This window comes from Rutilus rutilus, assembly GCF_951802725.1.
Source record: "Rutilus rutilus genome assembly, chromosome: 4".
NCBI lineage: Eukaryota > Metazoa > Chordata > Actinopteri > Cypriniformes > Leuciscidae > Rutilus > Rutilus rutilus.
In genome coordinates this window covers 23,667,610-23,739,698 of record NC_140212.1, presented here as the reverse complement: position 1 = coordinate 23,739,698, position 72,089 = coordinate 23,667,610, and the positions used below count along the sequence as shown (strand labels likewise).

Sequence of the window (72,089 nt, the reverse complement as noted above, 5' to 3'; positions counted from 1 at the left end):
ATCACACACCCTTTCTCTCTAAAAGAGCTGAGCGTCTTTTTTAAGATGTCTCGCACTCTCTGTGGCTTGTGCAGAGCCCCTCTCAGCGACGGGGACCGCCATGTTATCTGCGTTTCCTGCCTGGGAGAAGATCATGCAGCTCTCGCGCTCGCCGACGGCGGATGCCCTCATTGCGAGCTGATGTCAATGGCGACTCTGCGGACTCGCATGGCACGCTTCCACGAGTCTGCACCCCTGCCCGCTGCGCTGCCGCGCCGTAAGAAGTCCTTAAAAGTTAAAATTAAAATTAAAAGTTTTTTAATTTATATATTTATTTAGCTAAAACTTTGTTTACATTTTATTAAATTATTTATTTACTTATTTCATTTTTGAAAATGTACAAATCTAGTTTTCTGTGATGGTCGTGTTTAGGTGTAGGCCTACGGGATAGAATATGCAGTTCTCTTACGAGAGGTTCTCTCGTACTGCGTAAGAACTTACGCTCGGGGGGAAAGTCTCTTTCCGTGAGATATTGAAGCCAAAAATTATCCTTTAATTTTTATATAATGCAAAACGCGTTGCAGCAGCATACAGACATAGGCGAGGCACCTTTGCGCGCCTATTGGCTGCTCTGCGGCAACTGCAGCAGCCTATCGAGAGAGGCCCTGTTGACGCTGACCAATGGGGGTGCTTCGCGCCCATCTGCGCAGCGTCCCGCCAAAATAGGCGTGGCCTAGGGCTATAAATATAGCGTCGAGAGGCTGGTTCACTGATTTTTCATCTCTTCAAGCGGAGCTCACGCATCGCTGGATCCTGAGAGAAGCCGCGCCGTCTGAAGAAGCCTTCAGCGGGACGAGTCTGCATCGAAGCCGCTGGCCGAGCCGCCTTCTGCCGACATTCCTGCTGCGCTATCCGGTGCATTATATCCTTTATTGCAGTGTGTTTTCGCCCCGCGAATCACACACCCTTTCTCTCTAAAAGAGCTGAGCGTCTTTTTTAAGATGTCTCGCACTCTCTGTGGCTTGTGCAGAGCCCCTCTCAGCGACGGGGACCGCCATGTTATCTGCGTTTCCTGCCTGGGAGAAGATCATGCAGCTCTCGCGCTCGCCGACGGCGGATGCCCTCATTGCGAGCTGATGTCAATGGCGACTCTGCGGTCTCGCATGGCACGCTTCCACGAGTCTGCACCCCTGCCCGCTGCGCTGCCGCGCCGTAAGAAGCGCCGCGCTCAGCGAGGCCCTGAACCTCCTCCCACTGAGGCAAGCTCGCCGGTTCGCCCGCCAGCTTCACCGCCCGCTTCACTCGAGTCTATCACCCCCGGACAACGGCCGCTGTCCGCCGCCGTTTCCGTCGCGGATGAATCTGATGATGTGGAAATAGCGGAGGAGGACAGCTGCTCTATCCTAGCGTCAGGCAGTGAGGATTATCCGAGCTCTGTTGATCTCGCACCCCCTGCTCGCGAAACGTCTGGGAAACGGGCCAGCATTGAGTCAGAGCTGACGCGTCTGCTCTCTCAGGCCGTTGAGAGCCTCGGCCTCGAGTGGTCGACGCCTGTAGAGCCAGCACGCAACCGACTGGATGGCTGCTTTCTTAAAGGAGACCGTGTTGCTACACCGTCTAGACCCGCGCCGTTTCTTCCTGAGCTTCACGAAGAACTCGCGAAATCCTGGTCTGCACCCTTTTCAGCCCGTGTTAAAACTTCTGTTTCTGCTGCATTCTCCGTTGTCGATGATGCTAAAAACAGAGGATACCAGTCCCTTCCGGTTGTAGAGGAAGCTGTTGCGGATCACCTTTGCCCGCCCTCTGCTGGACGGCGCGCTAAGGCTGCACTTCCCTCGAAAGCCTGCCGCACCACCTCAGCACTGCACGGCCACGCTTACACCGCCGCTGGACAGGATGCAGCTGCGTTGCATACAATGGCCACGCTACAAGTTTTCCAAGCCAACCTTCTCTGCAAACTTCTCTGCGTCACGGATTTAAGGAGCGCCACAGACCTTGCTCTTCGCGCTACAAAATCTGCTGCACAGGCCGTGGGGCGAATTATGGCCTCTCTCACCGTTGCTGAGAGACATTTGTGGCTAACACTGTCTGAGATGCCGGACTCGGAGCGCGCCGCGTTCCTCGACGCTCCCGTCTCATCTGCTGGGCTCTTTGGATCGTCCGTCAAGGATTTTGCGGACAGATTCGCTGAGGTACAGAAGACATCGCAGGCCATGAAACATTTCCTGCCTAAGCGCGCTAGCTCCGCGACAGGTCGCTCTAAACAGCCGTCTGCTCGAAGCTCACAGCCGCAGCCACCGCCCGCCGCCGCCTCACAGAGGAAGCAGGCCCGAAGCTCGAGACCGCGCTCTCGCTCTGCTGCCCGCCGCCCTCAACGTGGTCCCCGGCCAAAGATTGACATCAAGCCCGAGGCCTCGAAGTCGTCCTAGCCCTGCTAGGAAAACGACGGTGTTCAAGTCCCGCTGCGGCCAGACTTCCACCAAAACTACCAGCTCGCTCAGTTCCAGAAAATGTGACTGTTCCAGCTTATTTAGCAGTAAACAAGTCGGTAACACGGCCCGCTTGCCTGCTTACAAACGCCGTTGTCACGGCGACCCAGATAAATCCCTCAAAGAGTGTAATTTCTGGTATTCCGGCCACGGCCGATGGTGTTATAAGTGTAGAAAAAATGCCCACTGTAACGTGCTCATTCCCACACACAAACACAGCTCTTCACACAGAGCTCGCGCTCATAAAATCGACTCAGGTCGATTGCGCGTTAAATGTAGTGCATGTGCCCACAGCCCAGTGCCCACATACACTGCACACTGCATGTCTCCCGGTTTCTGTAAAAACGAAACCTACGCACACACGGTCACAGACCCAGGTTGTGTTCAGTGCTTCCCATGTGCCCGCTGTAGCGCGCCCTCATGCACTCACAGACATGTCAAACCCCGAAGGGTCTCGCCCACTCGCCTCCTCTCAGCTACACGCTGTAACAGAGTTGAGCGCGGGCAGGCTGCCCGCTGTCATCAGCGCGCCCCCCGCCTCGTCTGCCGCAAGCACGGCTTCTATGTTTCAGCACACAAAAGCTCTTCAGCCGCCACACTGTCACGGCCAGAGCGCAGACTTCATTCAACCCCTAGCTATTCATGCGACTGCATGGGCACAGCTTCCAGGGGTGTCAGAATGGGTGCTGAACATTATAAAAAGAGGCTATTCGCTACAGTTTGCTCGACGCCCTCGCCGCTGCGAGGCGCGAGTCGAAACTACGGTGAAAACGGAAGTAGCTCATCTACTTCGAGCCGAGATAGCGAAACTACTGAGCAAAGGGGCCATAGAACCCCTATCTCTAGCTCAGAGCGAAGGGGGCCTGTACAGCAGATATTTCCTGGTGCCAAAGAAAAACGGGGGTCTCAGACCCATCTTAGATCTAAGACGGCTGAACAAAGCGCTTTCAAAGCGCCCGTTCAGAATGATCACGACCAGACATATCCTCTCGCAAGTTCGCCAAGGGGACTGGTTTGCGTCGATAGATCTGAAAGACGCGTATTTCCAGATACAAATAGCGTCTCGTCACAGGCGATTTTTGAGATTCGCCTTCGAGGGCCAGGCATATCAGTATACAGTCCTACCGTTCGTCCTGTCTTTAGCACCCCGTACATTCACGAAGTGCATCTCGCTCCCCTGAAAATTCGGGGAATGCGAGTTTTGAACTACTTGGACGATTGGCTAGTTCTGGCTCAGTCTCGTACAGAGCTTATGGAACACATGACCATTTTGCTCGAGCACCTCGAGAAATTAGGTCTCACAGTCAATTGGGCGAAGAGCTCTCTGTCTCCCAGTCAGGAAATATCCTTTCTGGGCACAGATCTGAACTCGCTGTCAATGACAGCTCAGTTATCGCCACGACGCGCACTGGCCGTTCAGCGCATGACGGAAAGCTTCCGCCGCGGCGCTGTGGTCCCGCTCAAGCAGTTTCAAAGGATGCTGGGTCTCATGGCCGCAGCATCACCAGTACTTCAGCTGGGGCTCCTTCGGATGCGCCCACTTCAGTTCTGGCTGCAAGTGCGTGTACCGCGCCGAGCGTGGACTTCCGGTCTTTTTCGCCTCAAGGTCGATCAGAAATGCATTTCAGCTCTGAAACCTTGGACGGCGACCGACTGGTACCGGTCAGGAGTAAGCCTGGGGACTTCCTCGAGTGTGAAGGTGGTGTCCACGGACGCCTCCACCTCGGGATGGGGAGCGCTGCTCGAGGGCAGACCGTTCTTTGGCCTATGGTCAGAACGAGAAAAGCTCCTACACATCAACTGCTTGGAAATGATGGCAGTCGACAATGCGCTCAGGCGCTTCTATCCCCAGATAGCAGGACACAACGTTCTAGTCCGTTCGGACAACATGGCAGTGGTGGCCTTTATAAATCACCAGGGAGGCCTCAGGTCCCGAATCCTTCACAGGCTGATGGAACACCTCCTGGTTTGGGCCCAGCACAATTTACGCTCACTGAGAGCAGTTCATGTGCCCGGCCACTTGAATTTGGGACCAGACAGACTGTCCAGGAACAACGTTCCGGCAGGAGAATGGTCCCTACACCCACAGACAGTCCAATTGCTGTGGAAGAAGTTCGGCAAAGCGAAGGTAGACCTGTTTGCGTCTCAAGAAAACGCTCACTGCCCGATATACTTCTCCAAGAGCACGAACGCGCTGGCCCACGTATGGCCTCGCTGCCCGCTCTATGCCTTTCCCCCCATTACGCTCATACCTCAGGTAATAGAGCGGATCAGGGAAAGTGGATGCTCGGTGCTACTAGGTACCTCCGTTCTGGAAAAACCAGGTCTGGTTCCCAGTTCTGATGCAACTAGCGAGCTCTTCCCCATGGCTGATACCACTGAGGAGAGACCTCCTCACCCAGGCCAAGGGCTCGATTTGGCATCCTCGCCCGGAGCTTTGGGCCCTACATGTATGGGCCATCAATGGGTACCCGCTCACCTCCCTTCGGGAGTACTAAACACGATCACGCAGGCTAGAGCTCCCTCTACGAGACGGCTCTATTCCTCGAAATGGTCTGTGTTTTCTAGCTGGTGCACAGCCCGTGGCGTGTCACCCCAGGACTGTGGGGTGGCGAACGTTCTTTCCTTCCTACAAGAGCTTCTGGAAAAGGGCAGAACCCCTTCCACGCTCAAGGTCTATGTGGCGGCTATAGCAGCGTTTGTTAAGCCAACGCTAAGCCAGTCACTAGGGAAGAACGATCTGGTCGTTCGCTTCCTAAAAGGAGCGAAGAGGTTAAACCCTCCCAGACCCCCTTCAGTTCCCATATGGGACCTTTCCACGGTCTTGGAGGCCATGAAAGGCGCCCCATTTGAGCCAATCCAATCTGTGGATATCAAACACTTGTCCTTCAAGACAGCGTTTCTCTTGGCTCTCACTTCAGTTAAGCGTGTGGGGGACTTACAAGCGCTTTCAGTAAGCGCGACATGTATGGAATTTGGGCCAAATGACTCAATTGTCAGGCTCAAACCGAGACACGGGTATGTTCCTAAATCTCTCAACACACCGTTCAGGTCCCAGGTCATTTCCCTGTCGGCCTTACCGGTCCCTGAGGAGGAAAAGGACGCCGCTTTGCTCTGCCCTGTCAGGGCATTAAGAGCCAATGTGTCTCGCTCGTCTGTTTTCAGACAGACAGAGCAGCTATTCGTTTCGTTCTACGGATGCTCTAAGGGGCTAGCTGTAACGAAACAGACCCTATCCAGATGGATAGTGGATGCCATAGCGCTGGCATACACCTCTAAGGGCCTACAGTGCCCATTAGGTGTCAGAGCGCACTCCACAAGAGGCATGGCCTCTTCGTGGGCTTGGTCCAGTGGGATTTCCCTACATGATATCTGTATGGCGGCAGGCTGGGCCTCCCCGTCTACATTTATCAGGTTTTATAACCTGGAAGTTCCCACTTTGCAAGCTAAGCTGTTGTCGGTCTAATAAGCCAGTACTATCTGCCCCGAGGTCGGCTCAGATGCTGGAAACTGTTCGAGCAATGCTCACGGATCGATCATACAGCCCTGAGGGCAACTGTAAGACCCGTATTTTTCATCAGATCAGGCCAATAACTTGACCTGACTGCGTGGAACACTATCATTATATGCTCCCTGGTGGGATGCTCCCTATTCAGGAATGATGCTTTAGCCTCTCTTCCTGGACTCTCTGTGAGTCCCTGATGATCATGTACCATATGGGCCCCGGGCACATGCCCTTGGGACTTTGGTATTGGATCTCAAGCACGCACGGCGTTTTACATTGTGTTCCCCAAGCGTAAGTTCTTACGCAGTACGAGAGAACCTCTCGTAAGAGAACGTACTCGGTTACTAACGTAACCTCGGTTCTCTCTAGAGAGGGAACGAGTACTGCGTATCCTTGCCGTGCCTGCAGTTCGCTCTGGTTCGCTTCGGCGATGAAAACCAGTGAACCAGCCTCTCGACGCTATATTTATAGCCCTAGGCCACGCCTATTTCGGCGGGACGCTGCGCAGATGGGCGCGAAGCACCCCCATTGGTCAGCGTCAATAGGGCCTCTCTCGATAGGCTGCTGCAGTTGCCGCAGAGCAGCCAATAGGCGCGCAAAGGTGCCTCGCCTATGTCTGTATGCTGCTGCAACGCGTTTTGCATTATATAAAAATTAAAGGATAATTTTTGGCTTCAATATCTCACGGAAAGAGACTTTCCCCCCGAGCGTAAGTTCTTACGCAGTACTCGTTCCCTCTCTAGAGAGAACCGAGGTTACGTTAGTAACCGAGTACGTTACGGTACAAAAATCATTATGGCTATGGAAAGCCCCCACCATAAAAATTGAAACCCCGCATGGACAAAAAATGCTGATTGAATCTTTTCATATAAATGAGATTTAAGACGACTAAGTACAGTTTTTCAACCATCTAAAGTTTTTGAACAGACATTGTTTAATAACAATTATAATTTAGGTCACCGTCAACAAAATCATTACAACATAATCTTCTAAAAGATAAATAGAAGATGTGTATGTATTCAAACTTTAAAGATTTTATTTAAACAGTCTTTTAATTTTAAAAGATCATATTTAAACTTTTACGATTATGCTTTGAAATAAATTCAGAAAGATGGCGGCACGCTAATTTACCGGAACCTGTCACACACACACACACACACACACACACACACACACACATACCATTTGGCTGGTGCTTCATGAAATCTTCAGTCAGCAGACTTCTGTCTAAAACTGAAATTTCAGTAGATTTTTTATTTTATATACTTTTTAAGAACAGAATGTTTATTCTGTCCTAGATGCGCGTTCCATCTACGCAACACTGACAGATAGCTAACAGGAGTCAGAAAAGGGCAGACGCAGTAGTAAAGTTGAAAGTTTTACTGTTTTGTTCTTTCCTCTTCTTTCTCTTTTTTGTAAAACTGAAATATACAAAGATTACAAATGTCTTGTTACAAAATATTCTCAAAATAAACACAAATGAATTTCCGCTGTTTACAAATATTCTCTGAGCACATATCAAAAGGCTACAATCAGCTCTTCTTAGTGTAATTATAAACAAATTGCCATCACTGTTGAATAGTTCGTTTTTAAACTCAAACTAATGAATTACAAATATATATACACGTTCATGCAAACACTGAAGAAAGATAAACTTACAGGCAAAGCCTTTCCGAGGCACAAAAACGTAAAGAAAACAGAGAGATGACTTGTTGGCCCACCGCATGGAAAGAAACTGGAACACAGCGGCTATTTCCTGGTTAACCTCTAACCCAAGAGTCACATGACCTAAACCAACCACTAAGAAAACGGTTTACAATAATCAATTTCTTTGTTATAACACCAAACTGCCACAAGATGGTGCTAACAAATAAAAAACAAATATGTGCCATGACAATGTTTTTCAACTTTAGTTAAATTAGCAAGATAACCATTTTAATTTATACACTTATAAAGAACGGAATGTTTTATGTAATATGATTTTTATTCTTTTGTTTATCTAAAACAATTGGATCAATAAGATATTTATTTTATAAGCATTTCATTATATACTTTTATAAAGAACTGAATGGTTTTCAACTTTAGTTAAATTAGCAAGATAACTATTTTATTTTATACACTTATAGGCCTAAAGAACGGAATGTTTATGTAATATGATTTTTTATTCTTTTGTTTATCTAAAACTGAATTAAATGGTTTCAGTAGATTTTTAGTAAGATATTATTGTATATTATTTGTGTGAAATATAAAACATGATTAGGGCAACTCTCTTTTTCTCACTTTCACTGTTATCTCAGGAATGTGGAGGGGATCATGTCAGAGGACGCGTGCACAAACACAAACAAACACACACACACACACACACACACACACACACACACACACACACACTACTCTGGCTGGTGAGGCATTCAGGAAAAACAGTCTTTTTCTTCTCACTTTCCACACAATGTGCTCAGGAATGCGGAGGAGATGCTGACACATATCATATATATATAACAGCACCTTCAAACCATCAGCAACCACATGATCAAGGGCTAAAAAGGTTAAAAGTCAAAAGCTTCTGTCAAAATCACATGATTTAGGACTAGCAAGGTCAATAGGGCAAACCATAACAACATACGCACAAGGACACCGGAAGGTCAACCTGTCAAAACCACATGATCGAGGGATAGGTAGGGTCAATAGGTCAAGGTCAACCGGAAGCCATTAATCAAATTTTGACACATGGTGTAGGGTAAGTACTACTAACGGCCTACATTTCTTTGCTTTTAAGTAACTGAAGAACAATGTGCAAAACAATGTTCAAAAATGAAGAACTCTTCGCCGACTGGCTAATGTTAAATAATATAAAAAAAAAAAAAATCCAACTTCTCCCTGATCCTCTGCATGTTCACCTGTTAATGCACGTGAGTGACGTGTGCGTATATGCGTATTGCGTTTGTGTTGCTTAGGCGATGTATAATATTTATAATATAATAAATATAACAATATTTCATACACACTATGTGACGTGTGCTCTGCACGTATATTATGGGTATATTATGTCCAAGTAACAGGGGCCCTCACCGTAGGAGGAGGAAAGGCTATTTCTATAATACATGGTATTTTGATATAGGGCAGATGACTAAAATTTAGTCAACCAAAATGTTATTTATCAGTTAGTCGCAGGAAAAAGAAAACTCCACAGGAATTGATGAAGTCATGAAGTCTGTAACCCCTTTCACACAGAGCGTTGATCCCAGAAAATTGCCATAGAATTGCTAGAGAGCCTTCTGTATGAATGCAAACACTTCCCCGGGATGGGAACCTTGTAACATTGCTGGGATCAGTCCCGGAATGCTCCCTGTGTGAAGAAAAGGCAGGACCAATGCAGTAAGGGGTGTGTCGTCGCAGGGAAGTTTTTGCCGGGAAAATCAAAGGATGTGTAATTTATATGCGCTCTCTTCAGTTTTAAGTGTGCAACACTAGCTAACGTGTTTTCAACGTGTACGTTACACGTCACATCCTGATGTCATGTGTCTTTACGGTACTTTACCGGATGTCTGTGAACGCACAGACAGCTTCCAGAAAATCACTGGCAGTGTCAAGTCAAGTCAAGTCAAGTATTTGTATAGCGCTTTTCACAATACAGATTGTATCAAAGCAGCTTCACAGTATTAAATTAAAATAATACAACAAGGTTTGTTTCTAGTGGAATTTATTGATTGATAAAATTAAATATCCCCAAAATATCCCCAACTGAGCAAGCCAAAGGCAACAGTGGCAAGGAACCGAAAAACTCCATCAAGTGAGCTAGTGTGAATGAAACAAAATCAAACAATCCCGGGACAAATCCTGGGACACATTATAAGTATATTTTACAGAACCTCTGTGTGAAAGGGACTTGTGACGGACGGATCATTAACGGCGGGTCCTTGTGGTAATTACAGGATTTCTGGACAGGAAATCCAAACGTTCGACTATCATCCATTAACCTCAAATATGGCTTATCATTAAAAAACCTGTAAGAAGTAGCAACTTTACATGTCCGCTCGCTCTAACGTTAATTTAGATAAATGTGTGCTATTATTAGACGCATATCCAAGTGTTTGTGCGAAGTGTGGAAGCTAAAGTATGGTGCGCTTACTGTATGACATGGAGGTGCCGTCGTGATCAACAGAGCAAATAACCTTAAATACTTCTTCATTTATGGTCATAGAGATAAGAGTAATACATAATTTGAAACTGTAAAGGATCTACTTTTATTTGTATAAACTCAATAACAATAAAATGTTGAGCTTTTGAAAAATAAAGCAAAAACAGGATGCGCTTTCTGCCGTTTCGGTCACCATGAACTGCAACGAGTCACAAAAATTAACTGAAACACAGCGTATTGGCTACTTGCCTCACAGACATGAGAAACATATCTATATAAAGCTTGACATGTCTACTTTCAAATGAACCAATTCAAATCGAAAACAAATACTCTCCGATTATGTAACCCGTATGAAAGGTGCAATTATACTGCGGAAATGGCGAGTCAGAATTGTAAACTTCCTCTTTGCAGCCGATGCTGACTCAGAAAACACTAGTTATTAATTAAATAATTAAATTTTCTCCTTGCTATTTTTTTTCAAACACATTCATAATCATTACATTTGCCAGTGTTTTGTATGGTAAATTAATGCAAAATATTTTTTAAACAAAAAAGCTTGTTGAATCGAACTAATTGAAAAAAAATATGCATTGCATTAACCATGCATTGAATTTTTAATAATGAAAATGTGTGTGAAATGTTTTGAATGGAAATATTCACAGCTTAAATATTCAACCATGTTGAATTTTCGCCCATAAAAATGCAAGCTCTAAAAATACAATGTAATAAAACAAGCACGGTTAATGCAATGCATATTTTTTCAATTAGTGCAAGTCAGCAAGCTTTTTTGTTTCAAAAACATTTGCCATTATTTTGCTTCCATAGTTTCGCTGCGTAATAGGCAGGGCTGGAAATGGGGGGTAACACGGGGGGACTGAGTCCAGGGAGTGAATTCCGAGGGGGGACGGCGTTCCAGTTCATATTGTTTAAAAACATTTTTAGGGAAATGAAGGGATTTCTATATGTTATTCATCTCAATAGACTACAAAAGCGATACGAGTTCTGCACAAAAACTTAGCGCTATTAAATTGCATAATTAATCATTAGAAGATCGCAATCTGGTTCCAAACACCCTTGCGATCTTATTCAGTGCTTGAAGTGGGCCGGTACGCACCGGTATCGCAGTACCGGCACTTCTATATTTGAAGCTGTACCGAATTTTTGGTTCCCAGAACCCATACCCTCATTTTTTCTTGAGTGCCAGTACTTCTCGCATGTTGCCGGTACTCTGACCGAAGCATAAAATCAGACTATAAATTAATTGTATACATCGCGCAATCGGAGCCTTTATAAAGCCTTGTTTATACTTTAGCCTGGCTCTGCAGCGCGAGTCTCCGCTGACTGCGCGCGCACCTCCCCAAACGGACGAGGCGTTTATACTTGACACGCTCGCCATTGTACTATTCTTTGAAACCACAGGGGGCGATTCGAGTAATTGTCCTCTAAACCATCAGGAATCAGCGGTGAGAAAAAGAAAGCTACACACATGACATAGGCTGCGTTCGAAAATGCATACTCACTGAGTAGGTACTTAATTTCAATAAGTACTTACTTAACGAGCGCTAAAAGAGTAGGTACTTTATAGCCAGATCTTGTTAAGTGTGAATGCGAGCCGTACATCATCCGCCATGTTGACGTTATCATGTCACCTACGACGTTATCACAAGCGCAACAACTTAAAAGGTTTTTATTTAATTTTTTTTACTTAAAAGATATGAGCGACAGGTTTAATTCATCTATCTGTAAATATCTTTATATTGACGAAGCTTGCTCATTTTGTGTCTTGTTGAAGAAACAGCTAGCCATTTATTTTGTGAATACATTTATGGTTGATTTCTTACATTTTAAACCCTACTAATGTGACCCAGTTTTATCCTTAACGATATTATTTTTATTACGAAAACCCAAAATTGGGTTGAATATGTTGGCTTGAATATGTTGTTAATTTCTTTATTTTATCCACAATTTTTCACCCACAGCCAAAAGTGGCTTAAATCTCCTTTATGTTTTCCTCTTTTTCTTGTTGAATTTATAAATAACAAATAACAACAACAAAAAAAATATTTTTTTATGTATAATTTAATAAAACAAGCAAAATGTAATTTGTTTTGTCATATGACAGAGCTATGCATGGATACTCTAGATGAATGCAGTGAAAACATTAACATTTTCAGTCAAGCAATGAATTAATGCATTAATTAAATTATATTTTATTTACTGACAACAATAAGAAACATGAATAAATTAGTAAAAGAACAAATAAAAGTAACCATCAATAAACAAATTCATATACAAGTCAACAACACATGAAACTTTATTCAAACTACAATCATGTATTTACAGGCAGTGAACCCCAAATCCTACTGACATCTCAACACAGCGGTTCCCATTCTGCGGCTTTATTCTGATGAATCAGCTGACCGCCAGAGGTGAGGCGTGCCTTCGTGCCGGAGGTTGTTGTGTGCTGCGCTGTGCTTCACAATCTGAGGCAAGAAGAGCAGGTGGAGTGATGGAGGGTCTCATAAGGACAGGTAGAGAGATGGAGGGACTCATAAGGGCAGGTGGAGAGATGGAGGGTCTCATAAGGGCAGGTGGAGAGATGGAGGGTCTCATAAGGGCAGGTGGAGTGATGGAGGGTCTCATAAGGACAGGTGGAGTGATGGAGGGACTCGTAAGAGCAGGTGGAATGATGGAGGGTCTCATCCATGGCACCATCTCCAGGATTCAGCTCTGGGCTCCTCATCCTCAGTGCTCACACCAGCCTGCAGAGATTTCAGATCCTACAAAAATACACAAACATTATACAAAAGCAGTCATTTTAACATCACAATGTCATTTTATTGTATTAGAAGTAACAAAATGATCTTACTTTATATTTTAGTAAGATCCCTAAAATAAAAAATGTTCCCCCTCAAATGCCGCCATCATCTTCCCTTGCAGGTCCTGCTCCACCACAAAAGATCTGCAGCAAATGCACAGAAATCAAGAATCAGAAAAGTGCTGTAATAGCTCTGTTTGAAATTCCAATAATTAAAATAAACTACAACAATATGTTGTTATTCGTTTCTGTAGTATACTCTCTCAAAGCCTTCTTCAGCCACTCTCCACCGGATAAACACACATCTGTTCATCTGTCCCTGTAACATCCAGACAAGATTCACGTTACCTCTGTGATTTATGTGCTCAATACTACATGCTGAGGTTGTTGCTGATGTGTTAACTCACTTTTTATCCAACATAAATGTTCCTCAATTTATCAACAGTACAAATAGACAAATAAAATATATAACTTATGTTTAGTTACTTTATAGATTTGTTTATTTACTTTACTTACAGCACATTTGTCTAATGTAAACAGTGTTGACAACAGTGAATTCTCTTACATAATAGCACACATTCATCACTCAGATATCTATTTCATGTTGTGATGTGCTCATCTGCAATACTTATAGAAGATTTTCCTGTCAGATGTAAATAGACATTTAAAATAAGCGTCTTTAAGATGTATATGGTTTATGTAAATCCACTTTGGAGACATAGCCTAAGTGTGCTTACTGGAACTCCCCTGATAGCTATACATAATAAAACGTGTTTTTACAGCAAAATCACAACTATACTATAGTGTCTAACGTCTTTACACCTTCAACAATTCAATAGTTTACTCTACATTAGTTCAACACATGCAATTTTAACACAAGGAACCGTGTTTACTCACATTTGAAAGCACCCGCGTCGCTGATCTCCGCAATGTTCGATTATGACGTATCCTCTCACGTGGCCTCCTGGGATAGAAAAGTATCCATCGGTTGAGCACTCGAAAATCTGGGCGGAAGCAGTAGATCATCTGGGAACTTCTCGGCTACTCTTTTGTGAATACTGATGTTTCGAACATACTACTCCTTTCACATACTGTTTTCTCCTACTATATAGTAGGTAAGTAGGCATATTCGAACACACTTTAAGTATACGTACGTCCGAATCTCGCCAGAATTAGTACATCACCCAGGTAATTCTCGCCTACTCTTTTATGAATACTAAGGATTCATACATACTTTTTCGCTCGCCTACTGCTTTTCCCCTACTATATAGTAGGGAAGTATGCGGTTTCGAATGCAGCAAATGTTTATTTTTGTACACCACCACCAATACCACACTACAAAAAGAATTGTGTAAAACCCAGTAAACCCTGAGATTACTCGTGACATTAAAACAAAATATATGGATAGGAGAACGTGTATACAATATATAACTAAATTAACGTTATCATGTCAAGTATAATTTCACTAAACATTTCATTAAGTTTTGTGAACATTTTTATTAAACATGAACCTTTATGTTCATTAAACTCCTTAAATGTTTTAAAACACAAACCTTTCTTCGGTGAACTCACAACAGACGCAGGAACGGCGCAGTCTTATGACGTCACATCGTCAAAATAGAAAATAAAATGTCAAAAAATTATGATCTAGCAAGAATCAGTAGAAGATAAGTATAAACATTTTCAAGAATAAATGCAATTCTTTCAATGCTAAATAAGTACTGATATAACAAGTTAAAGTAAAGTGTTTCGAATTTTTTTTATCAATATTAAGCCAAGTCTCTAGTGACAAGAGTCATTTACACTTGTTGAGTTTACACTTACACTTTTTTTTTTTCATTTACACTTGTTACACTTAAGTGTTATAAACGCAACACTTTTGTTTTTGCTCCCATTTTTCATGAGCTGAACTCTAAAACTTTTTCTATGTACACAAAAGGCCTATTTCTCTCAAATATTGTTCACAAATCTGTCTAAATCTGTGTTAGTGAGCACTTCTCCTTTGCCGAGATAATCCATCCACCTCACAGGTGTGGCATATCAAGATGCTGATTAGACAGCATGATTATTGCACAGGTGTGCCTTGGGCTGGCCACAATAAAAGGCCACTCTAAAATGTGCAGTTTTATCACACAGCACAATGCCACAGATATTGCAAGTTTTGAGGGAGCATGCAATTGGCATGCTGACTGGAGGAATGTCCACCAGAGCTGTTGCCTGTGAATTGAATGTTCATTTTTCTACCATAAGCTGTCTTGCTTTACACCACTGCATCCAATGTTTTGCATTGCACTTGGTGATGTAAGGCTTGGATGCAGCTGCTCAGAAAATGGAAACCTATTAAACCTGCAATAAACCTCTTGTTTTGGATATTATCTGTGCGTTGCATTCTTCTGTTACATGACAAAAACCATGATCAGCAATGCAGCCATTGGCTGGTGGCAAGACAGCAATGTGATGACATATTAAAAAGAACATCACACACCTGCCTAAAAACTTGACGACTTTCTGGACCTTTATAAGTAAAAAATCAAGCAACCGAAACTACATAAAAGTTATAATAGATAAATGTGTAGGGGAGAGTGGGGTGATTTGTGCCAGTGGGGAAGTTGTGCCACCCCCTGTTTCTAGGGAACCATAGAAGAAATCGGTCATGTGTCCACACATTTTTGATGACTCAGCCATTTCACTCATCCTGCAAAGAAGAGAGCCTTATTGCATGAGAGGTAAGCACATTTAAGTTAAAAAAACAGTTTTTTGCCTTTCAAAGTAAAATTTCTATGATCATGATTTTTTGATTGTTGTGTCTGAACAGTTATAGACAAGTTTGAAAACATTTCACACATGTTTTAGTGCTTTGGTAAGCTACATTATGAGTCTATACAGCTAGCATGATGTTAGCTCAAAACTGATGGATGATGCATTTTTTCTAAAATGGTGGGGTTGGGGTGATTTGTGCCAAAGGGCCTGAGTTAAGTTGTGCCAGTGGCACAACTCACCCCCACTTATAAATATTTTAAACATATTATTTTATTGTATTTGTGCATTTTATTCTTAAGTTTTATCACTAAAACTATGTGAGATTCTTCATTTTATACCAAAAATAGAAATATACCACGTCATGCCACGGAGTTATACGAGGAAGACAGGCAGGGCTTCCACTCCTCTACAGGACATGGACAGAGCAGTGAAAGAGGTGGAGAAGGGAAAGTCCATTCGTCAGGTGGCGAGGCAGATGAACATATGCAGGATGACATTAAAACGATACATGGAGAAGAAAAAGATAGCTGGAAAAGAAATAAGGCCAGGATATAAAAGAACTGGACTTGCCAATCAAGTCTTTGACGAACATATGGAGAAAGAGCTGGCAGAACATATAAAGGCACTAGCAGCAATGTTTCACGGTCTAAGTCCCATGAAATGCTGTGAACTTGCTTTTGAGTATGCAAAAAGAAATGACATCGATATCCCTGCCAGCTGGATCAGAGAGGAAAAAGCAGGTTTGGTTAAGTGTGCATTTATTAATAAAAAGGGAAAAAAGTAAAAGAGAAGTTTAATAATTATTTTCCCAGGAAATGCTCAATGCTCATGCAGATAGTAAGAGAAGCAAAATTGGGTACTTATTTAGAGTGTATAGATTCAACTTATGTAAAGGCAATGGCTCAATAAGGGACACATTAAGAGAAATGCTAATAATGCTAATAAACGTTTAATCTTTTCTAGGACGTGATTGGTTTGCAGCCTTTAAAGCACGCTGTCATTTGTCATGCCGCACTCCTGAAGCAACCTCTCTTGGTAGAGCTACTGCCTTTAATAGGCACAACGTGGGGGAGTTCTTTGATAACCTATCTAAAGTGATGGACAGGTAATCATATGGCCTTGACATGTCAGCCCCAGAAAGACACTCCTGTATACAATCTCAATCGCTCTCTCTCTCTCTCTCTCTCTCTCTCTCTCTCTCTCTCTCTCACACACACTCTCACACACTCTCTCTCTCACACACACACACACACACACACACACACACACACACACACACACACACACACACACACACACTATTTCTCCCTCGCTCTCTCTCTCTCACACACACACACACACACACACACACTGGCCAGGAAGCCTGGGAAGGAGAGGGGGGAACATCATCTCTAGGTAGTAGCAGTGGCAGAGTTGACATCTACACAACCACATCCAAATACCTAAAACTGCTGTAAACTTCTCTGATCAACAACAATTTAATCTCATTTCAGGTATAATTTCCCACCACACAAGATCTACAACATGGATGAAACTGGTGTGACAACGGTGCAGACCCCCAAGCAGATTGTCACAGAGAAAGGGAAGAAACAAGTGGGTTCTGTGACATCAGGTGAAAGAGGAGAGCTTGTCACTGTGGCCTGTGCGGTGAATGCCACAGGAAATGCAATCCCACCCATGTTTGTATTTCCGCGTGTCCGTTTCAAAGAACAGTTCCTGAATGGATCACCAGCAGGATCCGTAGGTCATTCTACACGGTCTGGATGGATGAATGAAGAAGCCTTCATCATCTTCATGGAGCACTTCATCCGCCAAACCAACTGCTCCACCAATCACCCAGTCCTGCTCATTCTGGATAACCATGAATCTCACATCTCACTGAAGGCAGTGACAACTGCTAAAGAAAATGGTGTCGTTATGCTCACCCTGCCACCTCACACCTCACACCGCTTGCAACCTTTAGACAAAACAGTCTATTACCCAATGAAAACCTACTACAACAGTGCAATGGATGGATGGATGCGCACTAATCCTGGTAGAACCGTAACGATTTACGAGGTCCCAGGACTTGTAAACCAAGCATTCATGTCTGCAATGACACCCAGAAACATCACATCAGGTTTCAGAGTGACAGGCATATTCCCATTCAACAGGGATATCTTCCCAGATGAAGATTATGCCCCATCAATGCTAACAGACAGGCCAAACCCAGAAGAGCCTTCCACCAGTTCTGCTGCTGACCTGCCTGGACCATCACATGAGGAGCCAACCCATGCCACAGGTCTTGAAGCAGGTCCAGACACAGAGGAGCCACCCACTTCTCCGGAACCAAATCCTGAGCAATCTTCAAGTGACAAAACTGGTTCTTCTGCCCATTTTGGTTATGTATCTCCAGAAGCCATACTTCCCTTGCCAAAAGCCACAGCAAGAAGGCCCAGAATGAAAAGAAAGAAAGTAAAATCAAAAATCGCGACCGAAACACCTGAGAAGATGGAACTGGAGAGGGTACAAAAAGAAAAAGAAGATAAAATGGCTGAAAAGGAAAAGAAAAAGAATGAAAGGCAGATGAAAAGGGCTCTCAAAGAATCAAATCAAACTAAACTCAAGAAAATGAAGAAAACGGTTGTGTACAGTAGCTCAGAAGAAAGCACCATGGCCATTCCACTTAATGACACCACTGACGATGATAAAGCAGAGGATGACTTGGAGAACACACGCGACAGAGAAAATGAAAGGGGTGAAAAGAAGAAAAGGAATGAAAATAAGAAGATAGGGACTAAACCAACCAAACCAAAAAAGAAAGTGGTTGTCTCCAGTAGCTCAGAAGATAGTGACATTTCCATTCCACTTAACGACACCACTGACTATGAGAGTTCAGATGTCCAGAATGATTATGATGATGATGATGGTGACAAGGATCTGTCTGCTGGGGACTTTGTCATTGTGAACTTTGCAGGCAAAACCAAATCCTATAACTATATTGGATTGGTTGAGAAGGTTGATGGTGCCGACATCAATGCAAAGTTTCTAAGGCGAAGTAGTAAGAGGTCTGTAGATGGAAAGCCTATCTTCACTTTCAAAGAAAATGATGAAGGAGTCATCCCTAGAGAAGATGTGCGTAAGAAACTACCCACACCACAAAAACTTGGAGGTACAGCCAGAAGGGAGCAGAAATTTATATTCCCCTGTAGCATTGACAAGTGGGATGTTATGTAGTAGGCCAGTTCTGTGAAAAGGATGGCATTCAGTATGGTCTTCATTTGAATTTCATTTCGTTCTGAACATATGTTCATGTGGCGCTAGGCCTTGTTTAAGAAAATTTGCCTTCGATGTCATAAATGACCTTTAAATAGAATTTGCTGGTTTTTTTTTTTTCATTTTGAATTAAACTTTGTTCTGATGTGTTCATGAAGCGCTAGGGCTTGTTTAAGAAAATTGACCTTTGATGTGCTCATGTGGCGCAATAGGCTTGTAGAAAATTGCCCTTTGATGTTGTAAAATGACTTTAAATAAACCTTAAATGAGTAATTTTGTATTGAATTTTTCTAGCTTTTATAAAGCATTACAGTTTCTGAGATCAAAATATACTGTTTTACTTCAATAATCAATGGCACAATTTACCCCAATGCATTCTCTCCAAAGGCACAACTTACCCCACACCTGGGGCAAGTTGTGCCACAAGACCACTTTTTTTCAGAAAGCTATATTTCTTAAATACTATATTTCAGATCGAAAGTGATTGTTCCCAGAGATGCACCACATCCTGAAATATATGTTTATATTGTAGTTGGAACCATTGCTATCATGGCCTCAGCTTAAAGTCACTTTAAGTAAAAACTGGCACAACTCACCCCACTCTCCCCTACTGTTTGTTACATGATTCCCAATTATTTTCCTTATTTCACAAGTATTCTAGTATTTGTACAGGGTTTATATTTTTATATCAGTGTTGTAATTAGCAATTCATTTTATTTTACCTGTGAAGCAGATTTGTTATGTGACATCAAGTGTTCAGCCCTCTGTGAGGCCGCCTTGATAAACTCTCTTTATGGTTGAGAAGGTTTGGCCTCCTCTCGCTTTAGAGAGTCGTTTTGCTGAGGCCTCCGCTCAACTGAGCTCCAGTTAGACAGTGATTGTTGCCTTGGCAAGACGATCTTTGATTAGAGCCGTCTCAGGCTCAGGATAATATTGGCCCAGAGATGCTGACTTAGGGTCAGCCAGATCCCCCTAGTATAATGACAGGTGAAGGAACTTGCGTTTTTCTTTGGCAGTATTCCCTTAAAGGTAATTCCTCTCAGGGGGACTGGCCTTGCCAGACCTTGGGCTCTCCCCTTGGGGCGGCCGCTGTACACTCACCCCGGTTAATCGCACAAAAACGATCAGATTGATCGCAAAAAAAAAAGTAATCTATTGACAACCCAATGTCTTTGTCATTCTTGAATATAAAAATAAAAATAAATGTATTAATCTTCATTTATGATCATTCCCAGGTTTCTATGGTCTTGCAAGTTTGTTTATGCATTAAATTTGTGGCTATAAGAAAAAGAATGTCATTCACATCTGAGATACCTTCATCTGATCAATTTTTGAAGGCAGCATAGATGTATCTTATGCTGTCTTTGATATCCCACAATCCTGTGCATTCCATTCTGTGAAAGTTTAGCTAAAAATAAAGATGGCATCTGAAAGTTGGTTGGTGGTCAGCTTATTTCTAGCAAGAAATTACTATTATAGTAATTATTCGTTTAGTTATCACAAAAGCTTTCTCTATTTTGCGGTTGATCATTAAACTGTTACTCTGCCTCAGAAACCTGTACGAAAACAGTTTTGTGAGGTACCTGATAAGGCAGCAAAGCAATAAGTCAGCTGCCTAAGCTTTCAGACGCAGCCAATATGTCATGGCCATGACCAAACTAAGTGATCTGAACATATCCCTTTTAGGTCATCATACTTACACCTCATATTCATTACATTTCCACTTAGCCACCATCCTCTGCACTACACTTCCCAGCATCCCTCCTGGTCCCCACCTGCACGTCATCTCCAAACACACACACCTGCACGTTTGCAATCACCCTCATCACTGCCACTACAAAGGCACACTCCTCACCACAGTTCATCGTCCGACCTCGTTTGATGTATGTGGACTCTTCCCCTTTGTCTCCAGCGATCTCCCTGTCTCCAGCGTCTTCCTTCCCTCTGTGTTTCCGCCAAGATCACCCTTTGGACTCCACTACCCTACTCACCTCATCCCTGCACCTTTGTTATTCAATAAATCACTATTCACCATCCACCTTCCTCTCCTGTAACAATAATGTCATATGGAGAGATTATGGTCCATTTTATTTCATGTGTTTCTTGTGTGTATTTGGCACTGTTTGGTTTTCTTTTCTTATTTGATTTGGTGTTTTTGTTGTGATTTTGTTTTATTATTTATGTTATTATTTTGTGACTGTTGACCATGATTTGGAATGTGGGGTAACGCCCCCGTGTTTTCCGGGGAGTCCGGATCACAGCTGATTAGCAGATGGACAGCTGTTGGTAATTGCTATGTCAAATCACAGACGGTTCAAAAAGGCGAAGGAACTGAAACCAGGTGTCTGTGATCCCGTGAACTCTGTTGTGCAGCTCTGGGGCCCGTTCTTCGTACGTCGCTAACTCTTGTTAGCTGGATTTGATTGTTGGGGATTTGGCATGATCTTGGATTGTTTGGTTCTTCGACGCTCATCCTGGACTTGCTGTCATAGCAACAGGTGCGCAATGTTAAACCTGCTCGGGAGCAGGCTTATTTCATGTTAACAGGATTAGACTGCGGCTTCATAAGCGGAGCTGATACGGGAAGTCCAGCGCAGCGCGATAGTGCACTTTCTGAGATATATATTTTTATCTCGTGACTCGTGAGATTGTCGTTTACATTATTAATTTGTTGGAAACGCACATTTATTTTCGACTTGTCGGAGTCGGGCTTTAACTAGGCTACAGCACAAACTGTTTGCATTGCCCTAAGATTATTTGCGAGTGGCTCTTTCCTTTACACTATTGGAGATGCGGAGAACTTGATGGAAAGTGCTGTCTGTCGTGTCATTCGGAATTTACCTGGCACTTTTAGGTTTACAAAACAGGTTTTTTTTTTTTTTTTTGCCATTTCCAAGCCACTTAAGACCCAATGTTGTAAAGCATTTTTTTTAAAGCCTTTTTTTTTTTTTTTTTTGGCTATCATAATTTTTTATGAAGATCATGCAATCATGACCATGCCGATTACACTATATGTCACTCAGGCTTCACTAACGTGATTGGTAGACTATAGGCTATAGACTGCCATCAAGGCCTCAATGAAGGTGATTATGTGAACAGAAAGAGGGTTCACAATGTAAATGTGCAGCCCAGTTACTATTGTGATTCTTAATATTCCAGATTAGTAATAGGCCTATTATATCAAAAAAAAAAAAAAAAAAAGGCAATTGACTAAAATCTTCCATATCACAAATGTGAAAGCAAAATGGCCAGGATCTGTGCATGACTTAAGCATTTTCAGAGATTCACATTTATGCACATTATTTGAAAGTGGTAAGAAAAGTTCCACAATTAAATATCAAGCTCACTGTATTACATACACTTATGCTGATCCTAACAGAACTGCATTTTTTCATAGGTGATTATGACATGTTCCTGCCTGCAGACAGGTGTTTTATGACCCCATTCCCTGACCCAAACCAGTTACAATGCAGCTCTAGCCAGGACAAGGGCACACAATGAAATTAACTTTGGCTAACTAAAGGGAAGATGTCAGTGTCTGAAAATTCTTGAGGGTTGCACACCTGACAGGGCCTGTGACATTGTTGCATGTGCCATATTACACAACATTGCCAAAAAAAAAACACTTTTCATTAAATGTTTAATAAAATACAAATATGCTTAGTTCCTTGAGTTTTATTTCAGTTGTTCTTTGTAAAGAAAAGCCAGTGGTCAAGTGCCTGCAACAAGAGATATTAGACACATGCCTCATGCAACAAATAAAAAGGAAAAGTTGGCTATACACTGCCCACCTGTAGGCCTATGTCTCCTCTGTCTGTGCAGACTCTTCTGTAGGCCTTTCTGTAGATGTGGAATCCTGCAACTTATATTGCAGCCATAAAGCATACAAGTATAAATTAAGTAAAGTTATTTATGCACTTGCAGGTAGGCTAGTTCCTCCATATGACAGTTATCTGAGAGGGTTTATTCACTGAATGGAAACAAATGGACATTACAAAGTCTTATACTTTATTTATTTTGGAAAGTTAGAAAATGTCCACTTACTGCACATATTTCAGCCACCACTTTCTTGGGAACAGATACAAGTGTTAATATTTTTACATTAACATAAGTTTATCAGTTTTCACTTTCACAAGTCAAAGCAATTCATCACTCAAGATTTAACAGTTGAAATGACTATACGGCCTTTCTTTAATGCAGAAAAAATTATTTTACAGTGTAGGCTACTAAGATCTTTTCTTTTCTCAGCCTTTTTCTTGGTTGCTTTTATAATCAGACAACCATTTATTTAACAGTGCCTTTTATAAAAGAGACTATATAACAAAAAATTACCATTATGTAGAATATTTTTGTACTTCACTTTTATTTGTTCCCATGTTCTAGTGTGGTGACTCTGACATTACAATGAACAAAGTAATTATGCAATTATTAAAATACAAAAATTTAGGCTAATAAGTGATAAAAACATCTAACATGGCCACTTCTAACGGATTTAAATTGTCTGCTACTTTTTGCCAGCCCTCTCTCCTGGCTTTTGCAGACTTTGAGGTGTTCCCTGGCGTTTTAATTAAACATTAAAATTCCGAATAAACTTTGACTATTAGTTCTTGCTCTGCTAAGGAGAAAAACTGTGCGCACTCTTTGGCCACGCCCACGCTGAGCAGCCAATAGCAGCGTTGCTGATCAATGTTTCTACTATCGATACATATCCCCTTTTAACCGCCGCATGAACGCGCAATTATCTCAGATGACTCAATCCAGCTATACTAATCATATCCGGCAAGTGTGTTCGAAGAACCGAGTTAGCCAGATCATGATTAGCACAATGATATCATCTTGGATGTCTCATTTGATCTCGGATGTTTTAAGCAACGTACGAAGAACGGGCCCCTGTTCTCCACATTTTTATTGTTGGACGGTAGTCGTGATTGTTTTTATTTCCCTGCCCCGACTGTTGCATGGATTATTGTCTGCTCGTGTTGAAGCTGAAGTTCGGTTGACTGACGGTCCTGCTGATAATCCGTTGGCTGCTGGTATCTTCGTCTTTCCTCTGCTGCGCCGTGATTGCTGCCGTTCTCTGCTGCGCTGGGATTGCTGCCGTTCTCATCTGCACTGGACTGCTGCCGCCTCTGCTGCGCTACAGATCGCTGCTGTTCTCCGCTGTGCTGCCCGGAGCTCTGCTTCGTCTGTCTTGGGCTGGTGGTGTTGTGGAGCACTGTCTAACAATACTGGGAATTTGATTCGTCTGTTCCCAGTTTATCGGTGAGTAGCTGTAAAGGCAGAGGATCTGTAACCAGTGCCTTACTCATGTTTTAGCCGTCATGTCCGAGGACTTGTGTATCGCTTGTTCCTCGGTGAGTAGCCGTAAAGGCAGAGGACCTGTAACCAGTGCCTTACTCATGTTTTAGTCGTCATGTCAGAGGACTTGTGTATCACTTGTTCCTCGGTGAGTAACCGTAAAGGCAGAGGACCTGTAACCAGTGCCTTACTCATGTTTTAGCCGTCATGTCCGAGGACTGTGTATCGCTTGTTTCTCGGTGAGTAGCCGTAAAGGCAGAGGACCTGTAACCAGTGCCTTACTCATGTTTTAGCCGTCATGTCCGAGGACTGTGTATCGCTTGTTTCTCGGTGAGTAGCCGTAAAGGCAGAGGACCTGTAACCAGTGCCTTACTCACGTTTTAGCCGTCATGTCCGAGGACTGTGTATCGCTTGTTTCTCGGTGAGTAGCCGTAAAGGCAGAGGACCTGTAACCAGTGCCTTACTCGTGTTTTTAGCAGTCGTGTTCGAGAACGTGTATCTCTCGTTATGTAGCCATCGAGGCAGAGGCCTTGTGTGTCGAGCGCCTCCGTGATCTCGTGATGTAGCCGTCAAGGCTGGGAACTTGTAATAAGTGGTCCATCGTCGGGTCGGCGATGCAAAAGCGTGGGGCAGATTGTAGTGGGACGTATTGTGGCGCTGTAATGTGGCCCTGTAATTGGACTAATGTGCTTGGGGTAGTGCGGGTCCAATTACGAGCTGGGTGGGACAGTATAAAAAGAACATGTAGTCACTTCCTGCGTGTGCCTGCCGTTTGAGTGTCGCGTCATTGCCCGTGGGACCGCCCCTTGTTCCTGCAGCGTTTCCGCTTTGAGGTAGGTGCGTTTGAGCTAGGTAGTAAACACAGATGTGGGATTTTGTCGTAATGACTGTGTGATTTATAGCTGCGTGGATGGCTCACGGTGTGAGTTTTGAGCGGCTGCTGCTCTCCCTTTGCATTCCCGTGCTTCGGGGATGTTGTGTCCCGTTCCTGTGTATGTGTGGATGGGCGACGGGTTTATGAATTAAAGGTACGTGAAACGTCCACTTTGTATAGCGCTCATTCTTTTATATATTGTAAGTCTGTTTGTTTGTATTTTAAAGGAGAATATATGTTCTGGGGCGCCTGGTGGGCAACGCTGATTTGACGCTGCTGCTTTATACCTCAAGATTATCTCGATAACAAACTTTCTTCCAACACACGTGTGTGTGCACAGCCTACGCGTCTTGTGTGATGCCCGCTCGTTCTCCAGTACGTGCCACCGTGATCGCTGAGTCTCTTCCACACTATACTTTCAGATTGTTTTGTATTTGTTTTGTTTTTGGTATTTAATTTCTCATTTTTCCAGTATATTAGTTATCATTGTTTTGTGCTACTGACTGTCCTATTGGTTTACTTTTGAGTGTGTTGCAGTGTTGTACTGTAGCTGTTCGATTTGTGATTTACTTCAAAGGTGCTGGTAGAAGGTCAGTGAGGGTAATACCCAGCGTTGGCACTAAATCTTGATTTTTCTATTTTTGTTTTGTTTGTAGTATTGTTTTCTGGTTTATTTATTTAAATGTTGATTATTTGTGTATGTTTGGAGTGAGTGTCATTGCATAGTGAGACCTGTAGTAATATTTCTGCTCTCGTTACAGGAACCGAGGCTTCAGGGCAGGCCACTAATAGGTCCTTACGCGGTGGTGGAGGGCTCGTCACAGAGTGCTGTGTGGTTATTTCTTGACTTTATTGCAGTGTGTGTGCTGATACTTGTACACAGGGTGCTGAGTGATATAGAAGCCTTGTGCTTACTGAGTTTATGCATCTGCCGTTAAGCCTCGGCCTCCTTTTATCTCGTGGTCTCTTTTTGTATTGTGAATGTTGATGACCCAGCTTTGAGATCTCTTAAAAATGATTGTGAGTATTTAAATAAAGCTTTTGTATTATTGGTATCCACGTCTCTAGCCCTTCTTGACAATCACGTTCCTGTGTGTCTTGGGTAAAATCTTAGATCCATAATATTAATATTTCCCTGGTAAACAGGGTGGCGTAGTCATGTTTAAGCTAGAGGTAGTGTGCCTATATTCGCTCCTCATTTAGAAGAGAGAGCCCCGCTACAAGAACGATGCCAATTACAGCTCCTTCAAATTGGAATTGCTAGCTTTAAAGTGGGCCATAGTAGAAAAATTTAAAGACTACCTGATGGGGGCCAAAGTGATTGTTTACACCGATAATAATCCTGTAGCCCACTTGCAGACTGCCCGCCTGGGGGCCACGGAACAAAGGTGGGTAGCCCAACTAGCTGCCTTTGCCTACCATGTGAAGTATCGTTCGGGTAGGGAAAATGCTAATGCAGATGCCCTTTCCAGAGTACCTGTCGAAGCTCCTCTAGGTACTGATGTGACTAACGTGGCAGCTATGGCAGATGTACAATCAATAGAAGGGCTGTCGATGGATGACTGGCGAGCCAAACAGTTTGAGGACAAGGACTTGGACCAAGTGCGGAGGTATGTGGAAAGTGGGAAGTTTCCAATGGGGCAAGAGTGGCGAGCTGCTCCGCTTGGGGTGAAACAGCTGCTGCAACAGAGGGTAAGGCTGGTGATGTGGGATGGGGTTCTGTGTCGTCGAGTCACTGACTATAACACTCATGAAGTTCGCCTCCAGATTGTCTGCCCTACTCAACAACGCAAAGAGGTGTGGGAGAAACATCATAATGCTGTTGGACACTTGGGCGTGGAGAGAACCATAGGCTGCCTACGTCGACACTTCTTTTGGCCAGGTATGCAGACTCAGGTCCAACAATACCACTCCCTGTGTCCCCGTTGCCAGGTGAAAAAAATTTATGCTGTGCCTAAAGCACCCCTAAAGCCCATTACTGTTTCCTTCCCCCTTGAGGTCATTGAGTTAGACTTCCTTTCTTTAGGGAGGCCCCATGACCAATATCAAAACATTTTAGTAATGACAGATATGTTCAGCCGCTATGCCTGGGCTATCCCCACAAGAGATCAGACGGCGAGGACTACCGCTAGGGTCCTGTGGCAAGCGGTTATACAGACCTTTGGGTGCCCGATGAGATTCCATTCGGACCAAGGCCCAAACTTCAAATCCCAGCTGGTGGCCGAACTATGTAGCCTTTATGGCATCTCTAAGAGCAGGACAACCCCGTACCACCCCCAGGGAAATGGCATGTGTGAGCGACTTAACCAGACCCTCCTGAGCATGCTGCGGACCTTGGAGGATGAAAAGCAAGGGCGCTGGCCTGAACATCTTCCTGCCCTTGTCCAAGCTTACAATGCCACCTTACACAGCTCAACAGGGTACGCCCCTTCGTACCTGATGTTTGGACGCCATGTCCGATTGCCTGTGGATGTAGCCCTTGGCGTAGAGAACCAGCATGCCCGATATAGCTGGGACAGTTGGGTGGGGGAACACCACCAACACCTGTTGTATGCATACTCTTCAGCAGCTAAGTCTATGGGCCAGGCTGCAGAGCAGTATAAAAGACAATATGACCGCAAGGCCTCTTGGGGAACGGGTGTGGTGAAGGAATAGGCGAGATGGGGGAAAGGAACAGCTGAATGAAGAGGGTTTAACCTATCGTGTTAAATCTGAGCGCACAGGGAAAGAGAGGGTTCTGCATAGAAATTCTCTTAAACCTTGTATCAATCCACCCCAAGGTGCCCTCGCATTGCACCCTGAGCTGCCAGTACCTCCTGTTTGTGAACCCCAACCTCTGATGTACGTACCATGGGTAGACCCTCCTGTTCCAGATGACCCAGGTAATGATGTGGCCTCTAGGAGGTCTGTCCGTTTCAATATGGGACAGCCCCCAGCGAGATATAGAGACACTTAGACACTTTGATACCTATGGTCGTCAAGGATTACTGAGGGGAGGGGGTGTAGCATATTTTGGGTTGTCAGGGACTGCCAACGTTAAAGAGTGGGGGGATGTCAAATGGAGAGATTATGGTCCATTTTATTTCATGTGTTTCTTGTGTGTATTTGGCACTGTTTGGTTTTCTTTTCTTATTTGATTTGGTGTTTTTGTTGTGATTTTGTTTTATTATTTATGTTATTATTTTGTGACTGTTGACCATGATTTGGAATGTGGGGTAACGCCCCCGTGTTTTCCGGGGAGTCCGGATCATAGCTGATTAGCAGATGGACAGCTGTTGGTAATTGCTATGTCAAATCACAGACGGTTCAAAAAGGCGAAGGAACTGAAACCAGGTGTCTGTGATCCCGTGAACTCTGTTGTGCAGCTCTGTTCTCCACATTTTTATTGTTGGACGGTAGTCGTGATTGTTTTTATTTCCCTGCCTTGACTGTTGCATGGATTATTGTCTGCTCGTGTTGAAGCTGAAGTTCGGTTGCTGGTATCTTCGTCTTTCCTCTGCTGCGCTGGGATTGCTGCCGTTCTCTGCTGCGCTGGGATTGCTGCCGTTCTCATCTGCGCTGGACTGCTGCCGCCTCTGCTGCGCTACAGATCGCTGTTGTCCTCCGCTGTGCTGCCCGGAGCTCTGCTTCGTCTGTCTTGGGCTGGTGGTGTTGTGGAGCACTGTCTAACAATACTGGGAATTTGATTCGTCTGTTCCTAGTTTATTGGTGAGTGACGCCCTGTGTTAAGTTGTGTGCCTTGCCTCGTCTGAAGTTAAGATCTGTCTCACCTAAATTTAAGAGTTCCAGTCTGTCTACTGTAGTCATACCACTCTCATAACTATCTATTCACGAATTGTAGTGATCTAATTGAGTATTGCACGATTGATAGCTTTCCTAGTGTGGTGTTGTGTTTATGCTGTTTATCTACTGTGGAGATACTGGCGGCTCTTTCTTTTCTGTTTGTGTGAGTGTTGTGTTGATGCGCACGAGTGATTGACAGGTGGCCTGCTGTGTATACGCCGCTACTTGGTGCGAGACGGACTTGCGTTAGAGGAAACGCTTATGGACTGTGGGTGCCTAACTACAGACTTCCAGTGGATTTGTGAATGTGTTTTTTTCCGATGTCCAGCTTTTAAATTTGAGCGAGGGAGTGCGTGAGTGCACGGCGCGCTCTTTTCCCTTTATCATTGTAATCAGAGATTGTAATAAATATATTTTTATATTGAAACTGTTGTTTGGGTAATTCTGTTGTGTTGCTCCCACCAAACTAAAAAGAACTTGCAAGTAAAAAATAAGGTTACTTAACAGAGTCCCAGCTCTTTAATTGGGTGGCGTAGTCGGGCTACATTGCTTGTATCACAATAATCCAGGTCATCCGCAACAATATCTGTCTCTTATGGGTATAACTTCCATTAACTAAGCAGAGTAGTACAGTAAAGAGTATTGTTCTGGCTATATCTGAACTACCATTGTTACATTTTATGAGTAGATGTATTACCTTTAAGTGCAATACTATTCATTCTCTGCAATACTACTGTAACGGTCATCAGCTGGAGTGCCCTTGAGAGCCTGAGGGCACTCCACATCAGACTATCATTATTCACTCACTACTACAATTCCCATAATTCACTGCCCGGACTCATCATTCCTGATTATCACATTCACCTGTGTCTCATTATATTGTTTAGTTCACCCCATATAAGCCTGGTTCACCTCATCATTCCCTGCGAAGTCTTGTACGTTTTTCCAACTGCATTTCTGAGCATTTCCTTTGTTGTCGTTGTTATTCCTGGTTCTTGATCTCTGCCCGTGTCCTGGTTTTCCTGTTTCTGCCTCACCCTCTGGATTTGTCTGTTTGTTTGATTGCCTGCCTGTGTATGACCTTTGCCTAGATTTTGATTACGATTCTGCTTAACCCTTTAAATAAAACTGCATTTGGATCTTCTACCCTCGTGTCTCGGAGCAGTACGTAACAACTACAGTACATACTCTGGTAGTAACACTCATTAAACTGAATTCACTCTAAACATGAAACTAAGCTTTAAGACGAAAAAAAAAAAAGAAAAAAAAACTAAGCTTTAAGGGGAAAAAAAAGCCACAAAGTCTTTTTTCATTGCTAAGCAGGTTTATTCAAGGATAGTCTGGTTTATTGTTTCCAAAATTACTCCTTGAACAAAGAGAAAGACAGAAAGCTATTTAATTCCATTAATTAAAATAAATGGTACATTTTAGTCATACCCATCCAATAATCTAGAAGAATTTAGTTTAATTGTATTTGAATAACACTTCCTCTACAACAATAAAACAATACATGGATAGAGTGGTTATAACAGAGATTTAGTTTTTCTGTGCATCCATGTCTGGGTTAGATTTAGTAGTTTTCACCTAGCAGTTGGTGTTCATTGGTGATATGTTTATGTAAAATATCTCTGATTTAAATGTAGATGTTTATAGACAAGGAAGTGCTTTCAAAATCATTTTAAGAAATCTCATATTTAGATCATTCACACAAAGTATTTTGATATAAATGAAGGATCTTTCATTCATCATGGTTATTGAGCTTTCTTAAAGACCCATGGTGATCGCAGAAGAGTGATGGAAATCCAAAGATCTGCGCTTTCTGCGTCTATATCCAGGGTCGCATGACTGAAAATGACAAGACAAGAAAATACATTTATCAATAAATACATGCCTTCTACAATGCAAAGGCTGTTGAAAAAGTTGAATTTCTTTTAGACAGATCTTTCATAAAAGGTTCATAATTTACTTGAAGGCTACTGTAAAAATAATGCAGTGGATGGACCATTCAAAAATACTGTCCAAACATACCAGTGCACATCTGCCATTTTGTACAAGGCAGAGATGAACCTGACAGTGCAGAAAGATGCGGTCAGAGATTCCTGAGAAGGTGAACATCCTGAAGGAGAAATAGCTTGTCGTACCAATACCATTCTGAAGAACCTCAACTGTGCCATCTTCAGGATTGGGGCACCTAGGAAGGGAGTAAAGAAGAAAAAATTATTGCATGGCAAGATTTGAATGTAGGCTCCAAGTATTTGGCCATAACCAAACATATGGTACAAACATTTTGGGTAACATTTTATTTCAATTGTCCACTTTTGACATTCTACTATTAAGTAACTTTGCGATTGCATGTTAACTAACTCTCATTAGAGTATTAGTAGATTGTCTCCTTAATATCTGCAAACACTTTTTTTAATGGTTCCCCAACAGTCACTCTACTGACTGTAAGTAACTTTGAAAATGCATGTCAACTTATTCTACTAACCTAACAGTCTACTACAGTTTACTAATAGTCAAATGAAAGTTAGTTAACATGTAGTTGCAAAGTTACTTTATAATTAGTAGAAAGTTTAAGTGTACTATTGAAATAAAGTGTTACCCAATTTGGTAGTATTAACTTTCTGAGATTACAACAAATTTAGTAATTTAACCATCAAGTCACTCACTCTCTAGTAATTAGACTCCAGCGAATATGATAGTCAATATCATTAACAGGTGTGGCCCAGCAGTTGTCTAGAACCGTTGCGATTTGATTTCTATCCACTCCTTCCACCTCAACAGCCACATACATCTGCTGGTTCACCTGTATTTCCACCTCCCCATCAAATGGGCTAGTAAACTCTGCATCTTGGTAGGGAATCATGCGGATCCGGTATGTGCCCTGGCCAGCAGGAAGCTCCTGACTCATGTTACTGTGGGCACATTTTTTTTAAATATTAGCAACCATGACTTACTTAAGTAAATGGTAATGGTGATGACTCTGACTAGACTCAAACCACCAACCGTTTGCTTACCAGCCCTGAGCCTTAGGCAATGACACAACACAAGATAAGGATAACTACAGACTTAGTAAGGCTGCAACCTGTTTTATAACCACTGTAACATTGATCAAAATTCTTAACCCATGTTGAATCAGGTGGAAATTCTCTGGAAAGACCTAAATGAGGTCATTGATTTTATTGATTTGAGTAGGTAAAAAGCAGCCTCTTTCATGTTCTAGACAGACAAGTTAAATATTGGAAATTGAATGAAGTCAATCCAAACAGTTAAAAACATGAAGATTTCCTAAATTGCAATACTGATTTGCCTCATTCACTGTAAAAAAATAAAATAATTCATTTTCATAATACTACACACTTATACACAGAAGGTATTGAGTACCCTTACCCGCCTTCAGCTCGGATACCCATGGGCATAGATAGGGTCTGGATCAGAGGATACACACAAGAAAATGTAATGTTCAGCCATCTCTCTCTTGAAATTATGCTCTGGCCAGTGCTTCTTAAGTTAGACTGAATGGAGTTTTGGTAGATGAAGTGAGTCCTGTTGCTCTGTAAGGACATGGACAAATGTCAATCTCAAGCTCAAGGACAACTTACTAATCATTTACACATCTCTACAGCTCTAGTGATGAAACAGAAATAGAAAGATCATTACCATCAGAATGGTACCACATATGTGGCCTTCATTGTCAAATTGAAACACAAGTCTGCCATCCTCAATGGTTCCTTGGCAGCTTGGATCATTTAAGTGCAGGATCTCAGGAGTAAAACCAGACTCAAAGAGCTGGCAGCGGGACAGAGACATGGACCCAGTGCTGCTGGCACAAGACTCCACAGCATCTGAGCAGATAAAGCATTCAACATAGATATTTTTTTAGGAGTTATTTTTGTTGGTGTTTTTGCCTGTATTTATATAGGACAGTAAGGAGAGAAGACATGAAGCAAATAATAATAATAGTAATAATACTGTATTGTTCCAAATATAAGATGCCCCCCCCTTCAAGATGTACCTTTCAAGATATAAAAGGCTTTCTGAAGACCAAATCTTGTCTTTTAAAGAAAATACTTAGCATATTTTTCATATATTTTTAGAGTAAATACTGGTAAAATGTAACACCCATGACATTCAGAAATAAACACTTTATGGCATAGGTACCATAAAAATAACCTGAAGTTCTCATATCCAGTAGGTTTCACTATGACTGATTTCTCACCTTTTTATGTACAGTGACAGATGTTGGCATGTCAAAAAACACAGGTGTTTGATCAACATTCCCTATCTGATCCAGGGGATATGAATGTTTTTTCCTTAGGCCGACCACAGCGCTGAAAAGACAGCAGTTTCTCCCTGAAGTCATATTCAGTGCCTTCAGCTGGATGATGGCTCTGGTTTTGGGCAGCCCCTAATTTCTTTTTTTTTGGCTACGTACTGATACACTTGCCTGTCAGTTTCTTCAAAGCGGCCAATTTTACAGCGATAAGCTTTTCTTTGACTGTTAGCATTTTTAAGACTGTTGTTTAGGGCTCTCCAACCTCGTCTGTTGGAAGCTAGTTATTTTAGTTGATAAAGTTTTAAATATGGATATTTTTCTCACAAAAACGCATTGTTTCATTTTAGAAGGCAGTTATTAACCCCCCAGAGCCATGTGGAGTACCTTTATGAAGGATCAGTGCACTTTTTTGGTCTTCAAAATCAATTCCTCCATTCACTGCCATTGTAAAGCTTGGAAGAGCCAGGAATTTTTTTTATTTAACTCTGATTGTATTCGTCTGAAAGAAGAAAATCATATACACCTAAGATGGCTTGAGGGTGAGTAAATCATGGGGTAATTTTAATTTTTGTGTGAACTATCCTAACTTGCCAATTTAGGAGAAACTCTTAAAAAGAATGGGTATGTTGGTCCTAATTTTAGGACTCCTTAATTTTTGCTCCAAGCATTTTAGCGTTAAACGTTAGACGTAGTCAAGAGGACTCCTAAGTCACTAATACCCCTTTTCCACCAAGGCAGTTTAAGTGCTGGTTCAGAGCCAGAGCCTAATTTCAAATCAATTCAATTGTAATCTCTGTCTATGCAAATTACGGCGAGCTGCACGAACGTGTTGGATTTGCAGTGTTTGGTTGCCGATGTAGGTTTGCAAAGCAATGAGCATCAGTAGTAACGCAACGACCGCCATTGTTGATGGAGGACTTGAGCATCAGAGCTGCGCCGACCGATTGGAGTGCTGCGGGAGTGTTTGGAGAGCATACGACTCCTTGTGCTTTTGGATCGCTCTCGCAGTGCTTTGATGTCATGCGCAAATTGGTCTGCGAGAAGCCGATGCATCTCCAAAAAGCCTGGTGTGCTTGTGTTTGGCACTGCTGCGCTAGCGTTTCTGGGCAACATGAGATGTATACAATGACATAAGACATGGCTCTGTGGTGGATCTCTGGCCTTTGGAAAGGCAAACTGGTTCTTAGAAGGCTCGTCAGTCGAACCAACCCGAACCGGCAATAGCTCTGGCTCTGAACTAGCACCCGGTTCATGCTGGTGGAAAAGGGGTATAAGACAAAATCACAAACAATCCTAATGGCTGTTGCTGGCAATCCGCCTCAGCAATCCGCCCAAAGACACTGTACACCATTGAGGCAATAGCAATAGAGCCTTGGGTGCTGAACCTTTTCTTCATAAATCCAATAAATATTTTGTTTTCTAGATTTTAATCTATGATAAAACAGCAAAAATAAATCTTTAAAAATATATAATAAGTGTATTTGGCATGCTGTTCAAGGGGGTCGAGGGCTCCGAGCTTGGAATTTAGCCCAAATCCAGAGTTCTCTGGGCAATATGGGCAAAAACCCATATTGCTCTGTGACGTGTCAACGCCAGTCACTTTGGCCAGGTGCAGAGCCATTTATCTCTCTATGGCTCTGACCAGGTGGTATTTATAGCATAGGGGGCAGGACACTTTGGATTATAGAGAACATTTGATTGGACAGAAGATGTGATGAGAAGCTGAAGTCGGCGGTGATATCATAAAAATCAATTTTAGCGGAAGTGAAAGACTGTAAGTTTTGAATGCTTATATCTCCTAAATGCGAATTTTGTTATTGTTTTGGAACATACCAGCTTATTCCTAACCTTAAGGCTAATATATTCATACTAAAAGCTAAAAAATTTACATTTTGATTTCAGGGGGCCTTTAAGAACGAATGGCTTAATTCAGGCCATCTAAATACTCTTGTCTCATTTTTCTTCCTTTAAATCCACCAAGTTTAAGAGTACAATCCACAAATCAGCCAGGATGCTGGTAATAGCACACAGCAATGAAGGGGGTTAAACTCTAAAATATAAACAGTATAAAATAGACACATCCACTCAGACACACACAAATTAACTGGTGTGGCTGTAACGATAAGGCAGACACAGGTGGATTAAGCTCTGATAAAGCATTCCTGTTCATTTTTGTTTCATTTCTATTGAATTCTAATGTTATGAATAAAATGCTTGCTCTGTGTTCAGGCTTGACTATTATAATAATGCAAGAAGGATTTTAGTTAAATGCATGAATGCACAACAACTGTGAGAGAACTCACCAAAGATTTCATGATTTTGATTTTGTCCATCCAAGCAAGCACAGCCACTGACACCACTTCTCTCCCGACAAACCTCATTTTCAGTGCAAGTATCACAAACTAAAAAAGAAAATAAGAAGAACATTGCACAAAAAAACATGAAAGCAATCATTCATTTGGATCTTGACCTACCCAAATGTGGTCAATTATATCAGTATATATGTATATATATCAGAATATATGAAGACTATAACCATCATTTACACACTGAAACAATGAGTTGAAACAGAGAAAAAACAATAGCCATTACCATCGTGACTACCATCAACAAGGAAAACCCAACGACCGTTATCATTGACATTGCTGTTGGATGACAGTTCAGCAGCACTCAATGATGAAATGGCAAACGAGTGTGAAGAGTCCATTGTGTCAAAGCCAGCCTGAATGAAATATGATATGTAAACTGGAAAAATTTGGAGACTAAAATTTTTTTTTATAATAACAAAATGTACAACTTACTAGCCAAACTTGTCCTGTTTCTGCAATATCACCATAGTTGATCAGGGTGAAAGAGCGTTCACCATTGGAGACTAAAACAACTTGGAAAGTAGCCGACTTTCAAAAATCAAACAAAAAACAAACATTGAACAATTGAGGACATTCATAACCAAAAAAACACACATAGAGAATTCATCAAAAATCAGAGGTTAGGTCTTACCCCTCCACCCGTGTAGTACGGCACACTTTCCCAGGTAGCCACAAAGGCTGATGAAGCGGTAAAAGGCACGTTAGGGAAATATTGGTGAACAGCTTCAGTGACTTGTGCCAGTACAGCACTGCTTGTATCCTCTCTATAGGAGATTGTTCCACCATTTACATTGTTAAGGTCAGTCCATAGAGGAGCAATGATGTCTATTCCAGCGTTCAGATAAGGGACGAAGGCAGATAGTGGTTGAGTAAACGTCAAGTGACCATTGTTGTTCACCTATAATTCAGATCAAATTGCTGTAGAATTATCTGCCAGTAGTCAAAAGTATCATTCCGTTAATAAAGTACACTTAAACAGGAGAACTCTCTTGACAGAAGAGAGTTTGCAGAGGTGGACAAAGTACACAACTTCCTTACTTGAGTGAAAGTACAGATACTACTGGTCAAATATTACTCCGTTACAAGTAAAAGTTGTAAAGACCGATTTTTACTTAAGTAAAAGTACAGAAGTACTCATTTTTAAAAGTACTTAAGTATCAAAAGTAAATGTCAATGCATTGTTTTATTATTGTTGCATTGTTGTGTGTAATACTTACAGTACCTTATGCCTCTGAATCTATGCCTGCCTTCCCTCATATCAATATCACATTTATTTCTAGAACACAGTTCCAGTAGTGGGATTGAATGTGAGATTGAATAAGTCACTCAATAACTTCCACAATGGTTTCGGACACCCAAATGGCTGTTCCCTCAAATAGTGCCCTATTTAAAGTTTTTTGGCTTTTAGTATGAATATGTTAGCCTTACTGTTATCTATAAGCTAGTGTGCACCAAAACAATGACAAAATTTGCATTTAGAAGACCATACCCAACGTTGAAAATGAAAATCAGGTTGATGTCAGAATCCAACGCCGGATTGACATTAATCTCCAACGTTGGACGTTGTATTGTGGTTGAAAACGAAAATCGGGTTGACGTCAGAAACCAACATCAGTTGGGTTCTGACGTCAATCTGACCTTCATTTTCAACCAAAATGCAACCCCTGCAACCAAAATCATCCCCTGACTGACATTACTACTTTCTACTCAAGGACAGTAAAAAAATTGTAGTGGAGTAAAAAGTACAATATTTGTCTTTCAAATGTAGTGAAGTTAAAGTAAAAAGTTTCCAGAAAAAATAATACTCAAGTAAACCATCTTCAACCAAGAAGAAAAACTCAAATACTTACATAGATCTGATTGTATACACGTCCAAAGTATTTGAAAGGCTGCTGCAAGTAAATGGCTTCAGAACTTCCATCATCCGAAATGGGGTTTACTATGTCTCCATCCCCAAACGGCAAGAAATTAGCTGGCAAAAGGAAAAGCATAAGCACCAGTGAATTGTTTAGTACTTCCAAAGAAATGTATAAGCTCAAAAATGCTACTGGGTAAAAGTTTGAGGATCATGTTGCAGACAAAGAGGCAACTCTTTGGCTTACAGTATGCCGCTCTATCAACACGGAAAGACCAGCGACCTTCCACATTGATATTACTGCTGGACGAGAGTTCTGGGGCACTGGCTGCTGGAATTGTGAAAGAACTGACAGAGTCTACTGTGTCATAACCAGCCTGTAAAAGTAAAAAAGAGTATTTGAAACTGCAACCAAATCCTATTCCAAATAAACCATCTCTTGCTTATCAGTTAGGAATGAATTTGACCATAAGTAATTTCTAGTCATTCATTTCTGCTATTTGTAAAATATGGTAGGATCTTCACTCCACTCACCAGCCATATTTGTCCTGTTTCTGCAATATCACCATAGTTGATCAGGATGAAAGAGCGTTCTCCATTGGAGGCTAAAACCACTTGGAAAGTGACCGACTTCAAAGATCAAACAAAAACAAACATTGAACAATTGAGAACATTCATAACTAAAAACATACATAGTGTATTCATCAATAATCAGAGATTAGGTCTTACCCCTCCACCAGTGATGTATGGGACACTGTCCCAGGTAGCCACAAAGGCAGATGAAGCGGTAAAAGACACGGTAGGGAAATATTGGTGAACAGCTTCAGTGACTTGTGCCAGTACAGCACTGCTTGTATCCTCTCTATAGGAGATCGTTCCACCATTTACATTGTAAAGGTCAGTCCACAGAGGAGCAATGATGTCTATTCCAGCGTTCAAATAAGGGACGAAGGCAGATAGTGGTTGAGTAAACGTCAAGTGACCATTGTTGTTCACCTAAAATTCAGATCAAATTGCTGTAGAGTTATCTGCTACCAGTCAAAAGTATCATTCCGTTTATAAAGACGTTTAAAACCATCCAGTTGTACACTTAAACAAGAGAAAACTCTCTTGACTAAAGAGAATTTGAGAAAAGATATTGATGATGTACAGTACTAAATGGAAAAACATCTTCAACCAAGAAGAAAAAGTCCAATACTTACATAGATTTGATTGTATACGCGTCCAAAGTATTTGAAAGGCTGCTGCAAGTAAATGGCTTCAGAGCTACCGTCATCCGAAATGGGGTTCACTATGTCTCCATCCCCAAACGGCAAGAAATTAGCTGGCAAAAGGAAAAGCATAAGCGCCAGTGAATTGTTTAGTACTTCCAAAGAAATGTATAAGCTCAAAAATGCTACTGGGTAAAAGTTTGAGGATCATGTTGCAGACAAAGAGGCAACTCTTTGGCTTACAGTATGCCGCTCTATCAACACGGAAAGACCAGCGACCTTCCACATTGATATTACTGCTGGACGAGAGTTCTGGGGCACTGGCTGCTGGAATTGTGAAAGAACTGACAGAGTCTACTGTGTCATAACCAGCCTGTAAAAGTAAAAAAGAGTATTTGAAACTGCAACCAAATCCTATTCCAAATAAACCATCTCTTGCTTATCAGTTAGGAATGAATTTGACCATAAGTAATTTCTAGTCATTCATTTCTGCTATTTGTAAAATATGGTAGGATCTTCACTCCACTCACCAGCCATATTTGTCCTGTTTCTTCAATATCACCATAGTTGATCAGGATGAAAGAGCGTTCTCCATTGGAGGCTAAAACCACTTGGAAAGTGACTGACTTCAAAGATCAAACAAAAACAAACATTGAACAATTGAGAACATTCATAACTAAAAACACACATAGTGTATTCATCAAAAATCAGAGATTAGGTCTTACCCCTCCACCAGTGATGTATGGGACACTGTCCCAGGTAGCCACAAAGGCAGATGAAGCGGTAAAAGACACGGTAGGGAAATATTGGTGAACAGCTTCAGTGACTTGTGCCAGTACAGCACTGCTTGTATCCTCTCTATAGGAGATCGTTCCACCATTTACATTGTAAAGGTCAGTCCACAGAGGAGCAATGATGTCTATTCCAGCATTCAGATAAGGGACGTAGGCAGATAGTGGTTGAGTAAATGTCAAGTGACCATTGTTGTTCACCTAAAATTCAGATCAAATTGCTGTAGAGTTATCTGCTACCAGTCAAAAGTATCATTCCGTTTATAAAGACGTTTAAAAACATCCAGTTGTACACTTAAACAAGAGAAAACTCTCTTGACTAAAGAGAATTTGAGAAAAGATATTGATGATGTACAGTACTAAATGGAAAAACATCTCCAACCAAGGAGAAAAAGTCCAATACTTACATAGATTTGATTGTATACGCGTCCAAAGTATTTGAAAGGCTGCTGCAAGTAAATGGCTTCAGAGCTACCGTCATCCGAAATGGGGTTTACTATGTCTCCATCCCCAAACGTCAGGAAATTAGCTGGCAAAAGGAAAATCATAAGCGGCAGTGAATTGTTTAGTACTTCCAAAGAAATGTATACGCTCAAAAATGATACTGGGTAAAAGTTTGAGGATCATGTTGCAGACAAAGAGGCAACTCTTTGGCTTACAGTATGCCGATCTATCAACACGGAAAGACCAGCGACCTTCCACATTGATATTACTGCTGGACGAGAGTTCTGGGGCACTGGCTGCTGGAATTGTGAAAGAACTGACAGAGTCTACTGTGTCATAACCAGCCTGTAAAAGTAAAAAAGAGTATTTGAAACTGCAACCAAATCCTATTCCAAATAAACCATCTCTTGCTTATCAGTAAGGAATGAATTTGACCATAAGTAATTTCTAGTCATTCATTTCTGCTATTTGTAAAATGTGCTAGGATCTTCACTCCACTCACCAGCCAAATTTGTCCTGTTTCTGCAATATCACCATAGTTGATCAGGATGAAAGAGCGTTCTCCATTGGAGGCTAAAACCACTTGGAAAGTGACCGACTTCAAAGATCAAACAAAAACAAACATTGAACAATTGAGAACATTCATAACTAAAAACACACATAGTGTATTCATCAAAAATCAGAGATTAGGTCTTACCCCTCCACCAGTGATGTATGGGACACTGTCCCAGGTAGCCACAAAGGCAGATGAAGCGGTAAAAGACACGTTAGGGAAATATTGGTGAACAGCTTCAGTGACTTGTGCCAGTACAGCACTGCTTGTATCCTCTCTATAGGAGATCGTTCCACCATTTACATTGTAAAGGTCAGTCCACAGAGGAGCAATGATGTCTATTCCAGCGTTCAGATAAGGGACGAAGGCAGATAGTGGTTGAGTAAACGTCAAGTGACCATTATTGTTCACCTAAAATTCAGATCAAATTGCTGTAGAGTTATCTGCTACCAGTCAAAAGTATCATTCCGTTTATAAAGACGTTTAAAACCATCCAGTTGTACACCTAAACAAGAGAAAACTCTCTTGACTAAAGAGAATTTGAGAAAAGATATTGATGATGTACAGTACTAAATGGAAAAACATCTTCAACCAAGAAGAAAAAGTCCAATACTTACATAGATTTGATTGTATACGCGTCCAAAGTATTTGAAAGGCTGCTGCAAGTAAATGGCTTCAGAGCTACCGTCATCCGAAATGGGGTTTACTATGTCTCCATCCCCAAACGTCAGGAAATTAGCTGGCAAAAGGAAAATCATAAGCGGCAGTGAATTGTTTAGTACTTCCAAAGAAATGTATACGCTCAAAAATGCTACTGGGTAAAAGTTTGAGGATCATGTTGCAGACAAAGAGGCAACTCTTTGGCTTACAGTATGCCGATCTATCAACGCGGAAAGACCAGCGACCTTCCACATTGATATTACTGCTGGACGAGAGTTCTGGGGCACTGGCTGCTGGAATTGTGAAAGAACTGACAGAGTCTACTGTGTCATAACCAGCCTGTAAAAGTAAAAAAGAGTATTTGAAACTGCAACCAAATCCTATTCCAAATAAACCATCTCTTGCTTATCAGTTAGGAATGAATTTGACCATAAGTAATTTCTAGTCATTCATTTCTGCTATTTGCAAAATATGGTAGGATCTTCACTCCACTCACCAGCCAAATTTGTCCTGTTTCTGCAATATCACCATAGTTGATCAGGATGAAAGAGCGTTCTCCATTGGAGGCTAAAACCACTTGGAAAGTGACCGACTTCAAAGATCAAACAAAAACAAACATTGAACAATTGAGAACATTCATAACTAAAAACACACATAGTGTATTCATCAAAAATCAGAGATTAGGTCTTACCCCTCCACCAGTGATGTATGGGACACTGTCCCAGGTAGCCACAAAGGCAGATGAAGCGGTAAAAGACACGTTAGGGAAATATTGGTGAACAGCTTCAGTGACTTGTGCCAGTACAGCACTGCTTGTATCCTCTCTATAGGAGATCGTTCCACCATTTACATTGTAAAGGTCAGTCCACAGAGGAGCAATGATGTCTATTCCAGCGTTCAGATAAGGGACGTAGGCAGATAGTGGTTGAGTAAACGTCAAGTGACCATTGTTGTTCACCTAAAATTCAGATCAAATTGCTGTAGAGTTATCTGCTACCAGTCAAAAGTATCATTCCGTTTATAAAGACGTTTAAAACCATCCAGTTGTACACCTAAACAAGAGAAAACTCTCTTGACTAAAGAGAATTTGAGAAAAGATATTGATGATGTACAGTACTAAATGGAAAAACATCTTCAACCAAGAAGAAAAAGTCCAATACTTACATAGATTTGATTGTATACGCGTCCAAAGTATTTGAAAGGCTGCTGCAAGTAAATGGCTTCAGAGCTACCGTCATCCGAAATGGGGTTTACTATGTCTCCATCCCCAAACGGCAGGAAATTAGCTGGCAAAAGGAAAATCATAAGCGGCAGTGAATTGTTTAGTACTTCCAAAGAAATGTATACGCTCAAAAATGCTACTGGGTAAAAGTTTGAGGATCATGTTGCAGACAAAGAGGCAACTCTTTGGCTTACAGTATGCCGATCTATCAACGCGGAAAGACCAGCGACCTTCCACATTGATATTACTGCTGGACGAGAGTTCTGGGGCACTGGCTGCTGGAATTGTGAAAGAACTGACAGAGTCTACTGTGTCATAACCAGCCTGTAAAAGTAAAAAAGAGTATTTGAAACTGCAACCAAATCCTATTCCAAATAAACCATCTCTTGCTTATCAGTTAGGAATGAATTTGACCATAAGTAATTTCTAGTCATTCATTTCTGCTATTTGTAAAATATGGTAGGATCTTCACTCCACTCACCAGCCAAATTTGTCCTGTTTCTGCAATATCACCATAGTTGATCAGGATGAAAGAGCGTTCTCCATTGGAGGCTAAAACCACTTGGAAAGTGACCGACTTCAAAGATCAAACAAAAACAAACATTGAACAATTGAGAACATTCATAACTAAAAACACACATAGTGTATTCATCAAAAATCAGAGATTAGGTCTTACCCCTCCACCAGTGATGTATGGGACACTGTCCCAGGTAGCCACAAAGGCAGATGAAGCGGTAAAAGACACGTTAGGGAAATATTGGTGAACAGCTTCAGTGACTTGTGCCAGTACAGCACTGCTTGTATCCTCTCTATAGGAGATCGTTCCACCATTTACATTGTAAAGGTCAGTCCACAGAGGAGCAATGATGTCTATTCCAGCGTTCAGATAAGGGACGTAGGCAGATAGTGGTTGAGTAAACGTCAAGTGACCATTGTTGTTCACCTAAAATTCAGATCAAATTGCTGTAGAGTTATCTGCTACCAGTCAAAAGTATCATTCCGTTTATAAAGACGTTTAAAACCATCCAGTTGTACACCTAAACAAGAGAAAACTCTCTTGACTAAAGAGAATTTGAGAAAAGATATTGATGATGTACAGTACTAAATGGAAAAACATCTTCAACCAAGAAGAAAAAGTCCAATACTTACATAGATTTGATTGTATACGCGTCCAAAGTATTTGAAAGGCTGCTGCAAGTAAATGGCTTCAGAGCTACCGTCATCCGAAATGGGGTTTACTATGTCTCCATCCCCAAACGGCAGGAAATTAGCTGGCAAAAGGAAAATCATAAGCGGCAGTGAATTGTTTAGTACTTCCAAAGAAATGTATACGCTCAAAAATGCTACTGGGTAAAAGTTTGAGGATCATGTTGCAGACAAAGAGGCAACTCTTTGGCTTACAGTATGCCGATCTATCAACGCGGAAAGACCAGCGACCTTCCACATTGATATTACTGCTGGACGAGAGTTCTGGGGCACTGGCTGCTGGAATTGTGAAAGAACTGACAGAGTCTACTGTGTCATAACCAGCCTGTAAAAGTAAAAAAGAGTATTTGAAACTGCAACCAAATCCTATTCCAAATAAACCATCTCTTGCTTATCAGTTAGGAATGAATTTGACCATAAGTCATTTCTAGTCATTCATTTCTGCTATTTGCAAAATATGGTAGGATCTTCACTCCACTCACCAGCCAAATTTGTCCTGTTTCTGCAATATCACCATAGTTGATCAGGATGAAAGAGCGTTCTCCATTGGATACTAAAACCACTTGGAAAGTGACCGACTTCAAAGATCAAACAAAAACAAACATTGAACAATTGAGAACATTCATAACTAAAAACACACATAGTGTATTCATCAAAAATCTGAGATTAGGTCTTACCCCTCCACCAGTGATGTACGGGACACTGTCCCAGGTAGCCACAAAGGCTGATGAAGCGGTAAAAGTCACGTTAGGGAAATATTGGTGAACAGCTTCAGTGACTTGTGCCAGTACAGCACTGCTTGTATCCTCTCTATAGGAGATTGTTCCACCATTTACATTGAAAAGGTCAGTCCACAGGGGAGCAATGATGTCTATTCCAGCGTTCAGATAAGGGACGTAGGCAGATAGTGGTTGAGTAAACGTCAAGTGACCATTATTGTTCACCTAAAATTCAGATCAAATTGCTGTAGAATTATCTGCTACCAGTCAAAAGTATCATTCCGGTTATAAAGACGTTTAAAAACATCCAGTTGTACACTTAAACAGGAGAAAACTCTCTTGACTAAAGAGAATTTGAGAAAAGATATTGATGATGTACAGTACTAAATGGAAAAACATCTTCAACCAAGAAGAAAACGTCCAATACTTACATAGGTTTGATTGTATACGCGTCCAAAGTATTTGAAAGGCTGCTGCAAGTAAATGGCTTCAGAGCTACCGTCATCCGAAATGGGGTTTACTATGTCTCCATCCCCAAATGGCAGGAAATTAGCTGGCAAAAGGAAAATCATAAGCGACAGTGAATTGTTTAGTACTTCCAAAGAAATGTATATGCTCAAAAATGCTACTGGGTAAAAGTTTGAGGATCATGTTGCAGACAAAGAGGCAACTCTTTGGCTTACGGTATGCCGATCTATCAACACGGAAAGACCAGCGACCTTCCACATTGATATTACTGCTGGACGAGAGTTCTGGGGCACTGGCTGCTGGAATTGTGAAAGAATTGACAGAGTCTACTGTGTCATAACCAGCCTGTAAAAGTAAAAAAGAGTATTTGAAACTGCAACCAAATCCTATTCCAAATAAACCATCTCTTGCTTATCAGTTAGGAATGAATTTGACCATAAGTCATTTCTAGTCATTCATTTCAGCTATTTGTAAAATGTGGTAGGATCTTCACTCCACTCACCAGCCAAATTTGTCCTGTTTCTGCAATATCACCATAGTTGATCAGGATGAAAGAGCGTTCTCCATTGGAGGCTAAAACCACTTGGAAAGTGACCGACTTCAAAGATCAAACAAAAACAAACATTGAACAATTGAGAACATTCATAACTAAAAACACACATAGTGTATTCATCAAAAATCTGAGATTAGGTCTTACCCCTCCACCAGTGATGTACGGGACACTGTCCCAGGTAGCCACAAAGGCTGATGAAGCGGTAAAAGGCACGTTAGGGAAATATTGGTGAACAGCTTCAGTGACTTGTGCCAGTACAGCACTGCTTGTATCCTCTCTATAGGAGATTGTTCCACCATTTACATTGAAAAGGTCAGTCCACAGGGGAGCAATGATGTCTATTCCAGCGTTCAGATAAGGGACGTAGGCAGATAGTGGTTGAGAAAACGTCAAGTGACCATTGTTGTTCACCTAAAATTCAGATCAAATTGCTGTAGAGTTATCTGCTACCAGTCAAAAGTATCATTCAGTTTACAAAGACGTTTAAAAACATCCAGTTGTACACTTAAACAGGAGAAAACTCTCTTGACTAAAGAGAATTTGAGAAAAAATATTGATGCATAATAAATTGATGATGTAATAAATGGAAAAACATCTTCAACCAAAAAGAAAAAGTTCAATGCTTACATAGATCTGATTGTATACGCGTCCAAAGTATTTGAAAGGCTGCTGCAAGAAAATGGCTTCAGAGCTTCCATCATCTGAAATGGGGTTTACTATCTCTCCTTCCCCAAACGGTAGGAAATTAGCTGGCACTTGGTAAAACATAAGCACCAGTGAATTGTTTAGTACTTCCAAAGCAATATAAGCTCAAAAATGGTACAGGATAACATTTTTAGGATCATGTTGCAGACAAACAGGCAAGTGTTTGGCTTACAGATTGGTGATCCATCAACACGGAAAGACCAGCGACCTTCCACATTGATATTACTGCTGGACGAGAGTTCTGGGGCACTGGCTGCTGGAATTGTGAAAGAATTGACAGAGTCCACTGTGTCATAACCAGCCTGTAAAAGTAAAAAAGAGTATTTGAAACTGCAACCAAATCCTATTCCAAATAAACCATCTCTTGCTTATCAGTAAGGAAAGAATTTGACCATAAGTAATTTCTAGTCATTCATTTCTGCTATTTGTAAAATGTGGTAGGATCTTCACTCCACTCACCTGCCAAATTTGCCCTGTTTCTGCAATATCACCATAGTTGATCAGGATGAAAGAGCGTTCTCCATTGGAGGCTAAAACCACTTGGAAAGTGACCGACTTCAAAGATCAAACAAAAACAAACATTGAACAATTGAGAACATTCATAACTAAAAACACAAAGAGTGTATTCATCAAAAATCAGAGATTAGGTCTTACCCCTCCACCAGTTATGTACGGGACACTGTCCCAGGTAGCCACAAAGGCCGATGAAGCGGTAAAAGGCACGTTAGGGAAATATTGGTGAACAGCTTCAGTGACTTGTGCCAGTACAGCACTGCTTGTATCCTCTCTATAGGAGATTGTTCCACCATTTACATTGAAAAGGTCAGTCCACAGGGGAGCAATGATGTCTATTCCAGCGTTCAGATAAGGGACGTAGGCAGATAGTGGTTGAGTAAACGTCAAGTGACCATTATTGTTCACCTAAAATTCAGATCAAATTGCTGTAGAATTATCTGCTACCAGTCAAAAGTATCATTCCGGTTATAAAGACGTTTAAAAACATCCAGTTGTACACTTAAACAGGAGAAAACTCTCTTGACTAAAGAGAATTTGAGAAAAGATATTGATGATGTACAGTACTAAATGGAAAAACATCTTCAACCAAGAAGAAAACGTCCAATACTTACATAGGTTTGATTGTATACGCGTCCAAAGTATTTGAAAGGCTGCTGCAAGTAAATGGCTTCAGAGCTACCGTCATCCGAAATGGGGTTTACTATGTCTCCATCCCCAAATGGCAGGAAATTAGCTGGCAAAAGGAAAATCATAAGCGACAGTGAATTGTTTAGTACTTCCAAAGAAATGTATATGCTCAAAAATGCTACTGGGTAAAAGTTTGAGGATCATGTTGCAGACAAAGAGGCAACTCTTTGGCTTACGGTATGCCGATCTATCAACACGGAAAGACCAGCGACCTTCCACATTGATATTACTGCTGGACGAGAGTTCTGGGGCACTGGCTGCTGGAATTGTGAAAGAATTGACAGAGTCTACTGTGTCATAACCAGCCTGTAAAAGTAAAAAAGAGTATTTGAAACTGCAACCAAATCCTATTCCAAATAAACCATCTCTTGCTTATCAGTTAGGAATGAATTTGACCATAAGTCATTTCTAGTCATTCATTTCAGCTATTTGTAAAATGTGGTAGGATCTTCACTCCACTCACCAGCCAAATTTGTCCTGTTTCTGCAATATCACCATAGTTGATCAGGATGAAAGAGCGTTCTCCATTGGAGGCTAAAACCACTTGGAAAGTGACCGACTTCAAAGATCAAACAAAAACAAACATTGAACAATTGAGAACATTCATAACTAAAAACACACATAGTGTATTCATCAAAAATCTGAGATTAGGTCTTACCCCTCCACCAGTGATGTACGGGACACTGTCCCAGGTAGCCACAAAGGCTGATGAAGCGGTAAAAGGCACGTTAGGGAAATATTGGTGAACAGCTTCAGTGACTTGTGCCAGTACAGCACTGCTTGTATCCTCTCTATAGGAGATTGTTCCACCATTTACATTGAAAAGGTCAGTCCACAGGGGAGCAATGATGTCTATTCCAGCGTTCAGATAAGGGACGTAGGCAGATAGTGGTTGAGAAAACGTCAAGTGACCATTGTTGTTCACCTAAAATTCAGATCAAATTGCTGTAGAGTTATCTGCTACCAGTCAAAAGTATCATTCAGTTTACAAAGACGTTTAAAAACATCCAGTTGTACACTTAAACAGGAGAAAACTCTCTTGACTAAAGAGAATTTGAGAAAAAATATTGATGCATAATAAATTGATGATGTAATAAATGGAAAAACATCTTCAACCAAAAAGAAAAAGTTCAATGCTTACATAGATCTGATTGTATACGCGTCCAAAGTATTTGAAAGGCTGCTGCAAGAAAATGGCTTCAGAGCTTCCATCATCTGAAATGGGGTTTACTATCTCTCCTTCCCCAAACGGCAGGAAATTAGCTGGCACTTGGTAAAACATAAGCACCAGTGAATTGTTTAGTACTTCCAAAGCAATATAAGCTCAAAAATGGTACAGGATAACATTTTTAGGATCATGTTGCAGACAAACAGGCAAGTGTTTGGCTTACAGTTTGGTGATCCATCAACACGGAAAGACCAGCGACCTTCCACATTGATATTACTGCTGGACGAGAGTTCTGGGGCACTGGCTGCTGGAATTGTGAAAGAATTGACAGAGTCCACTGTGTCATAACCAGCCTGTAAAAGTAAAAAAGAGTATTTGAAACTGCAACCAAATCCTATTCCAAATAAACCATCTCTTGCTTATCAGTTAGGAAAGAATTTGACCATAAGTAATTTCTAGTCATTCATTTCTGCTATTTGTAAAATGTGGTAGGATCTTCACTCCACTCACCTGCCAAATTTGTCCTGTTTCTGCAATATCACCATAGTTGATCAGGATGAAAGAGCGTTCTCCATTGGAGGCTAAAACCACTTGGAAAGTGACCGACTTCAAAGATCAAACAAAAACAAACATTGAACAATTGAGAACATTCATAACTAAAAACACAAAGAGTGTATTCATCAAAAATCAGAGATTAGGTCTTACCCCTCCACCAGTTATGTACGGGACACTGTCCCAGGTAGCCACAAAGGCCGATGAAGCGGTAAAAGGCACGTTAGGGAAATATTGGTGAACAGCTTCAGTGACTTGTGCCAGTACAGCACTGCTTGTATCCTCTCTATAGGAGATTGTTCCACCATTTACATTGAAAAGGTCAGTCCACAGGGGAGCAATGATGTCTATTCCAGCGTTCAGATAAGGGACGTAGGCAGATAGTGGTTGAGTAAACGTCAAGTGACCATTATTGTTCACCTAAAATTCAGATCAAATTGCTGTAGAATTATCTGCTACCAGTCAAAAGTATCATTCCGGTTATAAAGACGTTTAAAAACATCCAGTTGTACACTTAAACAGGAGAAAACTCTCTTGACTAAAGAGAATTTGAGAAAAGATATTGATGATGTACAGTACTAAATGGAAAAACATCTTCAACCAAGAAGAAAACGTCCAATACTTACATAGGTTTGATTGTATACGCGTCCAAAGTATTTGAAAGGCTGCTGCAAGTAAATGGCTTCAGAGCTTCCATCATCTGAAATGGGGTTTACTATGTCTCCATCCCCAAACGGCAGGAAATTAGCTGGCAAAAGGAAAATCATAAGCGACAGTGAATTGTTTAGTACTTCCAAAGAAATGTATATGCTCAAAAATGCTACTGGGTAAAAGATTGAGGATCATGTTGCAGACAAAGAGGCAACTCTTTGGCTTACGGTATGCCGATCTATCAACACGGAAAGACCAGCGACCTTCCACATTGATATTACTGCTGGACGAGAGTTCTGGGGCACTGGCTGCTGGAATTGTGAAAGAATTGACAGAGTCTACTGTGTCATAACCAGCCTGTAAAAGTAAAAAAGAGTATTTGAAACTGCAACCAAATCCTATTCCAAATAAACCATCTCTTGCTTATCAGTTAGGAATGAATTTGACCATAAGTCATTTCTAGTCATTCATTTCAGCTATTTGTAAAATGTGGTAGGATCTTCACTCCACTCACCAGCCAAATTTGTCCTGTTTCTGCAATATCACCATAGTTGATCAGGATGAAAGAGCGTTCTCCATTGGAGGCTAAAACCACTTGGAAAGTGACCGACTTCAAAGATCAAACAAAAACAAACATTGAACAATTGAGAACATTCATAACTAAAAACACACATAGTGTATTCATCAAAAATCTGAGATTAGGTCTTACCCCTCCACCAGTGATGTACGGGACACTGTCCCAGGTAGCCACAAAGGCTGATGAAGCGGTAAAAGGCACGTTAGGGAAATATTGGTGAACAGCTTCAGTGACTTGTGCCAGTACAGCACTGCTTGTATCCTCTCTATAGGAGATTGTTCCACCATTTACATTGAAAAGGTCAGTCCACAGGGGAGCAATGATGTCTATTCCAGCGTTCAGATAAGGGACGTAGGCAGATAGTGGTTGAGAAAACGTCAAGTGACCATTGTTGTTCACCTAAAATTCAGATCAAATTGCTGTAGAGTTATCTGCTACCAGTCAAAAGTATCATTCAGTTTACAAAGACGTTTAAAAACATCCAGTTGTACACTTAAACAGGAGAAAACTCTCTTGACTAAAGAGAATTTGAGAAAAAATATTGATGCATAATAAATTGATGATGTAATAAATGGAAAAACATCTTCAACCAAAAAGAAAAAGTTCAATGCTTACATAGATCTGATTGTATACGCGTCCAAAGTATTTGAAAGGCTGCTGCAAGAAAATGGCTTCAGAGCTTCCATCATCTGAAATGGGGTTTACTATCTCTCCTTCCCCAAACGGTAGGAAATTAGCTGGCACTTGGTAAAACATAAGCACCAGTGAATTGTTTAGTACTTCCAAAGCAATATAAGCTCAAAAATGGTACAGGATAACATTTTTAGGATCATGTTGCAGACAAACAGGCAAGTGTTTGGCTTACAGATTGGTGATCCATCAACACGGAAAGACCAGCGACCTTCCACATTGATATTACTGCTGGACGAGAGTTCTGGGGCACTGGCTGCTGGAATTGTGAAAGAATTGACAGAGTCCACTGTGTCATAACCAGCCTGTAAAAGTAAAAAAGAGTATTTGAAACTGCAACCAAATCCTATTCCAAATAAACCATCTCTTGCTTATCAGTAAGGAAAGAATTTGACCATAAGTAATTTCTAGTCATTCATTTCTGCTATTTGTAAAATGTGGTAGGATCTTCACTCCACTCACCTGCCAAATTTGCCCTGTTTCTGCAATATCACCATAGTTGATCAGGATGAAAGAGCGTTCTCCATTGGAGGCTAAAACCACTTGGAAAGTGACCGACTTCAAAGATCAAACAAAAACAAACATTGAACAATTGAGAACATTCATAACTAAAAACACAAAGAGTGTATTCATCAAAAATCAGAGATTAGGTCTTACCCCTCCACCAGTTATGTACGGGACACTGTCCCAGGTAGCCACAAAGGCCGATGAAGCGGTAAAAGGCACGTTAGGGAAATATTGGTGAACAGCTTCAGTGACTTGTGCCAGTACAGCACTGCTTGTATCCTCTCTATAGGAGATTGTTCCACCATTTACATTGAAAAGGTCAGTCCACAGGGGAGCAATGATGTCTATTCCAGCGTTCAGATAAGGGACGTAGGCAGATAGTGGTTGAGTAAACGTCAAGTGACCATTATTGTTCACCTAAAATTCAGATCAAATTGCTGTAGAATTATCTGCTACCAGTCAAAAGTATCATTCCGGTTATAAAGACGTTTAAAAACATCCAGTTGTACACTTAAACAGGAGAAAACTCTCTTGACTAAAGAGAATTTGAGAAAAGATATTGATGATGTACAGTACTAAATGGAAAAACATCTTCAACCAAGAAGAAAACGTCCAATACTTACATAGGTTTGATTGTATACGCGTCCAAAGTATTTGAAAGGCTGCTGCAAGTAAATGGCTTCAGAGCTACCGTCATCCGAAATGGGGTTTACTATGTCTCCATCCCCAAATGGCAGGAAATTAGCTGGCAAAAGGAAAATCATAAGCGACAGTGAATTGTTTAGTACTTCCAAAGAAATGTATATGCTCAAAAATGCTACTGGGTAAAAGTTTGAGGATCATGTTGCAGACAAAGAGGCAACTCTTTGGCTTACGGTATGCCGATCTATCAACACGGAAAGACCAGCGACCTTCCACATTGATATTACTGCTGGACGAGAGTTCTGGGGCACTGGCTGCTGGAATTGTGAAAGAATTGACAGAGTCTACTGTGTCATAACCAGCCTGTAAAAGTAAAAAAGAGTATTTGAAACTGCAACCAAATCCTATTCCAAATAAACCATCTCTTGCTTATCAGTTAGGAATGAATTTGACCATAAGTCATTTCTAGTCATTCATTTCAGCTATTTGTAAAATGTGGTAGGATCTTCACTCCACTCACCAGCCAAATTTGTCCTGTTTCTGCAATATCACCATAGTTGATCAGGATGAAAGAGCGTTCTCCATTGGAGGCTAAAACCACTTGGAAAGTGACCGACTTCAAAGATCAAACAAAAACAAACATTGAACAATTGAGAACATTCATAACTAAAAACACACATAGTGTATTCATCAAAAATCTGAGATTAGGTCTTACCCCTCCACCAGTGATGTACGGGACACTGTCCCAGGTAGCCACAAAGGCTGATGAAGCGGTAAAAGGCACGTTAGGGAAATATTGGTGAACAGCTTCAGTGACTTGTGCCAGTACAGCACTGCTTGTATCCTCTCTATAGGAGATTGTTCCACCATTTACATTGAAAAGGTCAGTCCACAGGGGAGCAATGATGTCTATTCCAGCGTTCAGATAAGGGACGTAGGCAGATAGTGGTTGAGAAAACGTCAAGTGACCATTGTTGTTCACCTAAAATTCAGATCAAATTGCTGTAGAGTTATCTGCTACCAGTCAAAAGTATCATTCAGTTTACAAAGACGTTTAAAAACATCCAGTTGTACACTTAAACAGGAGAAAACTCTCTTGACTAAAGAGAATTTGAGAAAAAATATTGATGCATAATAAATTGATGATGTAATAAATGGAAAAACATCTTCAACCAAAAAGAAAAAGTTCAATGCTTACATAGATCTGATTGTATACGCGTCCAAAGTATTTGAAAGGCTGCTGCAAGAAAATGGCTTCAGAGCTTCCATCATCTGAAATGGGGTTTACTATCTCTCCTTCCCCAAACGGCAGGAAATTAGCTGGCACTTGGTAAAACATAAGCACCAGTGAATTGTTTAGTACTTCCAAAGCAATATAAGCTCAAAAATGGTACAGGATAACATTTTTAGGATCATGTTGCAGACAAACAGGCAAGTGTTTGGCTTACAGATTGGTGATCCATCAACACGGAAAGACCAGCGACCTTCCACATTGATATTACTGCTGGACGAGAGTTCTGGGGCACTGGCTGCTGGAATTGTGAAAGAATTGACAGAGTCCACTGTGTCATAACCAGCCTGTAAAAGTAAAAAAGTGTATTTAAAACTGCAACCAAATCCCATTCCAAATAACCCATCTCTTGCTTATCAGTAAGGAAAGAATTTGATTTGACCATAAGTAATTTCTAGTCATTCATTTCTGCTATTTGTAAAATGTGGTAGGATCTTCACTCCACTCACCTGCCAAATTTGTCCTGTTTCTGCAATATCACCATAGTTGATCAGGATGAAAGAGCGTTCTCCATTGGAGGCTAAAACCACTTGGAAAGTGACCGACTTCAAAGATCAAACAAAAACAAACATTGAACAATTGAGAACATTCATAACTAAAAACACAAAGAGTGTATTCATCAAAAATCAGAGATTAGGTCTTACCCCTCCACCAGTTATGTACGGGACACTGTCCCAGGTAGCCACAAAGGCCGATGAAGCGGTAAAAGGCACGTTAGGGAAATATTGGTGAACAGCTTCAGTGACTTGTGCCAGTACAGCACTGCTTGTATCCTCTCTATAGGAGATTGTTCCACCATTTACATTGAAAAGGTCAGTCCACAGGGGAGCAATGATGTCTATTCCAGCGTTCAGATAAGGGACGTAGGCAGATAGTGGTTGAGTAAACGTCAAGTGACCATTATTGTTCACCTAAAATTCAGATCAAATTGCTGTAGAATTATCTGCTACCAGTCAAAAGTATCATTCCGGTTATAAAGACGTTTAAAAACATCCAGTTGTACACTTAAACAGGAGAAAACTCTCTTGACTAAAGAGAATTTGAGAAAAGATATTGATGATGTACAGTACTAAATGGAAAAACATCTTCAACCAAGAAGAAAACGTCCAATACTTACATAGGTTTGATTGTATACGCGTCCAAAGTATTTGAAAGGCTGCTGCAAGTAAATGGCTTCAGAGCTACCGTCATCCGAAATGGGGTTTACTATGTCTCCATCCCCAAATGGCAGGAAATTAGCTGGCAAAAGGAAAATCATAAGCGACAGTGAATTGTTTAGTACTTCCAAAGAAATGTATATGCTCAAAAATGCTACTGGGTAAAAGTTTGAGGATCATGTTGCAGACAAAGAGGCAACTCTTTGGCTTACGGTATGCCGATCTATCAACACGGAAAGACCAGCGACCTTCCACATTGATATTACTGCTGGACGAGAGTTCTGGGGCACTGGCTGCTGGAATTGTGAAAGAATTGACAGAGTCTACTGTGTCATAACCAGCCTGTAAAAGTAAAAAAGAGTATTTGAAACTGCAACCAAATCCTATTCCAAATAAACCATCTCTTGCTTATCAGTTAGGAATGAATTTGACCATAAGTCATTTCTAGTCATTCATTTCAGCTATTTGTAAAATGTGGTAGGATCTTCACTCCACTCACCAGCCAAATTTGTCCTGTTTCTGCAATATCACCATAGTTGATCAGGATGAAAGAGCGTTCTCCATTGGATACTAAAACCACTTGGAAAGTGACCGACTTCAAAGATCAAACAAAAACAAACATTGAACAATTGAGAACATTCATAACTAAAAACACACATAGTGTATTCATCAAAAATCTGAGATTAGGTCTTACCCCTCCACCAGTGATGTACGGGACACTGTCCCAGGTAGCCACAAAGGCTGATGAAGCGGTAAAAGTCACGTTAGGGAAATATTGGTGAACAGCTTCAGTGACTTGTGCCAGTACAGCACTGCTTGTATCCTCTCTATAGGAGATTGTTCCACCATTTACATTGAAAAGGTCAGTCCACAGGGGAGCAATGATGTCTATTCCAGCGTTCAGATAAGGGACGTAGGCAGATAGTGGTTGAGAAAACGTCAAGTGACCATTATTGTTCACCTAAAATTCAGATCAAATTGCTGTAGAATTATCTGCTACCAGTCAAAAGTATCATTCCGGTTATAAAGACGTTTAAAAACATCCAGTTGTACACTTAAACAGGAGAAAACTCTCTTGACTAAAGAGAATTTGAGAAAAGATATTGATGATGTACAGTACTAAATGGAAAAACATCTTCAACCAAGAAGAAAACGTCCAATACTTACATAGGTTTGATTGTATACGCGTCCAAAGTATTTGAAAGGCTGCTGCAAGTAAATGGCTTCAGAGCTACCGTCATCCGAAATGGGGTTTACTATGTCTCCATCCCCAAACGGCAGGAAATTAACTGGCAAAAGGAAAATCATAAGCGACAGTGAATTGTTTGATTCTTTTACAGGAACATAAGCTCGCAAATAGTATTCCTCTTTTTTAACATTCAGATCATCAGCTCTTGGAAAGATCTCCATGAACTGAAATCAGTGAGTCAGATAAGAGAGACAAAATGTACATAGCAGTGGGTTAAATTTGCATAAAGCGCAGGAATTGAAGATTAGATTTGTACTCGTTTTGCGGAGACACTGTTCCATTTACAGTGAGCAACGTAACTGTTTTAACCAAACGGATAACTATCTGATCATTTGAAAGACCAGGTGTAAACAGGCCCATTGGAAATCTGTCATTGAAAGTCTAATTTGAAACTGAAAACAAACAAACTAAAGGATTTTGACAAAAGTAAAACAAATTTTATGAAAAATGGCTTCATAAATAGGCCTATTTAAGGTTCTGCACTATTTCTATGTTAGCCATTATGAATATTTAAAAAAGGTGTATTTATCATATTGGGGTGGGGTTATGGCACAATGATAAACTCAGAAACTTAAAAATGGCACTAATATTTGATCCAAATTACATCAAAACTGTGATATTGTGAAATATTTGTACAATTTAAAATAAATAACGTGCATCAAATGAGCATATTAGAACGATCTTCTTCTGAGGAAAATGAAGTGTACCATGCACCATGAAGTGAAAACTCTCTACTTCAATGCATACAGTTTCCTCATGAAGGGAGCTCTTGAGTGAAGTATGGTCTCAACAACCTCAGTTGAGAGACCTGAGTATGAGTTGGGCCCCCTCAGAGGCCAAATCCACAGCTTCCATAGTTCTGGATAGAGGTGAAGGATTGTGCCCCCTGCCTGAAACAGAACGGCCCTCCTGATCGGAATCTTCAGGGGAGAGCCGTCGATGAGGGACACCATATCTGAGAACCATACTCAGGCCAGCCAGAACTGCGCTACTAGCAGTAGACCGACTCTGTCCCGGCAGACTCTCTCCAAAACCCCCTAGAGCAGAGCGACCGGGGGGAAAGTGTACAGATGTAGCCTCGGCCACGCCTGCACCATGGCATCCAGCCCCAATGGAGCCCCCGAAAGCAAACCTCAGGAACTTCCAGTGTTGTGAAAGGATGGGTACGTGAAAGTATGCATCCTTTAGATCTATAGTGACAAACCAGTCCTTGGATCTGTTTTGAGTCAAGATCTGCTTCAAAGTAAACATCCTGAACTTGAGCTTCTTGACTGAACGATTTAGATGACGTTGATCTACTACGGGACTTCATAGAAACCCCCATCCTTCTTTGGAACAATGAAGTACCCGCAGAGAGACAAATTTGCAGTTCTACCAGAAAGACTCGAGAGAATAAAAACTGTAACAATCATACATTTATTAACAGCCCAGCAAGCAATATTATGATATAAAGTTATTTGGCGTAGGCCCCGTCCGTAGCTCGCAATCCGAGGGTACGGACTCTGCATCGCATCACATTGCTGCCGAAACCTGGGAGGAAGGAGGGACACACTGTTGGAGAGCCCTCGCTGCTGAGGAGGATTGCGGTGCTGATGTGGTCGGGCAGCATGAAGGAGCGGTGACCACCAGTGACTGCCCGAGGCGGTGGTGCTGGAGCAATTTTGCAAGAGGTGGGATGGAGAGCTCACTGCCATACTCCTGGGTCGTGGAGAGGTGGCTGCTGTCTGCGAAGGGATGGAAGAATTGCCGCCATTCGCTGGAGGCCAGACTTGCTGCCGTCCGCCATGAAGGAGAGGAGCAGGCAGAGCGAGTGAACAGGGAGCTGGCTGCGGGGCCGCTGGTGCAGGTGTTAATGAGCATCACCTGCTTGCCACCACATTCTCGAGTCCCACAGAGGAGCTCCGGAAGGATAAAGGAGGATCCGACAATCTCGACACCTCAACATGGAGATTGGAGAGAAATGGAAGGCTTATGAGTGAGCAGCGTTGATGACCCATCAGGAAGTGTTCATCGAGTATACTTGAAGCAACTTGCTCTCTGCCGATCAGTCAAGACTGAGTCATGGACTCAACCAGCTCCTCCTATGCGAGGCCAAACGGAGGTGGCGGACTCACTGACAATGTCTGCCTCAATTCCTGTGACATCTAGTTCTTCAGAACTATATGCCAGTAACATGCCCACGGCCAGATCGGAAGAGGCCGCAGAACGGGCTTCCAGTACTGGCACGACAGCACTGAAGCTAGTGGGTGAAGCCCGAGAAAGGCATGTCGTCTCAAACTCCTCTGCTAGCTCCATCTGTGACCACCACGAAAGGTGCCAGGCAGGGGTCGATCGTCATCACTGTGAAGCAATCACAGTTCACTCCTACTGTTTGCCATAGTATTTTTTGATTTCGAAAGACACTTTAGTCAACGATGGCCACAGCCACCCCTTAACTTTGCCCCTTTGACACATCGTCTCTTTTATTCCTCTCTTGCATGGCAATGAAATTAATAGGTCTCTGTGAACCCTAAATTCTCAAGGAAATTCTTAGAGACATGATCTCTCAGATGTCTTTTCAATGTTAACTCTATAGATGCCTCCCGATTCTCATACTTATGCACTATTCTATGATGTTTTGTAGTATAAATAGTGCGAGTAGAGTGTTCACAGTAAAAATTCCAAATAGAAAAAGTACACTTTAAATGCAAGGATGATGCTCTTAATTAACTGAAAAACGAAGTGTGGAATATTGGACACTTCATGCACTCAACTGCTGCAGCTTTAATTACGTAGTGGACTGGTTTGATTCCAAAGAAGAAGAAGAAGAAGAAGAAGAAGAAGAAGTGATAATTTGCTTTACAAGTACCACTAATTATTATATTGTCATTACCTTGTGCCTTAGTAATTTCACCTGCAGGAGAACAGACAATTTTGTTACAGAACATTCTTATTAAAAGTACATAATGATTTTTTTTTATTCAATTTTAAAATCAAACTTCTTAACAAATGCAATTTTCTAAATTACATTATAAAGAGGATATTTTATTTTATGCATTATATTAGCCTATAATATTTTTCAACAATCTCATCATCATTAATTTTTTATTGATTTTATTATTCACCTGTGAGAATTTTAAATTAATATTTAAAAAATTACATTTTATTTATAACATTTATAAAAGTAATATTTCTGACTTACTGGAAAGAAGAAACAGCAGTGTTACAACATATAATGGGACGGGTTTCCCCATCCTTTTTGTTGTAGGTCACAAAGTGTTCTTTAAAGTAAAAAAAAAAAAAAGAAGATAAATAAAGAATCTTAAACACCCTTAACAACTGTAACACCAATATCACTATCTTTTGAGATAACTTGTAAGACATCATTAATATTGATTAAGCAGAAGGTATTGGCTCTGATTTGTGATAAGGAAATGAATCTTACCAAAATGTCCAACAAAAAACCTGATGCTTCTCTCCTGCAGTTTTTTGAACAAATGATATCCACAGTTATTGTCAGTATTTATACTGTACTATACTGTACTGCATGGGGGAGCGGGGAGAGGGTTGACATAACTTTCACATATGTAATGTTTTCAATAGAAGGAAATGTGGTGCTGGTATTTCAACAACTTTGGCATTTAAGAGATGACAGAAACCTGTCCTACTTGCCCTTCTGCATCCTTTACCTTTGTCACACAGTACTGGTCTTTGTTCAGTCTGGTCGATGCATAATTCATAACTTAACACATAAACCAAAAACTTTTAAATACTTTTTTTTGTGTGCAAAAACTCTACATTCCTGCTGAAACTAAATACTTACATTTTTAGTCATGTGCATTTTTAAGTTGAGAAATCATTGCAGGAAAGTTGATCTTGAGAAGCAGAGTTCAGAATCGATCAAATTACTAAGAGTTTATACAGTATTTTGTGTCTGTCTTAATGAGTGTCACGACCGGCTATGCAGTGCTGGGTGTGTCTCTCCCTGGCTTGGCCCGGTGTGGGTAATCAAGCCTGCATTGCCTAATGCTGATGTTCTGTGTCACTTTTAGGTGGAGCTGTTGCGGTGGGCCGTGCCGTGCTAATTGGTGGACCGATGAGAGAGTCTTTAAAATCACTGCCTTCCAGTTGGCTCGTGCTCTCTATCTGCTATTCCGGCTTGACGACGAGAGGCTGGCTTCGGTCGGCGCTCTTTGTCCATTCTCCTTTATGCTTCCCACTTCCTGACTTTAGTAAATGATTCGTTAATAAACCAACATTCTAATTAAATATTAAGTTCAGTGTGGTCTCCCCTATGTCAACTCTACATTGAGCCAAGTGGCCTTGACAATGAGGTAAATGTAAAATCATGTTCTTTAACTAATAAAGTCAATTCAAATGTGAAATGTTATTTGCCCTTGTAAAACTATTCACCCTATAATGATATGTCTCTTGAGTCACCACAATTGATTTAACCCAAAACAACAAGTTTTAATAACTTTTAAAGAAGGACTTGATTAAAACACGATTGGTGTTAAGCGCTCGATGGTGTTTTAAGCCCCCAATGGCTCCTTAGAGGCAGCTAACCCTACCCTCAACCTTAAACCTACCCATCCCCTCGCTGCCTGGAAGGCGCCGTTGGGGGCTTAAAACACCAAACACCGTGTTAAGCAGTTAAAGCATTAAGCAGTTATGTTCAAACGGCAAAAAAAAAAAAAAAAAAAAAAAGAACCAATGTTTCAGAATTTAAACAAATTCACATTTCAGGATATTGGTTTCAGAGCTAGGTGGTTAGGACATTGAGGAAATTGCAGGTAAACAGGTGCATCATACTTCAGGAAATTCTATTTGATTCTATTGAAGTTCACTTTTGAATACTTAAGTACAATTAAATGTTACATTTTACTTTCACACGTGTCTGTTTTTGGTTAGCTGCTTCAACTTTTAATTACCGTAAAACTTCAAATAATAGCCGAGTCCCAAATAGACGCCTGTCTCTTTTACACCTGGTGTGGCTACAGGTTTGGATAAATAAAGGCCGGTCTCAAATAGAGGCCCGGTCTGTTTTTTAGTTTCGGGTTGTATTTAATCTTCTAAAACCTGTCAGATCGTCTGTTTAGGCCAGTTCTATGGAGCATATTGCGCACGCAAGAGAGCCCTGCGCATCTGGATGGGAGCTGTTAGCGCAAAGCAAGGCAGACAGAGTTAGCGGAGGCCGGAGAGGGAAAAGTGGAGGAGAGCGACGAGGAGGAGGAATTCGCCAATGAACTTGTAGTTGAGGATCACGGTGATGATGATAGTGATGAATAGGGTCCTTTTGTATCACATGATTGCAGTTGTTTTACAGGGTAGCCTTCATTCTTTCTTGTTGATGTGTTTCGGGCAACTAGTTCATAGGCTCGATGGATATTACCGGTAACTTGTATTGTTCAGCCCATGGCTGTCACATCGTTTTGTTTTTTTATGCTGCCAATAATCTAAAGGCGGTCGCACACTGTACGTGAAGCGCAGCACCGCGTCGCGTCTATGACAACTCGAGGTATCGCACACCGGATGCGCACTTTGTCAGTTTATGGCCAGCAATATTGTTATGTTTAAGGATATTATGGAATTAAGATCATGTCTGTACCAGTGTTGGTCAAGTTACTTGGAAAAAGTAATTAGTTACTGATTACTGATTACTTCTCCAAGAAAGTAATCCAGTTACTTTACTGATTACTTATTTTCAAAAGTAATTAGTTACTTTACTAGTTACTTTACTAGTTACTTTTCAAAAACATGATGCACGAAATGAATACGCTATAAAGCAATAGACCTTTCTGCTTAATTCTAATTCTTTCTGCATATTCCATCATCTAAAATTGAATCAAATGAAACATTCTTTTTTAAAACTTCAGTATTTTAACTTTATGCACATTGCATCAATGACTCACTCATTAAGATGGTCGCCTGCCGCCTCCTACTGGCGGTTTATGAATATTATTTCTATGCACAAATAATATTTCTTATTTGTATATTCAAAAAATATTTAAAATAATCTCATTACATTATTTAATGCAGTTTATTTGATTGGTAACAGCCCTTTAGCATCTTATTATTCTATTGTAATTTATTGATAAAATGTAAGAATTTTACATGAAAGATGAAGCAAACGATTAGGGAAAAATGCCCTTTATAAAGGTTAAAATATCATAAATATGCCGATTTATATATGTTAAAGCTGACTGAACTGATGAGAATACTGATTTGGAATAAATTATATTTACAACACACACACAAAAAATCAATTTTTTTCTGTTCTAACAAATGTTTTTACTTCGACAAGTGAATGACCGACCGAAGGACAAATGAAAAGGCTTAAATGTGGAGCCCTGGTATATATTTTTTATTATTATTCATTTATTTACCCATAAACCTGTCTTTAAGAAGCCATAAGTTACAGTGGCAAGAATACCTTTGTAAAACCTTTGGGGGTGGTGGACAGGGTTTACATTAAGACAGGAGTTTGCCTTAATCTAGCTGATCATGCATTTCTTTTCTTTTATTCCACAGCTGATGTGTGCAGTTTTTTATTGCTTGCATTAAAATAATTTTCTCTTGTTTTGTTTTTTAATTGCAGTCTTTTTCTTCTGCCATTCATGCTTATCAGCTCCATGCAATCTTAAGCTTTTCTTGGTTCAGCTGCACACAGTCTGAAAAGGTTTTTTGGCAGTTTGCTAAAATAAAAGACCATTAAGTTCAGACCATTAAAGATCAATAAAAGACCGTTCTAAGAGCCATCGTTTAAGCTGTTGACTTTTCTACCTTGGGAAAGAACGTTAAACGAACGACTTAAAAAGGCATGACAAATCATGACATAAGACTGACATTAGCCGCTTTCCGACCAAGTAGTTACAGGAACTTAGTTCTAGGAACTGTCCACTTCCAAACAGTTCTAAGAACTACTCTCCCCCAAACTCAGTTTTGCTGTTTGCGTTCGCACTGGCCAAGTGGCCATAGGAACTGGTAGGAGGGGTAAGGGAGTGACGCAAGCACGGTGACTTTTATTTTGACGGCGCGACGGACCTTTATTTTGGCGGCGCTGAGAACGCCAGAGCAAACAATGCTCGCATTCTCTGTGTTTATTAGTTAGCGATCTGTCTAACAGTACTGTTTAATATGTTATTAGATAGAACTGTTATAGAAAGTAGACAGTATATGAAAAAAAGGTTATTAGCCTATGCCGTGTGGTTGATGTCCAGTGTTGCTAGCTGGGCAGATAAACATAATCATGTTTGGCTTGGTCCCCTCAAAGTTGCGTTGGATTTTCTCTTCAGCATAAAGGTTTGGAGACCCATCTATCACTGTTTTCCATGTTTGTATAGTTAGTTTCTGGAGTAAATATATAGGCTATAATCTGTGTGTTTACATTCTAGCTGTTTTAAAAATGGCGGGGGCTGGTGTTCCGCGTGCGTTCGGTCAATCAGCGTACACCTGACGGGTAGTTCCTATAGTGCTGGTTTAGACCTATGGTTTAGACCCTACTCTGAAGTAGGACCTAAATTAGTTCCTCCAAATGGAGTTCCTAGAACTAAAATCGTTCCTAGTTCCTGCGGTGTGAACACGCCGACATCCGGGTACTTTAGCCAATAGTTCTAGGAACTGTGAAAAGGTTCCTCCGGTCGGAAAGCGGCTAATCACTCACATCGCACCAATGCATTTATCCCTCATGAACAAATATAACGTCTGATGTTTGCACGTGCATACCAGTTTACCATTACAACATCGTTCATGAATAAACATGACGTCTGAACACGGACAAACGGTGCGTGTTGATGAGTCAAAATTCACGCATTTCGTTCAAAGACTTTTGAACGCAATCGCTTGCCATAGTGTTTACCACTGACTTCGCGGCGCTCATGTCATTGTCACTCACGAGTCACGGCTCACGTCGCGAGACAGTCTCGCAGTATAACGCAGTAACGCAGCCTGCTTACGGGGAAGTAACAGTAATCTAATTACTGTTTTTGCAATTGTAATCCCTTACTTTACTCGTTACTTGAAAAAAGGAATCGGATTACAGTAACACGTTACTGCCCATCAGTGGTCTGTACTATGTTATGATTGTACTGTACAATTAAACACAATCGTTGCTTAGTCTGCAGTCTGAATTCACTTTACCTCAGAGCGTCCGTTAACTGAATGAATTGAGAATATCACCTGAAAATCCGATAACATCAGCAATTTTCATTCAAGCAGCTTATTTCTGTAAATGAGTGTAAAACTGAATGCATATTGGAGCACAGGGTGAAGTCAGTAGATACATTAACGACGATTTGAGACAATGTACACTCATAGAGAATAATGTGTTCGAATTGTAAAGGCGTGGTGCTGTGCTTCCCATCTGGTGTGCGACGGCGACCCCCTTTAGACATACAGAAATATAGTAGGCTAATTCTTACAATAACTGATTTGTTAAACACAAACACAGATTTGGTAACCTCCTACTGTCATGCTTTCCATCTATCAGCCTATGCTATTTGGATCTTTATCTCTAGGCCTACACTCAATGAACAACATCTCAACACTAAATTAAAGGCCTGTCTCATATAGACATCTGTCTCAAATACAAGCCGGTGCAGTTCGGCGATTTTGGAAAATAAAAGCCTGGGCTCCCAGCTAACAGGGAACGTTCTCAGAACATTGGCTAACGTTCTCTGAAAGTTCTCTAAAAGTTATCAAAAACGTTCTTGTTGTAACGTTATTATAACGTTGTGCCAACGTTATATGTCATTGATAAACGTTCTAAAAACGTTAGCATTAAAACGTTATTCTTACATTGTTAGTGGAACGTTTTAAAAACGTTATTGTTAAAATATATATTAAGATAAAAGTTCTCTTAAAGTTACCAAAGTAACGTTGTGCCAACATGTCATTGATAAACGTTTTAAAAAACATTATTATGTTAAAAAATATATATTAGTCATTACAAATTAGTTATACAGCTTTTTATTCTGCAAATCAACTTCAGAAACATATCATTTGTAAATCCAGTGACACAACTAATGACACAATGCACTGACATTATTTAACTATTTCATTTAAATATTTTTTTATGGTCAGAATAAAAAATCCCAGAATATAAAATAATTATGTTCAGGAAAATAGCAGTATTCATTTAAGTTGAGTGCATTTTGCTTGTTGTATGAATTAGACACTTTTATCACAATGCTGATTAACTTAGATAAAAGTTCTCTCAAAGTTACCAAAGTAACGTTGTGCCAACATGTCATTGATAAACGTTCTAAAAACGTTAGTATCAAAACGTTATTCTTACTTGTTAGTGGAACGTTTTAAAAACGTTACTAAATTAAAACAAATAAACAACTTCAGAAACATAATTTGTATATACATTGACACAATGCACTGAAATTTTTTTGGGGGGTTAAAATATTTTTTCAAATATTATTATTAGTTTAGAAAAAAATCCCAGATATAAAATAATTATCGATTCAACAGGAAATAATTCAAAAAGTACAGTCAATTATAAATTTGGTTTTACCTCTAAAAAAAATAAAGTATAAAGTCGGCAACACCTAAGCTCCAAAATTATCAAAAATATTTATTATCAAGACAACTATCGCATAGCGGTAACGTTTCGAGCACGCAGGCTCTTCATCATACAAAAAAATAAAATAAACTTTTGCAATTACAGTCAAAGAGAAAACAGGGAATGTGTTATGATAGACTGTAGTTTTATCTGATCATTCCCCACGTCCGAACGACCTATTACCTAAGATGGGCGTGGTTTTGCAGCGCACGGCGCGACCCGTCAATCAAACACAGCGTCAGCGGGACAAGATGTCGGACAAGGAGACGACAGCTTTTAGGTAAGTTGAATTTTGCGTGTTGTATGAATCAAATACTTGTATCAGTGCTAATTAACTTAGTTTTGCAGCAGTTGCTACTGTTTTAATAAAGTTGACTAGATCAACAGTTTGCATGAACTGTCTTGAGTAACGTAAACTGCTCCCCTCAGTCCACAGAGCAGTTAACAACACTACACAAATATGTAGTTAAAACTGAAGAATAAACGCGAAATTACATTGATGTCTTTATTTAGATTCACCTTTTCCAGTGTCCTTGTTCGCCTTTTCAATATAGCTAAACTGATTTTAATTTGAACGCGTTCTTGAGATTCAAAAGTTAATCGGCTAACGTTAGCTCAATTAAGTTAGCTTAGCTATGGTCCGGGTATTTCCCCCTCCAGTTATCTGTTTCATGTGTCAAGTTCGTCATCTGAAATCTGTAACTTATTTGTAATTTTATCGTGTAAGTTGTCCACTGTGTTTGCAGTTTTACAGGTTATAACAAGCTCCTATGTGACATTTAAAAAGGAAGGATATCCCCAGGCTCCTCTTAAATTTGATATTTGGATCGAGCACTTGACAACAGTAATGGACCCTTTTCACAGACTGTAATTAACGTTACGCGTTTTAACAACCATCAGTATTGTAAATTGTGCTAATTTATAATATACAGTGTATGGAAGGCCATATTTTCAATTCCTCCAGGCAGCTATTTTTATTTATTTTTTGCTCAAATTGCGTTAAAATTTGTATTTTTGGCTTGGTGCAGCAGTTGTAGGCGCGAATTTCTATGGTAACCGGCGCCTCTGGCGTTGCAGTGATGCAGAGCCGTTAAAAGAGAGTTGCGCACAACTTTGATCTTGTGGTCACATGGTTCATGTAGCTCTCAAAAGAGAGCCTAAGTCCCCCCCCCCTCCCCCTTTCGGTGGAATACCATGGGACCTTAATTTGGAAAAATATTGTATGGTAGCCAATGGCGAGAGACAACCACTGATCTATAGATCAGTGGAGACAACAAATTATATTCACAGCAATTTTTGCTAAATATTAACGCATAATATGCATTGATTACTACGAGGACCACATTAACTGGGGCATTTTATTCTGGGGAGTGATGGAGAGACAACATTAATGTTTTTCTTGAGTTTAACCCTTGTGTTTTCCTATATGATAATTGGGTCACACTCAAGTGACCAAACACCTTAAGTGTACCTTTTCATCAATTCAATAAATGTACTATATTTTAGTTCAATAATTATTTAATATTTTAATCTTTTTGTTGCTTAATAATATTTGTGCAATAATTATGATCCATTAATGACCTTTTAAAATATTTTTGATTTAAGCAAAGTTATCATTAGATTGCAGTTTTGGGATGTGGCACGGTTCATTAATGCAATTTAAACTTTAAGAGTGCATTAAAATAGAAACAATGCAAAGTCCTTGAGCATGAAAAGCAATATAAGCTCTGGGCTTAGGGACAAGAGCAGAGAGCTAGTCTCGTATCTTCATGTGTTCTCCCAATATTCCAAAGCAGATTAAACTTTTTGTAAATTGTCAGAAAATTTAATTAGATATTGTGCATGAGCAAGTACAGCATCCCAGTGCTTTTATACTAATCTCACCACACTTTAATACAACACTGTTTTATTTTCTCCCTGCAGTATCTCCGGAGATCCTCTCAGGGTCCAGTCCAGTCCAGTCCGATGTGCCGGAAGTGGAAGCTGATGTGATTGTGGATAATGTCATTTAAAATGTTTTTTTTTTTTTTTTAGCTTGCTGATAGGTTAGGGTTAGGTAAAGAGGTTGTTTTAGTTTTGTTTCATGTTTCATTATTTTGAAGTTTAATCAGTTTGTTCTATGTTAGTCCAGGTTTATTTTCATGTTAATTTCATATTTCAATTTAACCCAAGTCGGTTTCAATTGTATCTGTATCTTGAAATAAACTACACTTTGGTTCACTTCAGCCCGTCTTCAGTGGACTACATTACACATATTATAGACATGATTCATGGGTCTTTTTGATTTTTAATTATCTTTCTAGATCTTTTGTCTTAATTTTTAAATTTGAAAGCTCTTAATAAGGTGCTTTTATAAAATGATTGTCATATATACATTATTTGCAAAAACATTGAGAATGTTTAAACAAGTGAATGGAATGTTTTAAGAACGTTTTTCATAATCTTAGAAAAACATTAAGAAAACGTTTATATAACGGGAGAATTGAACGTTCTAATAACGTTTGAATAACGTTCTTATAACCAAGCAAGAGCATTAATACAACGTTTATATAACAGGAGAATTGAACGTTCTAATAACGTTTTGAATAACGTTCTTATAACTAAGAAATAACGTTAATACAACGTCCAAAAAACTGGACGCTTTGAACGTTCCTAGAACATTCAGAAATAACGTTTTTATAACTTAATGGGAACGTTATGGAAACGTTCTTATAACCTAAGAATTGAATGTTCCAATAACGTTTGAACAACGTTCTTATAACCAAGCAAGAACGTTAATACAACATTTATATAACAGGAGAATAGAACGTTCTAATAACGTTTTGAATAACGTTCTTATAACTAAGAAATAACGTTAATACAACGTCCAAAAAACTGGACGCTTTGAACGTTCCTAGAACATTCAGAAAATAAAGTTTTTATAACTTAATGGGAACGTTATGGAAATGTTCTTATAACCTAAGAATTGAATGTTCCAATAACGTTTGAACAACGTTCTTATAACCAAGCAAGGACGTTAATACAACGTTTATATAACAGGAGAATAGAACGTTCTAATAACGTTTTGAATAACGTTCTTATAACTAAGAAATAACGTTAATACAACGTCTAAAAAACTGGACGCTTTGAACGTTTCTAGAACATTCAGAAATAACGTTTTTATAACTTAATGGGAACGTTACGGAAACGTTCTTATAACCTAAAATTGTTAGCTGGGCTATTATTTGAAGTTTTACGGTATGTTCAAGATTTTATCACAATGCATATGCTTTTACTTAAGTATAGTTTCAGTAATTTGTTACATCCCTCTACATTTAATATTGCATATTTATAGGATATATTTATCTTCTCTTAAGGGACATTTACAGAATCATGTATGTAAAACCTAAGGCTGGAATAGTTTCTAGATAATTTAAGCTGGTTTTGTGAGTTCAAAGAATGTTCTTTGATTAAGGGAATTTGGTGACCTTTTTAAGTTATGTGAGTAATGTGCAGATATATTTATGTCAGCCTTCTGAATCAGTTTACAACACTGTATAAAGAGTATATAGTCAGATTTAATTTCAGATAAGTAATTTCATGACCTTTTTGAAACACTTAAAGGAGAACTCCGGTCAATTTTAACATTGAGCTAATTTTTTTGTACATTTGGAGTGCTGTCAGTACAGAGAACAACGACAAAAATCGGTGTTGCCTACAACGTGTTATCCTCGTTTTAAAATGTGCACCCTGTTGACTTCAATGGGGCAAGTTTTAAACCTGCTTTTAGCCTCTTAACATCCTTGATGTGTCATTACAAGTGCACAGGTCATGTGAGTGATTCCTTCGGAGTGAACGCGGGTGAATCTGACTGCAGTAGATGTGAAAGAAATATATAAAAAATGATGTTTATTCAGCCAGCGCACATACCTGTATTTACATCCTGTTTTTGGTCGAAGTCCACAGTAATCGATTGTCGAGTTCACGCGCATAGGTTTAGTACCTATGATCACGCGCGTGAACGCGACAATCGACCACTGTGGACTTCGACCGAACACAGGATGTAAATACAGGTATGAGCAGGTACAGGTATGAGACCTGAGGACTGGTGTGATATGTTCATATTTTCTGGTTCTGCTCAGAATCCTGGCAGCAGCGTTCTGTTTGAGATGCAACTGTATTATGGGAAGGCCAGTGAGGAGTCCATTACAATAATCCACCCTTGTGGTGATGAAAGCATGCACAAGTTTCTCTAAGTCTTGTCTGGAAACAAAGCATCTAATTCTTGCAATATTTTTCAGATGATAGTATGCTGATTTAGTTATTGCTTTGACATGACTACTGAAACTAAGGTCTGACTCTAGTGTCACACCAAGATTCCTGACTGGTTTTTTAGTTGTTTGACCTCTAGAGTGAAGGTATGCGTTCACCTTGAGAACTTCATCTTTGTTTCCAAACGCAATGACTTCAGTTTTGTCTTTGTTTAACTGAAGAAAGTTTTGGCACATCCAACTGTTGACTTCATCAATGCATTGGCACAGGGAGTCAATGGGACTGTAGTCGTTAGGCGATAGGGCTAAGTAGATCTGTGTGTCGTCTGCATAGCTGTGGTAAGCAATTTGGTTCTTTCTCATTATTTGGCTCATTGGGAGCATATACAGGTTGAACAGGAGTGGCGCAAGAATTGAGCCTTGAGGGACTCCGCATGTCATGGATGTCCACTCAGACTTATGGTCTCCTATACTCACATAATAACCTCTCCCATCTAAGTACGACCTGAACCATTTTAGGACTATCCCAGAAAGCCCCACCCAGTTTTCCAGCCTGTCCAGAAGTATGTTATGATCGACAGTGTCAAATGCAGCACTGAGGTCGAGTAGTACCAGCACTGATAATTTGCCTGAATCAGTATTTAAGCGAATATCGTTTATTATCTTTATGAGCGCTGTCTCTGTGCTGTGGTGCGGTTGGAAAGATTGGTCTATAGTTGCTTAATATGGTCTTATCCAGATTACTCTTTTTCAGGAGGGGCTTAACAACTGCAGTTTTCAGGGAGTTTGGAAAACTCCCAGAGAGAAGTGAGGCATTTACCACTTCTAGAAGATCTGCTTCTAAACTGTTTAACACACTTTTGAAAAATGATGTGGGAAGTGTGTCAAGAGCGCAGGTTGATGTTTTAAGGTGCTGTACGGTTTCTTCCAACATTTTGCTATCAATTTCTTTGAAATCAGACATAGTAACTACTTTCTCAGGTGGTCTGATCTGTCTGACCCCAGCGCAACTCAAGGATGTGCTGATCACCTTTCTGATATAATTGATTTTCTCAGAGAAGAAAGAAGCAATCTCACTGCATTTCACTGGGAATCTGGCTTGGGGGGTTTGTCAGTCTCTCTACAGTAGCCGCAGCTGGAACCAGCTTCCAGAAGAGATCAGATGTGCTCCTACAGTAATCACATTCAAATCCAGACTCAAAACACATCTGTTTAGCTATGCATTTACAGAATGAGCACTGTGCCGCTGTTCATCCGACTGTTTGTACTGTACTGTATTTTATTTTATTTTTCTAAACTGTTTTAATTATTCTTATTTATTTTTATTATTTAAATTTCTTCTATGTAAAGCACTTTGAACTGCCATTGTGTATGAAATGTGCTATATAAATAAACTTGTCTTGCCTTGCCTTGAGTAAGGCTGGAATAGTTTCTAGATAATTTAAGCTGGTTTTGTGAGTTCAAAGAATGTTCTTTGATTAAGGGAATTTGGTGACCTTTTTAAGTTATGTGAGTAATGTGCAGATATATTTATGTCAGCCTTCTGAATCAGTTTACAACACTGTACAAAGAGTATATAGTCAGATTTAATTTCAGATAAGTAATTTCAGAAATGAGACCTTGTTTGTTTTTATTTGACTTTTATAACTTCTTGTTTTAGATATTTTTTAGTTCTAGATCAAATTGTTCTAAAAATCATGACACAGAAAGTAACTTTACAGTAATACTGCATTGATAGTTGTTCACACAATATTTGAAAAGTCTATATGTAAAAATACAATGCTGTGAAGGTCTATTTACTAATATTATATTATATACTGTATGTTTATTTTTTATTTATATATGTATATTGAGGATATTTTTTGAGCCGATTTGTTGGGAACCAAACGAGCCAGTTTACAAAATCAAACTGAATTGAACTGTAGTTCTGGGTTGATAATGCAAAAGGCACTTCTGAAGTAAAAAAACAAACTCAAAGAGACGGTTGTGAGGGACTTAACATGGAGGTAAACTAGAATACTAATGCTGTCATTTTTATTAGTCTCAGCCAACAAATTCAATACACTGACTAGACAGAGACGTAGTCAATAAGGCAGGCAGGATAAACAGAGACAAGTAATCAGTCCAACCAGGCAAACAGAGCAAAAACGGTAATCCAGTAAGGCAAGCACAATGGTCATAAAAAGAAGACAATGAACAAGCAATGAAAAACGCTCAGTAAAGCAGTAATGGACTGGCAATACTTCGCAAAGTAGTAGTGGAAATGCATGGCCATAGCCGTGTCCCAATTCAGGGGCGGTGCGGCCTGCAAAGGTTTTTAGGGTGTTTTGTTTTTAGGCAGTTGAATATAACTTTAAAAAGTCAACCATTTGAAAAACCAACAGTTTTAATATTGTTTGTTAATATTGTGACAATAAATTTTGTTAGTTTCTTTTTCCAAATAACTAATTTTTATTCAACCCCACTTCATCTCAGATGCAAATATTATACTTTTTATGAAAAACTTACTTTTTACAGATGGCTATTACATTTTGATTTAGATATTAGATAATGTTTTTAAAAAATGAGAACACCATATAATAGAAACACTAATAATATGGTATTATAAATCAGGGACAGGCAAAATCGGTCCTGGAGGGTCGCTGCAGTTTATCTCTGCAGTCATAGAACGGGT

At 40.6% G+C, this 72,089-nt stretch overlaps 1 protein-coding gene and 1 long non-coding RNA gene across 2 annotated transcripts; one reads left to right on the top strand and one right to left on the bottom strand.

Annotated features, from left to right (window-relative positions):
- Positions 1-30,037: 30,037 nt before the first annotated feature.
- On the bottom strand, positions 30,038-56,942 carry LOC311289790 (uncharacterized protein; the record flags this gene model as incomplete). The annotated part of the gene is made up of 66 exons (XM_084408034.1): positions 30,038-30,744; positions 30,928-31,090; positions 31,569-31,814; positions 32,290-32,453; positions 32,560-32,744; positions 35,479-35,577; positions 35,768-35,897; positions 35,977-36,072; positions 36,176-36,442; positions 37,395-37,516; positions 37,647-37,776; positions 37,934-38,029; positions 38,129-38,395; positions 38,602-38,723; positions 38,854-38,983; positions 39,141-39,236; positions 39,336-39,602; positions 39,809-39,930; positions 40,061-40,190; positions 40,348-40,443; positions 40,543-40,809; positions 41,016-41,137; positions 41,268-41,397; positions 41,555-41,650; positions 41,750-42,016; positions 42,223-42,344; positions 42,475-42,604; positions 42,762-42,857; positions 42,957-43,223; positions 43,430-43,551; positions 43,682-43,811; positions 43,969-44,064; positions 44,164-44,430; positions 44,637-44,758; positions 44,889-45,018; positions 45,176-45,271; positions 45,371-45,637; positions 45,854-45,981; positions 46,104-46,233; positions 46,391-46,486; positions 46,586-46,852; positions 47,059-47,180; positions 47,311-47,440; positions 47,598-47,693; positions 47,793-48,059; positions 48,276-48,403; positions 48,526-48,655; positions 48,813-48,908; positions 49,008-49,274; positions 49,481-49,602; positions 49,733-49,862; positions 50,020-50,115; positions 50,215-50,481; positions 50,698-50,825; positions 50,948-51,077; positions 52,442-52,537; positions 52,637-52,903; positions 53,120-53,247; positions 53,370-53,499; positions 53,662-53,757; positions 53,857-54,123; positions 54,330-54,451; positions 54,582-54,711; positions 54,869-54,964; positions 55,064-55,330; positions 56,823-56,942. 66 exons carry the CDS (start codon positions 56,940-56,942, stop codon positions 30,664-30,666), a joined length of 10,185 nt encoding a protein of 3,394 aa, XP_084264160.1. The 3' UTR covers positions 30,038-30,663.
- Positions 56,943-64,736: 7,794 nt separating this feature from the next.
- Positions 64,737-67,390, top strand: LOC311288672. The gene is made up of 2 exons (XR_014626971.1): positions 64,737-65,445; positions 67,089-67,390. It is a non-coding gene; the product is annotated as an uncharacterized lncRNA (long non-coding RNA).
- The last annotated feature ends 4,699 nt before the right edge of the window (positions 67,391-72,089 follow it).